At 43.8% G+C, this 70754-nt stretch overlaps 5 protein-coding genes and 1 pseudogene across 8 annotated transcripts in view; 1 reads left to right on the top strand and 5 right to left on the bottom strand.

The window, feature by feature from the left end:
- Positions 1-2412: 2412 nt before the first annotated feature.
- LOC148047493 (uncharacterized) lies at positions 2413-40803 on the bottom strand. Of its 4 annotated transcripts, none has more exons than XM_087711563.1 (2): positions 40726-40803; positions 2413-4580 (listed from the first exon to the last, which is right to left on the bottom strand). In XM_087711563.1, exon 2 carries the CDS (start codon positions 4070-4072, stop codon positions 3119-3121), a length of 954 nt encoding a protein of 317 aa, XP_087567689.1. In that variant the 5' UTR covers positions 4073-4580; positions 40726-40803; the 3' UTR covers positions 2413-3118. The 4 variants fall into 4 exon arrangements, 3 of the variants coding, with proteins under 3 accessions (XP_087567689.1, XP_087567687.1, XP_087567688.1); XM_087711561.1 differs by lacking the exon at positions 40726-40803 and adding an exon at positions 27633-27710; XM_087711562.1 differs by lacking the exon at positions 40726-40803 and adding an exon at positions 9109-9181.
- LOC106546665 (uncharacterized) lies at positions 18489-23737 on the bottom strand (annotated as a pseudogene).
- On the bottom strand, positions 33640-37737 carry LOC148047494 (uncharacterized). Its single transcript, XM_087711528.1, has one exon. The coding sequence runs from the start codon at positions 37687-37689 to the stop codon at positions 36316-36318; it is 1374 nt and encodes a 457-aa protein (XP_087567654.1). The 5' UTR covers positions 37690-37737; the 3' UTR covers positions 33640-36315.
- An 11549-nt stretch (positions 40804-52352) lies between the features above and the next one.
- On the bottom strand, positions 52353-54088 carry LOC148047495 (uncharacterized). The gene is made up of 3 exons (XM_087711535.1): positions 53569-54088; positions 52663-53484; positions 52353-52494 (listed from the first exon to the last, which is right to left on the bottom strand). Exons 1-3 carry the CDS (start codon positions 53985-53987, stop codon positions 52368-52370), a joined length of 1368 nt encoding a protein of 455 aa, XP_087567661.1. The 5' UTR covers positions 53988-54088; the 3' UTR covers positions 52353-52367.
- An 11141-nt stretch (positions 54089-65229) lies between these two features.
- LOC148047496 (uncharacterized) lies at positions 65230-67314 on the bottom strand. Its single transcript, XM_087711506.1, has one exon. The coding sequence runs from the start codon at positions 67312-67314 to the stop codon at positions 65695-65697; it is 1620 nt and encodes a 539-aa protein (XP_087567632.1). The 3' UTR covers positions 65230-65694.
- A 1992-nt stretch (positions 67315-69306) lies between these two features.
- Positions 69307-70754, top strand: part of LOC148047497 (uncharacterized) — a 3275-nt gene continuing 1827 nt past the window's right edge. Inside the window, exon 1 of the mRNA XM_087708066.1 lies at positions 69307-70255. Within this exon, the coding sequence (XP_087564192.1) occupies positions 69307-70255 (949 nt within the window). The remainder of the gene's footprint in view (positions 70256-70754) is intronic.

A 70754-nucleotide genomic window follows, 5' to 3' on the forward strand; every position in this document is an offset into this window, starting at 1 on the left:
ACCCCAGGAGTGAGGGAAGAGGAGGTTTCGCAGGCAAAGCCAAGCCTTTCACTTGTTTCCGCTGTGGGAAGGAAGGCCATCGCGCTGTAAATTGCCGCATAAAATGGGCTCAGATCGCCCCACTCCCCCAGAGAGAGGGGAAAGCAGTGAAACCGCCAGGGAAGAGAAGGGAGGCTGCGTTCGCTGTTGAGAATGTTCCCCAGCACTTCCAGCCGGAGGAGGAGGGAGGCATGAGCCCCAGCTCATCTAACGAATCGGATGAGGAGGAATCTCATCGCTGGGTAAGTTCCAGAACGGGGCCCATGCTTATCCCAATTGAGATGAGAGTGCCATCTTCTGGCATAACTGAAAAACTTTTAGCTCTCCTTGATTTGGGATGTTCCCGCTGCATGATAAGTCCAGAAATGGTGGAGAAACTAGGCTTAAAATTAAGGACTTTGAAAACCCCTATTGTTTTTTTTACCAAATTGATGGTTCTATTGCGGGAGGCAACCCTGCTCATTTTTCTACTGAGCCCATGGAGATGAAAATGGGGACCCCTCGGGAGTTAATAACTTTTATTGTGGCACCTGGTATGGACCGGCCCTTTATTTTGGGACTCCCCTGGCTTCGTAAATGGAACCGTCGAATTAACTGGAGAAAGGGTTGGTTGCACATTGGCATAGACATACCCCATGAACAGGAGGTTGAGACTCCAGATTCTGCCGCTACTAGCCCCACATTGGCAGGCAGGGGGCAGGATAGAATCAAAGGGGAGGAAAGAATACCAAAAGAGTACTGGAATCTTAGAGGAGTTTTTAGTGAAAAATCTTCTGATAAACTACCCCCCACAGGCCCACTGATTGCACCATTGATATTTTACCTGGGGTGAAGCTTCCAAAGCCCCAAGTATATTCAATGTCCCCTAGGGAAATGGAGGAAATGAGAAACTTCATCGATAAGAATTTGGAGAGGGGGTTCATTGAACCGGCGAGACCCAAGGTAGCGGCTCCTGTACTATTCAGAGAGAAGAAAGATGGCGCCCTGAGATTGTGTGTGAATTTTAAAAACTTGAACGTGATATCATCTCAGAACCTCTACTCGTTGCCACTGATGAAGGACATGCTGGCCCAATTGGGGGACGCATTTTCACTAAGTTGGACTTAAGGGAAGCATATTAAGCTCTGCCCACCACCCCCAGACTAATGGAGCTTGTGAGAGGACTAATTCTGTACTAGAACAATATTTATGTTGTTTCATCAACTACCAGCAAGATGATTGGGTGGATTTGATGCCGCATACGGAGGTGGCTTACAATAATTCTGTGTATAGCAGCACTGGGTTCACCCCATTCCGGGTAGTATTTGGCCAGGATTTTGTACCCATAACTGAGGTTCCTCCTGAGCAGCCCCAAGTGTCGTCACTGTCGGAATGGAGTGACCGCCTTCGGCGCGTTTGGCCTTTAGCTCTCCAAACTCTGGATGCTGCGCACCGCACTCATAAGAAACAGGCTGATAAGAAATGGACTAAGCCATATGACTACAAAGTTGGTGATCAAGTTTATTTGTCAACCAAATTTCTTCAAACTCCACAGAAGTCGAAGAAATTGGGGCCTAAGTATGTTCACCTGTTTCCCATTGTCAAGGTCATTAACCCTGTTTCTGTCCGGCTGCAGCTGCAGCCCAAACACCTCAACCGGGTTTACCCTGTTTTTCATGTTAACCTCCTGAAACCTGTCTGCACTTCGTCGTTGCATCCACCTATCCCTCCTCCACCTGCTCCGCTTTTGATTGAGGGTGAGCAACACTTCGAAGGTCGAGAGATTTTGGACTCTCGTCAACGCCGGAACCGTATCCAGTACCTGGTGGCTTGGAAGCATTTTCCCCCTTCTCACACCGAATGGGTTGATGGGTCCCATGTTCGGGTGCCTCGTCTACTCCACAAGTTCTACTCTACTTATCCTGACAAGCCCTGATTTGACCATTCTCCTAAAAAAAAAAATTCTTCTCTCTTCTCTCTCTCTTCCTCTCCCCTTTTCTGTCTTGTTGCTTGTCTGTTTGTTTGTGTTTTTTTTTGTTTCTGCAGGTCTGACCACCCTTTTCTGGAGGAGGGTCGGATGTCAGCCTCTGCTTTGCTGCTCCTTCAGCTGCCATTTAAACGGGGAGGGGGGGCATGGTATTTGGGAGGGGAATCATTGATGTGCTGGAGGAAGTTGCTAGACACTGAACTGACCACCTTACTGCGCATGTGGAGGAAGGGAGTTTCCCCCCAAGGCCAACGGTCCAGTATTCCATCCTGGTGATGCCTTTCGAAGTTAGCTCACACCTGACATTTGCGGGCAATATGATTGGACTGTGCACAGGGATGCCAAAGGGAGGGGAATGCATTATATATTATATTATTAGCTTTCGCGCCTAATTAACCAGACTCAGCTTTGCTTCACAACTGTTTATTATTAATTAGTAAAAGTACACTTGATTTCAATTCAAATGGAGTTGAGTGGTTTCTTTCCTGATTGCTGAATGAAGTCATGCTGACAAAGGGTTTCGCTCCTGTCTGTCCTGTGGTGTACCACCAGGTGGGAATTCCGACTGAAACATTTCCCACAATCAGGATACTCAACGGATTTCTCTCCTGTGTGAGTACTCTGGTATTTCATTAGGCAGGAATTCTGACTGAAACCTTTCCCACAAATAGGACATTCAAAGTTCTTCTCTCCTGTGTGAGTCCTCTCTGTTTTGACCTTAAAAGTGGATAATAACATGTTCTCAAATCGTTTTGGTCACTCCCTGGTTTACCTGGGTGAAAAACTGATAAGTATGGGAGTAAATATAATGGTCCAGAAATTGATAGAGATATGTCCAAATAATTGGTACGACAACTATACTTCTATAACCAATTTTTTTTCTTGTGAACATTGCAGCATCACAGAATTTTGCCACGGCATACATGGTAGCCGGGTTTGTGTTCTGGGGAAGAAAGCCAATATAATTATTATATTGTCCTTTCAGCTGTTTAAGTAATGAGTGTGATCCTCAAAAGTGGCATTTTTACTTTTCCTGTACTCCATATTATATATCTTTTTTAGTTGCATGCAATCTTTATCAAACCATTTTTTCATTTTTTACACTGTAGACATTCATATGGTTTCTCCCCTGAGTGTGTGAGTCCTCTGGTGTTTCACCAAGCTGGAATTATGACTGAAACGTTTCCCACAATCAGGACATTCAAAGGGTTTCTCTCCTGTGTGAGTCCTCTGGTGGTCCACCAAGTTGGATTTATGACTGAAACTTTTCCCACAATCAAGACATTCAAAGGGTTTCTCTCCTGTGTGAGTCCTCTGGTGGTACACCAGGCTTGAATTATGACTGAAACTTTTCCCACAAATAGGACATTCAAAGGGTTTCTCTCCTGTGTGAGTCCTCAGGTGTTCCACCAGCCTAGAATTCCGAGTGAAACATTTCCCACAATCTGAACATTCAAAGGGTTTCTCTCCTGTGTGAGTCCTCTGGTGGTTCATCAGGTCATAATTCTGATTGAAACCTGTCCCACAATAGGTGCATTCAAAGTGTTTCTCCTCTGTATGAGTCCTCTGGTGTCTCAGAAGGCTGGAACTCAGACTAAAATATTTCCCACAATCAGGACATTCAAAGGGTTTTTCTCCTGTGTGAGTCCTCTGGTGTTCCACCAGCCTGTAATTGTAACTGAATCGTTTCCCACAATCAGGACATTCAAAGAGTTTCTCTCCTGTGTGAGTCCTCTGGTGTGCCACCAGCCTAGAATTCCGAGTGAAACATTTCCCACAATCTAAACATTCAAAGGGTTTCTCTCCTGTGTGAATAGTCTGATGATCCACCAAGCTGGAAGTATGATTGAACCCTATCCCACAAACAGGACATTCAAAGGGTTTCTCCCCTGTGTGAGTCCTCTGGTGTACCACCAGGTGGGAATTCCAACTGAAACATTTCCCACAATCAGGACATTCAAAGGGTTTCTCTCCTGTGTGAGTCCTCTGGTGTATCACCAACTGAGAATTTGTAATGAAACTTTTACCACAATCAGGACAGTGATATGATTTCTTTCCTGTGTGCATCTTCCAGTGTACCACTAGGTTGGAATTCTGACGGAAAGTTTTCAAACAATCAGCACATTCAATTGTTTTCCAGTGTGAATCCTCCGATGTATCATCAAGTTATCATGCTTGCAAAACAAGCATGCATTGGGAGTAGTTATAGGGCTTCTCTCCTGTGTGGGTCCTTCGATGAACCACAAGGCAGCTGATCTAACTAAATATTTTCCCACATTCAGGTAATTTGTATGGCTTTCCTCCAATGTGGATCCTCTTATGCATAATATGTGATTTGCTATGTACGCTTTTCCCACAACAGGCACATCTATGGAGCTTTTCCACCCTTGAGGTTCTCGAAGGGTTCAAAAATACGTGCGATCTTTTGTTGCATGGAGCTTTGATTCAAGCTACTGTTTTCTTCCTCACTGGGCAAGGCCTGCATTACTGTCTACTTTTCGGCTCAATTTGCTTTAATTTTCAAAGTTGCTGGTTATTCCTAGTTGTCCGGAGTGCTCATTAGTATTCTCTTCATCTGTAAGATTTAAATAAAAGTGTAAGTTTAAAATCATTATAAAATGGTTGCAGAAGGTGTGAAAAAAGTATACATTACAAGTAAAAAGCAAATGTACCAAAAGGCTGAAATAGCTTCTAATGTTAATTATGATTCATTTGACACATTGGAGATTACAGAAATATTATAACTGAAACTCAATTTAAACAATGGCTGATAGACATCTCTAGGTTTATATGGCAAGGGGGAAAACCCAAAATTAAACATAAATTATTGCAAGGTGATAAGGATAGTGGTTTGACTTGACCAGATTTGAAATTGTACTTTGATGCTTGTTGTTTTCTGGCAAAAAGAGTGAGGGACTCTCCAAAATAAGAGCTTCCTTGAGCTTGACAGGCATAAATAAAGCATTTGATGGCAAAGCTTTTTATGGTATGATAAGCTTAAAGCAACCAATGTTCCCTCTAATTTTTTTTCAGTGTGAGCGGAAAAGTACAGTGTTTGAGCGGTACATTTTCATGCCTGAGCACCTGAATTTTTTTAACAGATGTCACCTAAGACAACAACGAAATCAGTATTATTTGAAACTCAAAGTTATGTTTATTCAAGGTAGCCGCTTAATTAAAAGTGTTATATAATATCAGTATCACTTAACAACGGTCCTGTTTAGCAACCAAAATGTTGGCTCAGAAAGTCTGGCTTTTGAAGCACGCAAATCTTAAAGCTGTTGTTACAACACCCTCGTACCCCTAACTCTTTAGAAAAAAAACCTCTGGGGTCTTCAAACCTGACAGCTTTAAGACTTGTGGACTTCAACTCCCAGAATTCCTCCTCCAGTCATGTTGGCTCAGAAACTCTGGCAGTGAAGCATGCAAGTCTTAAAGCTGTCAAGTTACAAGATCCTTGCACCCATAACCCTTTAGGGAAAAAAAACCACAGGGATCTTCAAACCTGACAGCTTAAGACTGTGGACTTCAACTCCCAGAATTCCTCCTCCAGTCATGTTGCGGTGACATCATCTGAGTGGATCTGCTCCATCTTCGGGTTTTTTCACAGGGGGCAGGGCTGCCGCTGAAGATGCCGACGAGCCCCCCCCCCCACCAGAATAACTCCTAAACATCTCAAGAACTTCGCAGCCATCTCCATACCTATCAGCAGAGGGGACTCTAAAGGTCTTATTTTCCCAGGGACATAAATCAAGGATGAAGAAACCACTCCCCATACCTTCTAGCTCTCCCTCCTTGTACATTTTTTGTTCATTTAGTCCATGTGACCCACTCCTCATTTTGATGAGTGAAATTAAAGTGTTACCCACTTTGGTTCTTTTTGACATTCAGAGTCATTTTCCCTGGCTGGGAAGTCGTTTAAACCCCGTTTATCAGCATTCTCTACCCCAGCCCTGCCACCTCCCCCTCCTCCTCCAAGAGGACCACCACATTTGCTGCCCAGCACTGCAGCCGAGGTGAAGCCGCCAAAGCTCCCGCAGGCGCCCCCGCCCATGGCAGCGGCGGCGGTGCCTCCCCCTCTGCTCGGAACACCTCACCTAAGCAGGGGTGCTGGCGGGAGCTTTGGCGGCTTCACCTCAGCCGCAGCATTGGGCAGCAAATCCGGCAGTGCTGTTGGGGGAGGAGGAGGCAGCAACAGATATTCCGTTCGAGCAGAAAGCAGGGCAAGGGATGGGAGGAAAGAAAAGAGCCTGAAACGCCCAAAGCGATGGGCTTCCGGAAAGCGGAAAGCGGAGGGGGGGGGAGATACCGGCAGGTCAGATGTCCAGGAGAGCCATCTCGGTGCCGCCGAGGCAGGGGGGGGGAACGCCAGGTGCTGGGCTGCCTCTGACTCGCCCTCTCCATGGCTCCCCAGCGCTGCAGCAAACCAAGCAACAAAGCAAGCTAGAAGGACCGCCGTTTTTTTTAAATATCTCTCCCAGTCTGGGGAAGTCCTTTGCGGGCGGCCAGTTCTAGCCGCCTGCAAAGGACTTCCCCACGTTTGCTTTGATAGAAATCTCTGCGCGGCAGTTAGAAACCTCTGCGCGGGGGTTTCTTGCCACGTGCGTGGCCGCGCAGCCACGCACCTTAGAGGGAACAGTGAAAGCAACTATTGATTGTAGTCATCATTCTTTACTCTTTGGTGTCTCCCCAGGAACTTTTTTAAGAAAAGAAAGGGTGGCAAAACCAGACTGGTTGACTTATGATTAAATAATATTGTTCAATTATTGTGCCCCTATCCGCAAATCTACAAGTTGGATCAGAAGGATGTTTGCCATTGATTTCTATATTTACAATTGAAAGAAAGATGGAATTTTGTAAAAAATGAAATGGAAGTGAATGGTTGAACATATTATTACTAAGATTTATAAACTGCTATTGAAATTGAATGTCAGCCCTGGGGCCCTTCTTTTCTTTTGGATCTTTAGGACTGCCACATTTAGTGCCTGGACAATCGAGAGGGGGATTGTGAGATGGTTGAGAATTATAGCCATAACAGCATCTTTTCTCTGGGAGTCAAGGACGTTCAGCGTGCACATGGCTAGGCGTGACGGGGGGATGTCTCCACTTGGGTAGGTGGAGTGATTGGATCGTGTGATGGACATGTGGGTGCAGGGGGGTGGAACTCTGACTTTTTTTGAATGTGGAAAACCAGAAGCTTACAAATTCGGGTTTTCCCAGATGTGCCAATATGACATCTTCAATAGATTGGAACTTTGTGGAATTGCCTGCATTGGAGTCTTCATTGGTTGAAGGTTTTACTAGGAACCCTGACATTAAACTTGCAGAATAAGTAAGTAAAGCATTGTACAATTCAGTGGGCAAAGAACTTTGGATGTAATATAATACTTGAACACTGGAAGGATATAACAGAATTACAAATGGAAGGGACTTTGGAGATCTTCTAGTCCAACCCCCTGCTCAAGCACCAAGCTCTATACCAAATATAGAGCTGTGGAAAATCCATCTGTTTTTTACCTGAAAGCTGCCCAAATCCCAAAATGGTTACAGTCAATGGTTTGCCACAGAAGTCCTCAGTTCCATGACTCCATTTGGGAAAGGCATCTCTGTCACTAAGCAGCCAGATCAGGAAGCATGATATCATAGGACAGTGCCAACTTACATCTGTTCCTCTGCAGTTGTTAAGGGAATCTCTATGTGTTATTAAAGACAATTTCACCTGACTGTGACTGGCAACATCCTGCTGGTATCACTACTGATTTTGCTTGACAAGAACCTAGCTGAGAATGTCACAAATGGGGATGCTGAAACCATCATAAATGTGCATCGGTTGACAGAACCCAAATTGTTCTTGCACCTTCATAACCACAGGAACTGCTGACTGACCAATAGGCAAATGCCACCCTTGTTGGCTAGGCATGGAAACAAAAACAAAAAAGGAAAAATCCCCAGTGATTTTTGGGGATTTCCAATATTACTGCCAAAAAACCAGCAGGTCCATATCAGAACAATAGAGTTGGAAGGGATCTTGGAGATCTTCTAGATTTAGACACTAGACCAGTGATGGCTAACATTTTTCCCATCATGTGACAAAACTCAGGGGAGTTCAAGGGGGTCGTGAGTGGCCATGGCCACACCCATAATTCTATGAGCACAACCCCCGATCTCCCTCTTGCTTTTGCCATGTGATGCACCCATTTTCTCCCCCCCCCCCGGGCTCCAGAGGCTTTCTATGAACCTGGGGAGGGCGAAAATGGCCTCCACTCCTCCCTGAGGCTTTATTTTCGGTGTTTTTTTGCCCTCAGGAGATTTCACTATCCCCCACCAGGCTGAAGTAAGCTGACAGGACAACGCCTCATGTGCCCTAACAAATGGCTCCGCATGCAACCTGTGACACGCGTGGCATAAGTTCACTATCATGGCCCTAGACTAATTCACTGCTAGGTCAGGAAAGCCCATACCATTCTGGATAAATGGCTGTGCAGTTGCTTCTTAGAGGTTTGTGAGGAACCTGACAACTCTGTCATGCAAAAGATAATTAGAGGCTCAGCTATACTGGATTTAATACTTATGAACAGGAAGGTTCCTTTGAAGAGAAGACACGAAAGAGCAACAAACATGACCCAGGGCTTGATGTGAAAACACATGAAGAACAGTTGTAGGAATTGGGTAGGTCCAGTCTGGTGAAAAGAAGGATTAGAGGTGACATGTTCCAATACTTGAAGCGCAGCCACAAGGAAGAGAAAATGAACTTCTTTTGCAAAGCCCCAGAAGGAAAGACAAGAAGCAATGGATGGAAACCAAGGAAGGAGAGAAGCATCCTAGAAATAGGAAGAAATCTCCTGACAGCGACCAGTGGAACGGCTTCCCTTCCCAAGTTGTGAGTGCTCCTTCCTGGAGGCTTGGAAGGAGATACGGGAGAGCCATTTGTCTGAAATGATCTCAGTTCTCATGCTTCAGCAGGGGGTTGGACTGCGTGATCGCTAAGGTCACATCCAACTGCGTTTGTCTTTCTTCCAGTTGCTTCTCTGCTTCTACGCTGCGGAGAAAATCAAGCAGCCTTTCTTGCTCCCAGCCTCTCCCGCAAACTGTCCTCAACTCACCCACCAGCTGCTGCTGCTTCGACTCTTTCAGGAGCCCAGAAACCACTCGGCTTCTCTTCCTCCCCTCAGCGATCCTGTAGATCCTGCACTTCTCTCCCCTTCCTTTCTAGCAATGCTGCACTTGATGGTTTTAACTCCTTAAAGCTCAACCCCAGATTCCTCCACGGCTTTCTAGGCGCCAATGCTGCCCATTTGACTGCCATCTCCCGATGGGAGGGGGTAAAACAGGCTCGTCCCGTCTCTGCCTATGAAGGCGTTTGCACTGATTACATGCCATCAAGTCATTTTCCACTCCTACCAACCGACCTTTGCAACCGATGCAAGTGAAATAGTGAAAGGTGACACTTGTAAAGATTATCTACAGGCTGAGCCCTAAACCTTCATGAAGTTCTTACAGCATAAGAGTCGGAAGCCATCAATTCTCCAAGCAGGGATCCCTGTGCTACTCCGCACAAAAGGCTCTCCAGTCTCCTCTTAAAAAGCTCCTCGGATGGAGCAGCCGAGACTTCTGGAGACAAAGCATTTCAACTGATCAATTGTTCTCACTGAAAGGAAGTTTCTCCTTAATTCCAGGTTGGATCCCTTTCTGATGTGTCTCCCTCTGTTCCTTCTTGTCCTGCTCTCAGGAGCTTTCAAGAATAGGCGTCCTCCCCCCTTTCCTTTCTGTTTGGGGTTGTGCAATGTAGTGAGCTCTGTCTCTTTTGCTATTCTAATGCTGGTGGGTTAATCCTATTATGTCCTAAAAGGTCATGTCCTGTTCTTAGATGTGCCAAAGGTGCTTTTTCAGGAGGCAAGTAGACTTTCTTCTTTGTTTTCTTTTGAAGATGTCTCCCTTCTCATCCAAGAAGCTTCTTCAGCTCTGACAGGATAGTGGGGAATATAATCCTGTCAGAGCTGAAGCAGCTTCCTGGATGAGAAAGGAAACATTTTCAAAAGAAAAAGATAAACAAGAAAGCCCAATTCCCTCCCGTAAAAGCACCTTTGGGACAACCATGGTCTGGATGACTGAGAATCTGTAGACTCCTGTTCTTGGGTGGTGGAGTATGTAAATTTTAATCCCATTGCTGGAGATGAAGGTCTTTTACTTGTGAATAGCCTCACCCAGTCTTTCTTAATGAGGTGCCGAATGCCAAAGAGACCGATTACAGGTAGACTAACAATTATGGGGTATTAGAAACCCACTGTATGTGTGGAGACCTCGCCACTGAAGAATTGAGAAAAGGGTTTTGTGTTACAATTTTTTAAAGTTTATTATTAAACTTGTTCACTGCACATCTGGCAGTTAGAGGCCATTCTGAATGCCTTGCTTTGCCCCAACAATCGTAGCAGCACTGAAGCTACCCAATTTTGGGGGATACAATAGATATGTCAGCATGCTGCTATCACCCAGAAGCCATCAAAGGGAAAAAGCAGGCACTTCCAAGAAAACGAGATCACAGCAGGAGTTGCTAATAAACGTGGAGATAAACGTGGAGATCCTGTCATCAAAGCTGAGATCCTATCATCAAAGCTGCTTCGTACTGAGCGAATGAGGGAAACAGAGATGTTTGAACCGTTAACGCATTTATTGACAACCACAATAAAAGCTTAGAACAATTCTCTTTCCATCTGACAGCTATTTGTAGCATAGCGGTCAGATGGTTAAGCATTCTGATGGCTGCAATTCTCCCGCCAGACAGCACTCTTGTCGGAACCAATAAAAACTATTTTTTTCTTTGATTGACGCCCCGTGGTCATAACCACAAGGACTTAACAAAAGCCACAATCCCTTTTCTATTCAAATCAATATTCCTACAGTTCTTCTCCATCAGGTTCACCTGTAAGGCAGAATAGCCTTTTCATTTGAAACTTTACATTGCTTTTTTAAATTGGGCCTTAGGCCTATTCCCTACACACCCCTCACCCATCAAACACTTACCTTTTGGAGACCTCCGGGAGGCAGCCATCATTTTCAGTGCATCCAATATCCCTTAATGTAGTTTGCACAGTATAAAATTAGCGAAACAGAGTAGTTTCTCTCTTAAGTCTTTGGGGGCGTGACCGCACAGCCATAAAAGAGCCGGGAGAAATCCTATTGGCTCTGATGCACCGGCAGGCTGCTGGTAGAATCGCAGGCTTCCGATTGGCTATCTGTCGGACAGCTGGAGGTATAAATAGCTGTCAGACAGAGGAAGCCCCGTTCATGCTGTCAATTTAATTGTTAATGTTTAAATAAATAGTTATTGCGAATGAGCCTCCTGTTGTTCCTCAGTAGCTTGAGATAAAGTATTCTCCCTCTCCTGTGTGAAAATGACACAGAAGCAACTGCCATTTTGGTCCAGAGGCAGGTGTGACAAAATGGCAGTTGCTTACAAAAGCCCATCACATGGCTCAGGGTTAAATCCCAGGCACACTGAAAAAATGGCTGCTTCCAGGTCATAGCCATGTGGCCCTGGGATGCGTGTCCTGGCCTTCTTCACCAACTTGAGTTTCGGGGACCTTGGAAGAGGAGGCTGTGAGGCTTGGTGGGGTGGAAGTCAGACCTAAGGTCTGCGGGGATGCTGCGGGAGGGGGAAGCCTTTGGGGAACCTGTGGGTGGGGAAAAGGCCTCTGGGGAACCTGTGAGGGAGGAGAAGGCCTGTGGGGACCTTGTGGGGAGGGAAAGGCCGGTGGGACTTTGTGGAGGAAAGAAATGCCTATATGGACCCTATGGGAGAGGTCAAAGGTCGGAGGGATCCTGTGGAGAGAAAAAGACTTGAGAACCAAAAAAAAAAAAAAAAACCACACACACACAAACACAGTACATCTTTATCAAATTTATATTTTCCATTTTCTTTGTCCAATCACACCTGTATAAGTATAAATCTTTATTATGGTCAAAGACCAGCAATACGCATTACTTTTTACAATATGTTAAAAACTACTGACATTAAAATATAATTAAAAAGTATTGATGTTAAAAGTGGACAATAACATACATGTTCTCAAATCGTTCGGGTCGCTCCCTGGTTTACCTGGGTGAAAAGCCGATAAGTATGGGAGTAAAAACAATGGTCCAGAAATTGTTAGAGATATGTCCAAATTATTGGTACAAGATGACAACTCTAAGTCTACCTGCCCTGGAGAAGTGCTCAAGGAAGAATGTTAAATCTGGCTCTGAAGAAAGCTATTCTTTGTTTTGGAAAGATCAGGTCATTTAGATATCTTGCAAATTGCCTCACACCCTGTTTGATTCTGTCCCTACTGTGGAAAGACAGCCTATTTAGTTCTTCTTGGAACTCCATGTCCTTTATTCTATTGATTATTACTACTTGCTTTGCTTGATCAAAGTCTAGAGAGAGCCCATAAGAGCCCCAGCTTGTGATCAATTGCCTGTTTCCAGGGGGAGGGGAGGATGTCAGTCAATACTAGTGAGGGACAGTCCCTCTGGAAAGAAATGCATTTTAAGCCAATGAATGATCATCATCTTCCATGCTCTTACCTGAATTTGAGGCATGCCTTTCTCAATTCTTAACTAGGCATTTGGAGTTCCTTTGGGTGCAGCTAAGATGGCTCCCAGGAATTTGGTTTGTATGGTTTCTAGCAAGTCTTTCTCTGCAAGGATTCCTGTTTGTGCCCCATACAGAATTTGTGCCAATGTTTTGGTCTCAAAACGTTTTAAGGCAGCAGGTATTAAATGACCTCTTCTAGCAAGACTTCTCATGCGGCTTCTCTATTGTTATATTTCCCTCCCGTTGCCTTGTCTGGGAAGGAAATGTTGTTCTGAATGGACTGCCACTTTTTATGTGACTCTTTAACTGTTTTTTTCTGGCTCTTTGCTCTTTTCCTCTTCCTTATTCTGCATTTGGGAGTTAACCAAGTCTTCTGTAAGAACTTTAGTGGGGGTGCCTGGGGCCCGATATTGTACTTGAAGAAAACAGCTACTGTATTTTTCGGAGTATAAGACGCATCTTTTTTTCCTCAAAAAAGAGGCTGAAAATGTGGGTGCGCCTTATGCATTGAATACAGCATTTTTTGCCTTCCTGAAGCCCTGCCCCTTCGAAACAGAGTAGTTTCTCTCTTAAGTCTTTGGGGGCGTGACTGCACAGCTATAAAAGAGCCGGGAGAAATCCTATTGGCTCTGATGCACCGGCAGGCTGCTGGTAGAATCGCAGGCTTCCGATTGGCTATCTGTCGGACAGCTGGAGGTATAAATAGCTGTCAGACAGAGGAAGCCCCATTCATGCTGTCAATTTAATTGTTAATGTTTAAATAAATAGTTATTGCGAATGAGCCTCCTGTTGTTCCTCAGTAGCTTGAGATAAAGTATTCTCCCTCTCCTGTGTGAAAATGACACAGAAGCAACTGCCATTTTGGTCCAGAGGCAGGTGTGACAAAATAGCAGTTGCTTACAAAAGCCCATCACATGGCCCAGGGTTAAATCCCAGGCACACTGAAAAAATGGCTGCTTCCAGGACATAGCCATGTGGCCCTGGGATGCGTGTCCTGGCCTTCTTCACCAACTTGAGTTTCGGAGACCTTGGAAGAGGAGGCTGTGAGGCTTGGTGGGGTGGAAGTCAGACCTAAGGTCTGTGGGGATGCTGCGGGAGGGGGAAGCCTTTGGGGAACCTGTGGGTGGGGAAAAGGCCTCTGGGGAACCTGTGAGGGAGGAGAAGATCTGTGGGGACCTTGTGGGGAGGGAAAGGCCGGTGGGACTTTGTGGAGGAAAGAAATGCCTATATGGACCCTATGGGAGAGGTCAAAGGTTGGAGGGATCCTGTGGAGAGAAAAAGACTTGAGAACCAAAAAAAAAACAAAAACCACACACACACACAAACACAGTACATCTTTATCAAATTTATATTTTCCATTTTCTTTGTCCAATCACACCTGTATAAGTATAAATCTTTATTATGGTCAAAGACCAGCAATACGCATTGCTTTTTACAATATGTTAAAAACTACTGACATTAAAATATAATTAAAAAGTATTGACGTTAAAAGTGGACAATAACATACATGTTCTCAAATCGTTCGGGTCGCTCCCTGGTTTACCTGGGTGAAAAGCCGATAAGTATGGGAGTAAAAACAATGGTCCAGAAATTTTTAGAGATATGTCCAAATAATTGGTACAAGATGACAACTCAAATTCTTGTGGACATTTCAGCATCACAGAATTTTGCCACGGCATACGTGGTAGCCGGGTTTGTGTCCTGGAGAAGAAAGCCTACATAAAAATTGTCCGCCCTCCCTGGCAATCTCTCTAATAAGGGGAGAACATATGCAGACCTACAAACTCAGAATAGCTCACAGTGTAACAGAAAATATGAGATATCTTCAACTTCTTTACCACATATACAAAGCTGTTCTGCTATTGGTGTTCTCTTATACCTGCCCTGGAGAAGTGCTGAAGGAACAATGTTAAATCTGGCTCTGAAGAAAGCTATTCTTTGTTTTGGGTAGATCAGGTCATTTAGATATCTTGCAAATTCCCTCACACCCTGTTTGATTCTGTCCCTACTGTGGAAAGACAGCCTATTTAGTTCTTCTTGGAATTCCATGTCCTTCATTCTATTGATTACTACTTGCTTTGTTTGATCAAAGCCTAGAGACATTAAGAATACTAGTGACAGCCCATAAGAGCCCAGCTTGTGATCAATTGCCTATTTCCAGGGGGAGGGGAGGATGTCAGTCAACACTAGGTGCTACTTGTCACCCATAAAGACCTTCATGGTAGTGGATCTGGGTACTTGAGAGACCGCCTACTGCCAATCACCTCCACTCGACCTATTAGATCCCATAGATTAGGCCTCCTCCGAGTTCCATCAGCCATTCAATGTCGACTGGCAACCATTTGGAGGAGAGCCTTCTCGGTGGCAGCTCTGACCCTATGGAACAATCTCCCCGTGGAGATTTGCACCCTCACCACCCTCCAGACCTTCCGCACAGCCCTCAAAAACTGGCTAGCCCGTCAGGCCTGGGGCTAAAGACTGTAACCCACCCGAATGATATGAATGTTGTGTTTTTTTTTAATGACGTACTGTCCTACGTGTTAAATGTTTGTTTTCCCCCCCTTTTTTCGAGTTGTAAGCCGCCCTGAGTCCCCCCAGGGAAAAGGGCGGCATATAAATAAACTTCTCAAATCTCAAACTAGTGGGGGACAGTCCCTCTGGAAAGAAATGCATTTTAAGCCAATGAATGATCATCATCTTCCACGCTCTTACCTGAATTTGAGGCATGCCTGGCTCAATTCTTAACTGGGCATTTGGAGTTCCTTTGGGTGCAGCTAAGATGGCTCCCAGGAATTTGGTTTGTATGGTTTCTAGCAAGTCTTTCTCTGCAAGGATTCCTGTTTGTGCCCCATACAGAATTTGTGCCAATGTTTTGGTCTCAAAGGTTTTAAGGCAGCAGGTACTAAATGACCTCCGCCTGTGTAAAAAATGTGTTTAATTGCGTTTGAGGACCTATTGGTTGCTTGCAATGTATGATCCAGGTGTGCCTTCCATGCCCTTTGCGAGTGGAAAACCACCCCAAGGTATCTAAATGTTCTAACCTGTTCCAAATGATGTCCTTATATTTTCCAGGGGTATTGGCTAGGCCTTTTAGCAAAAACTAATTTTTTTGATTTATCAAAGTTAAGGACCAGCTTGTTTTGCCTGCAATAGCCGAGTGTGAGAGAAGTGAGAGGCTCAATTATTGGGGGGACAAGATCTATAAGCGGCTCTGCTGTGTCTACTGTGACCAATAAAAATTTCTTTAAATTTTCTAACTTGAATAATATATTGTCTTGTTCTTTCCTTGGGAGAGCACCAAAAGCATTAATGAGACCAGTTTCTGTGCTGTTAAGAATCTCTTCACCGGACAAGGCTGGTTGAGTCCCACTGTCTTTCTCTCCCTTTCCCAAGGTTGAAAATGAGGAGGAGACAGCCACCTTGGGAGCTCTCATGTTAACAATTAACGGAGTAACCCTTTCCTCACCGAATATTCTGATGGGAAAGATTTGAAAGGAGGCTAAATGTGCCTTCATCTTGAATAGCATCTGTGGTATGGTGGGTTGTTTGAAAAACAGGAGAATCCGCTTCCAATTTGGGGCCTCAGGGAGCCACTCGACAGAATGGAGATCAATCAGACCCCTGTGACAGTGAAGAAGCTGCCTTAGGGAATTTAGTATTGCACTTCTGGTATTCCAACATCCGTAATTAAGTCTGTTCATATGAATTCTAAAAACAATCCATTGGGTTTGTAGTGAGCGATATGATTGTTGTAATTGGGGGGGGAGGGGGGAATGCCTTCCTGACTTTTCATGCGGCTTCTCTATTGTTACATTTCCCTCTCGTTGCCTTGTCTGGGAAGGAAATGTTGTTCTGAATGGACTGCCACTTTTTATGTGACTTTAACTGGGTTTTTTTTGGCTCTTTGCTCCTTTCCTCTTCCTTATTCTGCATTTGGGAGTTAACCAAGTCTTCTGTAAGAACTTTAGTGCGGGTGCCTGGGGCCCGATATTGTACTTGAAGAAAACAGCTACCGTATTTTTCGGAGTATAAGACACATCTTTTTTTCCTCAAAAAAGAGGCTGAAAATGTGGCTGTGCCTTATGCACTGAATACAGCATTTTTTGCCTTCACCAAAATGGCTGTGAATACCCTTATGGATGCTTTCTGGGGCCTCCTGGGGGCTGGGGAGGGCAGAAATGAGCAAAAAATGGGCCGTTTTTGCCCCCCCCCAGCCTCCAGCATCACTCTATAAGCCTCCAGAAGGCTATGCATGCTATTTCTTTTTACAAAAAAAACAGTCACATTTTTTGTGAAAAATGGGACTTTTTGCTAGTTTCCCCCCCGCCAGCCCCCTAGGAGCACTCTGCAAGCCCCCCCTAGGCTATTTATGCCTTTTATTTTTAAAAAAAGCGGGCTCGTTTTTGCCAAAAATGGGCCGTTTTGGGAGGTTTCCAAAGTGCAAAACCCTTTTTCCCCCTTTTGGAAAACTCTTTTAACTGATTGATTAGAATTATGTGGATCAAATGATTTGCCAGCAGGAACAAAGTTAGGTGCTGCAGATTGTCAGCACATGGATAAGGACACCTGGAAACATATACTTACCTACCTATTCTCTCTCTCTCTCTCTCTCCCTACATACTGTATTTCTCTATCCCTCTCTACCCCTATATCTACCTACTTACCTAACTACTCTCTCTCTCTCCCTATCTACTGTATTTCTCTCTCTCTATCCCTCTACCTACCTACCTACCTACCTACCTTACTATATTTCTCCCTCCCTCTCTCTCTATTCCTCTATCTACCTACCTACCTACTCTCTCTCCCTATCTACTGTATCTCTCCATTTCTCTCTAGCCCTCTAGATACCTACCTACCAACCTACCTACCTACTGTCTCTCTCTCTCTCTCTCTTTCTCTCTCTATCCCTTTATCTACCTACCTACTTTTTTTTAATTTGCCTCTTCAAAACCTTTGAGTGCTTATACTCTGGTGCGTCGTATACTCTGAAAAAGTCTTTTTTTAATGTCTCAAAATTGTGTTGGATGGCAATTAGTTGTTCAAATATTGAAACCACCGTTTGCGCTGAGAGAAGGCATTGCTTTGTCATAAACTCTGTTGAATTTTCCCAAAGTAAACTCTCCATACTCTGAATTATCTGGTTGTTCTTTGCCTTTTTAGCCTTTAACTCAAACTCCATACAGGATGTAATTGGATTAGTTGTTTGGGAGAAGAGCTGCCTTTCAGTTTGTTCCCCCCTCCCGAAGGTCGGGAAAGTCTAGTAACTGCTGTTTTGCCAAGTCTTTTTGCAGATCCCGTTCTAATATCTCCAGATTGTTGGGATTACTTTTACTTACAGATTTCTTGCCAACAAAGTGCTCCTCAATTCCTGGTTGTTTTGCTGTTTTCACTGGAAGGAGAGATCTCGGCTGATGCAATGGTGCTTCTTTCTTCTTCCCATGCCTTTTTAATCCACAGCAGCAACAAAAACTTTTGTCTGTGCTATGGTCTACGCTGTTATCTCCACCAAAAAATGTTAATTAAATAAAAAAGGATCCAATGGGAGTACTGAAAATTGATAAAATAAAATAAAACCGGGAGGCGCTACTGCAAACACGCTCCGGCTGCACTAGTTGTAGCTCCGCCCCCTCCCAGCTGTATCTCTGAGATATTTTTCAATAAAATGAATAAGGACAGAACTTAATAGTCATTTTTTCACCTTCACTTCCAATGACAGATCAGAAATGAAATTTAAGCTTTCTCTAAACTCATCAATTCTTGCCTAATGTGGATTTCCTTGAATCTCTCTCCTGTGTGTAAGTGAAACTATTTCCACAATCTGGACACTCGTATGGTGTCACTCCTGTATCAGTCCTCTGGTGTATCAGTAGATCAGAATTTTGACTGAAATGTTTTCTACAATCTGAATATTCATATCGTTCCTCTTGTGTGAGCCCACTGGTGTTTCACCAATTTGGAATTCTCACTGAAATGTTTGCCACACTGTAGACATTCAAATGTTTTCTCCCCTGAGTGTGTCCTCTGATGTTTCACCAAGCTGGAATTATGACTGAAAATTTTCCCACAAACAGGACATTCCAAAGGTTTCTCTCCCGTGTGAGTCCTCTGGTGGTTCACTAAGCTGGAATTATGACTGAAACATTTTCCCACAAACAGGACATTCAAAGGGTTTCTCTCCTGTGTGAGTCCTCTGATGAATCACCAGGACTGAATTCTGACTGAAACATTTTCTGCAATCAGGACATTCAAACAGTTTTTCTCCTGTGTGAGTCCTCTGGTGGTTCACCAAGCTGGAATTATGACTGAACACTATCCCACAATCAGGACATTCAAATGGTTTCTCTCCTGTGCGCATCCTCTGATGGTACATCAGGTCATTATTCCAACTGAAACCCTACCCACAAATAGGACATTTAAAGGGTTTCTCTCCTGTGTGAGTCATCTGGTGTACCACCAGGTGGGAATTCCGACTGAAACATTTCCCACAATCAGGACACTCAACGGGTTTCTCTCCTGTGTGAGTCCTCTGGTGTTTCATTAGGCAGGAATTCTGACTGAAACCTTTCCCACAAATAGGACATTCAAAGGTTTTCTCTCCTGTGTGAGTCCTCTGGTGTTTCACTAGGCAGGAATTCTCACTGAAACCTTTCCCACAAATAGGACATTCAAAGGGTTTCTCTCCTGTGTGAGTCCTCTGGTGGTTCACCAGCCGATAATTCTGACTGAAACATTTCCCACAATCAGGACATTCAAAGGGTTTCTCTCCTGTGTGAGTCCTCTGGTGGTTCATTAGCTCATAATTCTGACTGAAACTTTTCTCACAATCAGGACATTCATAGGGTTTCTCTCCTGTGTGAGTCCTCTGGTGTTCCACCAGCCTGGAATTCTGATTGAATCATTTCCCACTATTAGGACATTCAAAGGGTGTCAGCCTCTGCTTTGCTGCTACTTCGGCTGCCATTGAAACGGGGAGGGGGGGCATGGTATTTGGGAGGGGAATCATTGATGTGCTGGAGGAAGTTGCTAGACGCTGAACTGACCACCTTACTGCCCATGTGGAGGAAGGGAGTTTCCCGCCAAGGCCAACGGTCCAGCATTCCATCCTGGTGATGCCTTTCGAAGTTATCTCACACCTGGCATTTGTGGGCAATATTATTGGACTGTGCACAGGGATGCCATGGGGAGGGGAATGCATTATACATTATATTATTAGCTTTCGCGCCTAATTAACCAGACTCAGCTTTGCTTCGCAACTGTTCATTATTAATTAGTAAAAGTACACTTGATTTCAATTCAAATGAAGTCGAGTGGTTTTTTTCCTGATTACTGAATGAAGTCATGCTGACAAAGGGTTTCTCTCCTGTGTGAGTCCTCTGGTGTACCACCAGGTGGGAATTCCGACTGAAACATTTCCCACAATCAGGACACTTAACTGATTTCTCTCCTGTGTGAGTCCTCTGGTATTTCATTAGGCAGGAATTCTGACTGAAACCTTTCCCAAAAATAGGACATTCAAAGGTTTTCTCTCCTGCGTGAGTCCTCTCTGTTTTAACCTTAAAAGTGGATAATAACATACTAAGGGGAGGAAAGAATACCAAGAGTACTGGGATCTTAGAGGAGTTTTTAGTGAAAAATCTTCTGATAAACTACCCCCCCACAGGCCCACTGATTGCACCATTGAAATTTTACCTGGGGTGAAGCTTCCAAAGCCCCAAGTATATTCAAGGTCCCCTAGGGAAATGGAGGAAATGAGAAACTTCATCAATAAGAATTTGGAGAGGGGGTTCATTGAACCGGCGAGACCCAAGGTAGCGGCTCCTGTACTGTTCAGAGAGAAGAAAGATGGCGCCCTGAGATTGTGTGTGAATTTTAAAAACTTGAACGCGATATCATCTCAGAACCTCTACCCGTTGCCACTGATGAAGGACATGCTAGCCCAATTGGGAAAGGGACGCATCTTCACTAAGTTGGACTTAAGGGAAGCATATTAAGCTCCGTCCACCACCCTCAGACTAATGGGGCTTGTGAGAGGACTAATTCTGTACTAGAAAAATATTTACGTTGTTTCATCAACTACCAGCAAGATGATTGGGTGGATTTGTTGCCGCATGCGGAGGTGGCTTACAATAATTCTGTGTATAGCAGCACTGGGTTCACCCCATTCCGGGTAGTATTTGGCCAGGATTTTGTACCCATTCCTGAGGTTCCTCCTGAGCAGCCCCAAGTGTCATCACTGTCGGAGTGGAGTGACCGCCTTCGGCGCTTTTGGCCTTTAGCTCTCCAAACTCTGGATGCTGCGCACCGCACTCATAAGAAACAGGCTGGTAAGAAACGGACTAAGCCGTATGACTACAAAGTTGGTGATCAAGTTTATTTGTCCACCAAATTTCTTCAAACTCCACAGAAGTCGAAGAAATTGGGGCCTAAGTATGTTTGCCTGTTTCCCATTGTCAAGGTCATTAACCCTGTTTCTGTTCGGCTGCAGCTGCCCAAACACCTTGCAGTTAGACTTGCAGTTAGACTTATATACCGCTTCATAGGGCTTTCAGCCCTCTCTAAGCGGTTTACAGAGTCAGCATATTGCCCCCAACAATCCGGGTCCTCATTTTACCCACCTCGGAAGGATGGAAGGCTGAGTCAACCTTGAGCCGGTGAGATTTGAACAGCCGAACTGCAGAACTGCAGTAAGCTGAAGTAGCCTGCAGTGCTGCATTTAACCACTGCGCCACCTCGGCTCCTCAACCGGGTTTACCCTGTTTTTCATGTTAACCTCCTGAAACCTGTCTGCACTTCGTCATTGCATCCACCTATCCCTCCTCCACCCGCTCCACTTTTGATTGAGGGTGAGCAACACTTCGAACTTCGCGAGATTTTGGACTCTCGTCAACGCCGGAACCGTATCCAGTACCTGGTGGCTTGGAAGCATTTTCCTCCTTCTCACACCGAATGGGTTGACGGGTCCCATGTTCGGGCACCTCGTCTACTCCACAAGTTCTACTCTACTTATCCTGATAAGCCCTGATTTGACCATTATCCTAAAAAAAACACCTTTCTTCTCTCTTCTCTCTCTCTTCCTCTCCCCCTTTCCCCTTTTGTCTCATGTTGCTCATCTGTTTGTTTGTGTTTTTTTTGTTTCTGCAGGTCTGACCACCCTTTTCTGGAGGAGGGTCGGATGTCAGCCTCTGCTTTGCTGCTGCTTCGGCTGCCGTTGAAACGGGGAGTGGGGCATGGTATTTGGGAGGGGAATCATTGATGTGCTGGAGAAAGTTGCTAGACGCTGAACTGACCACCTTACTGCGCATGTGGAGGAAGGGAGTTTTCCCGCCAAGGCCAACGGTCCAGTATTCCATCCTGATGATGCCTTTCGAAGTTATCTCACACCTGACATTTGCGGGCAATATGATTGGACTGTGCACAGGGATGCCAAGGGGAGGGGAATGCATTATACATTATATTATTAGCTTTCGCGCCTAATTAACCAGACTCAGCTTTGCTTCGCAACTGTTCATTATTAATTAGTAAAAGTACACTTGATTTCAATTCAAATGAAGTCGAGTGGTTTTTTTCCTGATTACTGAATGAAGTCATGCTGACAAAGGGTTTCTCTCCTGTGTGAGTCCTCTGGTGTACCACCAGGTGGGAATTCCGACTGAAACATTTCCCACAATCAGGACACTTAACTGATTTCTCTCCTGTGTGAGTCCTCTGGTATTTCATTAGGCAGGAATTCTGACTGAAACCTTTCCCAAAAATAGGACATTCAAAGGTTTTCTCTCCTGCGTGAGTCCTCTCTGTTTTAACCTTAAAAGTGGATAATAACATACATGTTCTCAAATTGTTTCGGTCACGCCCTGGTTTACCTGGGTGAAAAGCTGATAAGTATGGGAGTAAATATAATGGTCCAGAAATTGATAGAGATATGTCCAAATAATTGGTACGACAACTATACTTCGATAACCAATTTTTTTTCTTGTGAACATTGCAGCATCACAGAATTTTGCCACTGGATACATGGTAGCCGGGTTTGTGGCCTGGGGGAGAAAGCCAACATAAAAATTCTTATATTGTGCTTTCAGCTGCTTTAAGTAGTGAGTGTGATCCTCAAAAGGGGCATTTTTACTTTTCCTGTACTCCATATTATATATCCTTTTTAATTGTATGCAATCTTTATCAAACCATTTTTTCATTTTTTACACTGTAGACATTCATATGGTTTCTCCCCTGAGTGTGTGAGTCCTCTGGTGTTTCACCAAGCTGGAATTATGACTGAAACGTTTCCCACAATCAGGACATTCAAAGGGTTTTTCTCCTGTGTGAGTCCTCTGGTGTTCCACCAGCTTGTAATTGTAACTGAATCGTTTCCCACAATCAGGACATTCAAAGGGTTTTTCTCCTGTGTGAGTCCTCTGGTGTTCCACCAGCCTGTAATTGTAACTGAATCGTTTCCCACAATCAGGACATTCAAAGAGTTTCTCTCCTGTGTGAGTCCTCTTGTGTGCCACCAGCCTAGAATTCCGAGTGAAAAATTTCCCACAATCTGAACATTCAAAGGGTTTCTCTCCTGTGTGAATAGTTTGATGATCCACCAAGCTGGAATTATGACTGAAACGTTTCCCACAATCAGGACATTCAAAGGGTTTTTCTCCTGTGTGAGTCCTCTGGTGTTCCACCAGCCTGTAATTGTAACTGAAACGTTTCCCACAATCAGGACATTCAAAGGGTTTTTCTCCTGTGTGAGTCCTCTGGTGTTCCACCAGCCTGTAATTGTAACTGAATCGTTTCCCACAATCAGGACATTCAAAGAGTTTCTCTCCTGTGTGAGTCCTCTGGTGTTCCACCAGCCTGTAATTGTAACTGAATCGTTTCCCACAATCAGGACATTCAAAGGGTTTCTCTCCTGTGTGAATAGTTTGATGATCCACCAAGGTGGAAGTATGATTGAACCCTATCCCACAAACAGGACATTCAAAGGGTTTCTCCCCTGTGTGAGTCCTCTGGTGTATCACCAGGTGGGAATTCCAAGTGAAACATTTCCCACAATCAGGACATTCAAAGGGTTTCTCTCCTGTGTGAGTCCTCTGGTGTATCACCAGCTGAGAATTTGTAATGAAACTTTTACCACAATCAGGACAGTGATATGATTTCTTTCCTGTGTGCATCCTCCAGTGTACCACTAGGTTGGAATTCTGACGGAAAGTTTTCAAACAATCAGCACATTCAATTGTTTCCCGTGTGAATCCTCCGATGTATCATCAAGTTGTCATGCTTGCAAAAGCGTTTACTGCATTGGGAGTAGTTATAGGGCTTCTCTCCTGTGTGGGTCCTTCGATGAACCACAAGGCAGCTGATCTAACTAAATATTTTCCCACATTCAGTTAATTTGTATGGCTTTCCTCCAGTGTGGATCCTCTTATGCGTAATATGTGATTTGCTATGTACGCTTTTCCCACAACAGGCACATCTATGGAGCTTTTCCACCCTTGAGGTTCTCAAAGGGTTCAAAAATATGTGTGATCTTTTGTTGCATGGAGCTTTTATTCAAGCTACTGTTTTCTTCCTCACTGGGCATGGCCTGCATTACTATCTACTTTTTGGCTCAATTTGCTCTAATTTTCAAAGTTGCTGGTTATTCCTAGTTGTCCGGAGTGCTCTTATTAGTATCCTCTTCATCTGTAAGATTTAAATAAAAGTGTAAGTTTAAAATCATTATAAAATGGTTGCAGAAGATGTGAAAAAAGTATACATAAAATACACTTTAAATATTATAACTGAAACTCAATTTAAACAATGGCTGATAGACATCTCTAGGTTTATATGGCAAGGGGGAAAACCCAAAATTAAACATAAATTATTGCAAGGTGATAAGGATAGTGGTTTGACTTGACCAGATTTGAAATTGTACTGTGATGCTTGTTGTTTTGTGGCAAAAAGAGTGAGGGACTCTCCAAAATAAAAGCTTCCTTGAGCTTGACAGGCATGAATAAAGCATTTGATGGCAAAGCTTTTTATGGTATGATAAGCTTAAAGCAACTATTGATTGTAGTCATCATTCTTTACTCTTTGGTGTCTCCCCAGGAACTTTTTTAAGAAAAGAAAGGGTGGCAAAACCAGACTGGTTGACTTATGATTAAATAATATTGTTCAATTATCGTGCCCCTATCCGCAAATCTACAAGTTGGATCAGAAGGATGTTTGCCATTGATTTCTATATTTACAATTGAAAGAAAGATGGAATTTTGTGAAAAAATGAAATGGAAGTGAATGGTTGAACATATTATTACTAAGATTTATAAACTGCTATTGAAATTGAATGTCAGCCCTGGGGCCCTTCTTTTCTTTTGGATCTTTAGGGCTGCCACATTTAGTGCCTGGACAATCGAGAGGGAGATTGTGAGATGGTTAAGAATTATAGCCATAACAGCATCTTTTCTCTGGGGGTCAAGGATGTTCAGCTTGCACATGGATATGCGTGACGGGGGGATGTCTCCACTTGGGTAGGTGGAGTGATTAGATCATGTGATGGACACTAAGCAGCCAGATCAGGAAGCATGATATCATAGGACAGTGCCAACTTACATCTGTTCCTCTGCAGTTGTTAAGTGAATCACTATGGGTTATTAAAGACAATTTCACCTGACTGTGACTGGCAACTTCCTGCTGGCATCACTAGTGATTTTGCTTAACAAGGGCCTAGCTGAGACGGTCACAAATGGGGATCCCAAGTGTGGGATGCTGAAACCATCATAAATGTGCATCAGTTGACAGAACCCAAATTGTTCTTGCACCTTCATAACCACAGGAACTGCTGACTTGTTGAGGTCACTGAACAAGCGCTACAATCAGCACTAATTTGTGGAGCAGATGTATATGTGCCATTGTAACAGTGCCATTGAAGGCTCAGGGAACAAGTAGTAAGGACTACCTATACAGGTGAACATCTCAAAGGTTCTGAAAACCATTTTTTTTTTAAAAAAATGCTGTTTTAAACACAGTTAATCCAGTTTTATACATTGATGAGGCACCAATAGGCAAATGCCACCCTTGTTGGCTAGACATGGAAACAAAAACAAAAAAGCAAAAATTCCCAGTGATTTCTGGGGATTTCCAATATTACTGCCAAAAAACCAGCGGGTCCATATCAGAACAACAGAGTTGCAAGGGATCTTGGAGATTTTCTAGATCTAGACACTAGACCAGTGATGGCTAACATTTTTCCCATCATGTGACAAAACTCAGGGGAGTTCAAAGGGGTCGTGAGGGGCCATGGCCACACACATAATTCTATGAGCACGACCCCCGACCTTCCTCTTGCTTTTGCCATGTGATGCACCCATTTTTTGCCCCCCCCCCAGGCTCCCGAGGCTTTCTCGGAACCTGAGGATGGCAAAAATGCCCTCCACTCCTCTCTGAGGCTTTATTTTCAGTGTTTGTTTGCCCTCAGGAGATTTCACTATCCCCCACCAGGCTGAAGTAAGCTGACAGGACAACGCCTCATGTGCCCTAACAAACGGCTCTGCATGCAACCTGTGACACGTGTGCCATAGGTTCACCATCACGGGCCTAGGCTAATTCACTGCTAGGCCAGGAGAGCCCATACCATTCTGGATAAATGGCTGTGCAGTTGCTTCTTAGAGTTTTCTGAGGAACCTGACAACTCTGTCATGCAAGAGATAATTAGAGGCTCAGCTATACTGGATTTAATACTTATGAACAGGAAGGTACGTTTGAAGAGACGACACGAAAGAGCAACATGACCCAGGGCTTGATGTGAAAACACATGAAGAACAGTTGTAGGAATTGGGTAGGTCCAGTCTGGTGAAAAGAAGGATTAGAGGTGACATGTTCCAATACTTGAAGTGCAGCCACAAGGAAGAGAAGATGAACTTCTTTTGCAAAGCCCCAGAAGGCAAAAGAAGAAGCAATGGATGGAAACCAAGGAAGGAGAGAAGCATCCTAGAAATAGGAGGAAATCTCCTGACAGCGACCAATGGAACGGCTTCCCTTCCCAAGTTGTGGTGCTCCTCCCTGGAGGCCTGGAAGGAGATACTGGAGAGCCATTTGCTGAAATGGTCTACGTTCTCATGCTTGAGCAGTGGGTTGGACTGCATGATCGCCAAGGTCACATCCAACTGCGTTTGTCTTCATTCCAGTTGCTTCTCTGCTTCTACGCTGCGGAGGAAATCAACCATCTCTCAGGCTGGGGGGTCAAATTATACGCCCCTCAGATAGGGTCCGCAACTTGGGAGTCCTCCTGGATCCACAGCTGACCTTTGAGCATCACTTGTCGGCTGTGACCAGGGGGGCATTTGCCCAGATTCGTCTGGTGCTCCAGTTGCGCCCCTACCTGAACCGGGAGGCCCTCACAACAGTCACTCGTGCCCTTGTGACCTCTAGGCTGGAGTACTGCAATGTGCTCTACATGGGGCTGCCCTTGAAGAGCTGGTCCAGAATGTGGCTACGTGAGTGATCGTGGGTGCACTTCGCTTCACCCACGTAACACCTATCCTCCGCGAGCTGCACTGGCTGCCTGTTGTTCTCCGGGTGCACTTCAAGGTGCTACTTGTCACCTACAAAGCCCTTCATGGTATTTGGTCTGGGTACTTGAGAGACCGCCTACTGCCAATTACCTCCACTAGACCGATCAGATCGCATAGATTAGGCCTCCTCCAAATTCCATCAACGAGCCAATGTCATCTGGCAACTACCCGGAGGAGAGCCTTCTCGGTGGCTGCTCTGACCCTCTGGAATGAACTCCCCGTGGAGATTCGTACCCTCACCACCCTCCAGACCTTCCGCACTGCCCTTAAAATCTGGCTGTCCCAGCAGGCCTGGGGCTAAAGACCCTAACCCCACCCAAATGGTATGATTGTTGTTCTTTTTTAACAATGTATTGTTTATGTTTATGTTATAACTTGGTTTGTCCTCCCCTTCCCCTAACTTGTGAGCTGCCCTGAGTCCCCTCAGGGAAAAGGGCAGCATACAAATAAATAAACTATAAACTATAAACCACCCTTTCTTGCTCCCAGCCTCTCCCGCAACCTGCCCTCAATTCACCCACCAGCTGCTGCTGCTTCGACTCTTGCAGGAGCCCAGAAACCATTCGGCTTTTCTTCCTTCCGCCACCGATCCCGTAGATTCTGCACTTCCCTCCCTTCCGATCTAGCAATGCAGCACTTGATCGTTTTAACCCCTTAAAGCTCAACTCCAATTTTGCCCATTTGACTGCCATCTCCCGATGGGAGGGGGTAAAACAGGTTCGTCCCGTCTCTGCCTATGAAGGCGTTTGCACTGATTACATGCCATGAAGTCATTTTCCACTCCTACCAACCGACCTTTGCAACCGATGCAAGTGAAATAGTGAAAGGTGACACTTGTGAAGATTATCTACAGGCTGAGCCCTAAACCTTCATGAAGTTCTTACAGCATAAGAGTCGGAAGCCATCAATTCTCCAAGCAGGGATCCCTGTGCTACTCCGCACAAAAGGCTCTCCAGTCTCCTCTTAAAAAACTGCTCCAATGGAGCAGCCGACACTTCTGGAGACAAATCATTTCAACTGATCAATTGTTCTCACTGAAAGGAAGTTTCTCCTTAATTCCAGGTTGGATCCCTTTCTGATGTGTCTCTCTCTGTTCCTTCTTGTCCTGCTCTCAGACGGCTATTCTCTTTCAAGAATAGCCGTCCTCCCCTCTTTCCTTTCTGTTTGGGGTTGTGCAATGTAGTGAGCTCTGTCTCTTTTGCTATTCTAATGGTGGTGGGTTAATCCTATTATGTCCTAAAAGTTCATGTCCTGTTCTTAGATGTGCCAAAGGTGTTTTTTCAGAAGGCAGGTGGACTTTTGCTTTGTTTTTTCTTTTGAAGATGTTTCCCTTCTCATCCAAGAAGCTTCTTCAGCTCTGACAGGATAGTGGGGAATATAATCCTGTCAGAGCTGAAGCAGCTTCCTGGATGAGAAAGGAAACATTTTCAAAAGAAAAAGATAAACAAGAAAGCCCAATTCCCTCCCGAAAAAGCACCTTTGGGACAACCATGGTCTGGATGACTGAGAATCTGTAAAGACTCCTGTTCTTGGGTGGTGGAGAATGTAAATTTTAATCCCATTGCTGGAGATGAAGGTCTTTTATTTGTGAATAGCCTCACCCAGTCTTTCTTAATGAGGTGCCAAATGCCAAAGAGACAGATTACAGGTAGACTAACAATAATGGGGTATTAGAAACCCACTGTATGTGTGGAGACCTCGCCACTGAAGAATTGAGAAAAGGGTTTTGTGTTACAATTTTTTAAAGTTTATTATTAAACTTGTTCACTGCACATCTGGCAATTAGAAGCCATTCTGAGTGCCTTGCTTTGCCCCAACAATCGTAGCAGCACTGAAGCTACCCAATTTTGGGGGATACAATAGATATGTCAGCATGCTGCTATCACCGAGCAGCCATCAAAGGGAAAAAGCAGGCACAACATGATTGTTGTGTTTTTAACTCTGTATGGTTTTATGTTTTTGTAACTTGTTTGTTTTTCCCCTCCCTTTGAGTTGTGAGCCGCCCTGAGTCCCTTCAGGGAAAAGGGCGGCATACAAATAAATTAAAAATGAAAAAAAAAAATGAAATGACTTCCAAGAAAACCAGATCACAGCTGGAGTTGCTAATAAATGTGGAGATCCTGTCAGCTGCTTCGTACTGAGCGAATCAGGGAAACAGCGACGTTTGAATCATTAACGTGTTTATTGACAACCACAATAAAAGCTTAGAACAATTCTCTTTCCATCTGACAGCTATTTGTAGCATAGCTGTCAGATGGTTAAGCAATCTGATGGCTGCAATTCTCCTTGGAAGAGGAGGCTGTGAGGCTTGGTGGGGTGGAAGTCAGACCTAAGGTCTGCGGGGATGCTGCGGGAGGGGGAAGCCTTTGGGGAACTTGTGGGTGGGGAAAAGGCCTCTGGGGAACCTGTGAGGGAGGAGAAGGCCTGTGGGGACCTTGTGGGGAGGGAAAGGCCGGTGGGACTTTGTGGAGGAAAGAAATGCCTATATGGACCCTATGGGAGAGTCAAAGGTCGGAGGGATCCTGTGGAGAGAAAAAGACTTGAGAACCAAAAAAAAAAAACACACACACACACACACACACAGAGTACATCTTTATCAAATTTATGTTTTCCATTTTCTCTGTCCAATCACACCTGTGTAAGTATAAATCTTTATTATGGTCAAAGACCAGCAATACACATTACTTTTTACAATATGTTAAAAACTACTGACATTAAAATATAAATAAAAAGTATTGATGTTAAAGGTGGACAATAACATACATGTTCTCAAATCGTTCGGGTCACTCCCAGGTTTACCTGGGTGAAAAGCCGATAAGTATGGGAGTAAAAACAATGGTCCAGAAATTGTTAGAGATATGTCCAAATAATTGGTACAAGATGACAACTGTAATTCTTGTGGACATTGCAGCATCACAGAATTTTGCCACAGTATACTTGGTAGCCGGGTTTGTGTCCTGGAGGTGAAAGCCTACATAAAAATTGTCTGCCCTCCCTGGCAATCTCTCTAATAAGGGGAGAACATGTGCAGACCTACAAACTCTGAATAGCTCACAGTGTAATAGAAAATATGAGATATCTTCAACTTCTTTACCACATATACAAAGCTGTTCTGCTATTGGTGTTCTCTCATACCTGCCCTGGAGGAGTGCTGAAGGAAGAATGTTAAATCTGGCTCTGAAGAAAGCTATTCAGTACACAGAACACAGTACACGATACACAGTTGTATCTGTCCGCCCCGTGCCAACTCAGTGAAGCAGTTGATGTGATGTGCCAGTGCCTCAAGGCTGTTAGGGTCTGGATGGGGGTTAACAAGCTTGTACTCAATCCGGATAAGACTGAGTGGCTGGTGTGTTTCCCTCCTACTAATTGGCCAAGTTTTCCATCTCTCAGGCTGGGGGGTCAAACAGTACGCCCCTCAGACAGGGTTCGCAATTTGGGAGTCCTCCTGGACCCACAGCTGACTCTCGAACACCATCTGTCGGCTGTGACCAGGGGGGCATTTGCCCAGGTTCTCCTGGTGTGCCAGTTGCGTCCCTACCTGAACCGGGAGGCCCTCACAACAGTCACTCGTGCCCTTGTGACCTCTAGACTGGACTACTGCAATGTGCTCTACATGGGGCAGCCCTTGAAGAGCATTCGGAGACTTCAGCTTGTCCAGAATGCAGCCACGCGAGTGATCGTGGGTGCACCTTGGTTCACCCACGTAACACCTATCCTCCGCGAGCTGCACTGGCTGCCTATTGGTCTTCGGATACGCTTCAAGGCGCTAGTCATCACTTATAAAGCCCTTCATGGTATTGGACCTGGGTACTTGAGAGACCGCCCGCTGCCAATCACCTCCAATAGACCGATCAGATCCCACATATTAGGCCTCCTCCAAATTCTATCTGCCGGCAAATGCCAACTGGCGACTACCCGGAGGAGAGCCTTCTCTGTGGCTGCTCTGACCCTCTGGAACGAACTCCCCATGGAAATTCGAACCCTCACCACCCTCCAGGCCTTCCGCAAAGCCCTTAAAACCTGGCTATTCTGGCAGGCCTGGGGCTAAAGAGCTTCTGCCCCCCCTTCTCGAATGGTATGGTTGTTGTTTTAAATTATGTATTGTTTGTTTGTCTTTTTTATCCCCTGTTTGTACCTCCTTTCCCTTGACTGAGTTGTGAGCCGCCCTGAGTCCCCTTCGGGGAAAAGGGCGGCATATAAATGAAATAAATCCTAATCCTAATCCTATTCTTTGTTTTGGGAAGATCAGGTCATTTAGATATCTTGCAGATTCCCAAACACTCTGTTTGATTCTGTCCCTGCTGTGGAGAGGCAACCTATTTAGTTCTTCTTGGAATTCCATGTCCTTCATTCTATTGATTACTACTTTGATCGATGATCTCTGGAGAGCCAGGGATGGAGGTTATGCCTCCGTCCTAGTGCTCCTTGACCTCTCAGTGGCTTTCGATACCATCGACCATGGTATCCTTCTGCGACGACTGCGGGAGGTGGGGATGGGAGGCACTGTCCTACGGTGGTTCTCCTCTTACCTCTCGGACAGGTCGCAGTCGGTGTTGGTCGGAGGGCAGAGATCAACCCCTAGGCCCCTGACTTATGGGGTATCGCAGGGTTTGGTCCTGTCCCCTCTCCTGTTTAATATCTACCTGAAACCATGAGATCATTCGACGGCACGGGATAAAATACCACCAGTATGCGGATGATACGCAGAACCTTCTCTGTGGCTGCTCCGACCCACTGGAACAAACTCCCCGTGGAGAGTCGCACCCTCACCACCTCCAGGCCTTCCGCAAAGCCCTTAAAACTTGGCTTTTCCGACAGGCCTGGGGCTAAAGAACCATTGCCCCCATTTTGAATGGTATGATTGTTGCGTGTTTTTAAATCATGTATTGTTTTTGTGTTGTTCTTAATTTGTCTGTATCCCCCCCTTCCCTGGTTTGAGTTGTGAGCCGCCCTGAGTCCCCCTTCGGGGGAAAAGAGCAGCATATAAATAAAATAAACATTCAAACATTCAACATACTTGCTTTGCTTGATCAAAGCCTAGAGACATTAAGAATACTAGTGACAGCCCATAAGAGCCCTGCTTGTGATCAATTGCCTGTTTCCAGGGGGAGGGGAGGATGTCAGTCAACACTAGTGGGGGACAGTCCCTCTGGAAAGAAATGCATTTTAAGCCAATGAACGATCATCATCTTCCACACTCTTACCTGAATTTGAGGCATGCCTGGCTCAATTCTTAACTGGGCATTTGGAGTTCCTTTGGGTGCAGCTAAGATGGCTCCCAGGAATTTGGTTTGCATGGTTTCTAGCAAGTCTTTCTCTGCAAGGATTCCTGTTTGTGCCCCATACAGAATTTGTGCCAATGTTTTGGTCTCAAAAGTTTTAAGGCAGCAGGTACTAAATGACCTCCGCCTGTGTAAAAAATGTGTTTAATTGCGTTTGAGGACCTATTGGTTGCTTGCAATGTATGATCCAGGTGTGAATTCCATGTCCTTTGCGAGTGGAAAACCACCCCAAGGTATCTAAACGTTCTAACCTGTTCCAAACGATGTCCTTATATTTTCCAGGGGTATTGGCTAGGCCTTTTAGCAAAAACTAAATTTTTTGAATTATCAAAGTTAAGGACCAGCTTGTTTTGCCTGCAATAGCCGAGTGTGAGAGAAGTGAGAGGCTCAATTATTGGGGGGACAAGATCTATAAGCGGCTCTGCTGTGTCTATTGTGACCAATAAAGATTTCTTTAAATTTTCTAAGTTGAATAATATATTGTCTTGTTCTTTCCTTGGGAGAGCACCAAAAGCATTAATGAGACCAGTTTCTGTGCTGTTAAGAATCTCTTCACCGGACAAGGCTGGTTGAGTCCCACTGTCTTTCTCTCCCTTTCCCAAGGTTGAAAATGAGGAGGAGACAGCCACCTTGGGAGCTCTCATGTTAACAATTAACGGAGTAACCCTTTCCTCACCGAATATTCTGATGGGAAAGATTTGAAAGGAGGCTAAATGTGCCTTCATCTTGAATAGCATCTGTGGTATGGTGGGCTGTTTGAAAGACAGGAGAATCCGCTTCCAATTTGGGGCCTCAGGGAGCCACTCGACAGCATGGAGATCAATCAGACCCCTGTGACAGTGAAGAAGCTGCCTTAGGGAATTTAGTATTGCACTTCTGGTATTCTAACATCCGTAATTAAGTCCGTTGGGTTTGTAGTGAGCGATGTGATTTTTGTAATTTGGGGGGGAGGGGGGAATGCCTTCCTGACTTCTCATGCGGCTTCTCTATTGTTACATTTCCCTCTCGTTGCCTTGTCTGGGAAGGAAATGTTGTTCTGAATGGACTGCCACTTTTTATGTGACACTAACTGTTTTTTCTGGCTCTTTGCTCTTTTCCTCTTCCTTATTCTGCATTTGGGAGTTAACCAAGTCTTCTGTAAGAACTTTAGTGCGGGTGCCTGGGGCCCGATATTGTACTTGAAGAAAACAGCTACCGTATTTTTCGGAGTATAAGACGCATCTTTTTTTCCTCAAATGTGGGTGCGCCTTATGCATTGAATACAGCATTTTTTGCCTTCCTGGAGCCCTGCCCCTTCACCAAAATGGCTGTGTATATCCTTATGAATGCTTTCAGAGACCTCCTGGGAGCTGGGGAGGGCAGAAATGAGCCAAAAATGGTCCATTACTCCCCCCCTCCAGCAGCACTCTTTAAGCCTCCATAAGACTATGCATGCAATTACTTTTACAAAATATGGGCCCATTTTTGTGAAAAATGGGACATTTTTTTGCTAGTCCCCCCCACCCAGCACTCTGCAAGCCCACCTAGGCTATTTATGCCTTTTATTTGAAAAAAAACAGGCCCATTTTTGCGAAAAATGGGCCGTTTTGGGGAGGTTTCCAAAGTGCAAAAACTCCCCCCCCCCTCCCGGTTTGGAAAGCTCTTTAACTGATTGATGAGAATTATGTGGATCAAATGCTGTGCCAGCAGGAACAAAGTTAGGTGCTGCAGATTGTCAGCACATGGATAAGTATACCTGGAAACATCTACCTACCTACCTATCTCTCTCCCTCCCTCCCTCCCTATTGTATTTCTCTCTCTTCCTCCCTCTACCTACCTACCTACCTACTATTTTCTCCCTCCCTCTCTCTCTATCCCTCTATCTACCTACCTACCTACTCTCTCTCTCTCCCTACCTATCTACTATATCTCTTTCTATTTCTCTCTATCCCTCTACCTACATACCTACCAACCTACCTACCTACACTCTCTTTCCCTACTTCCCTACTGTATCTCTCTCTCTCTCTCTCTCTCTCTCTCTCTCTCTCTATCTATCTATCTATCTATCTATCTATCTATCTATCATATATCTATCTATCTATATCCCTTTATCTACCTACCTACTTTTTTTTTATTTGCCTCTTCGAAACCTTGGTGCGCTTATACTCCGGTGCGTCTTATACTCCAAAAAAGTCTTTTTTTAATGTCTCAAAATCGTGTTGGATGGCAATTAGTTGTTCGAATATTGAAAAAACCACCATTTGTGCTGAGAGAAGGCATTGCTTTGCCATAAACTCCGTTGAATTTTCCCAAAGTAAACTCTCCATACTCTGAATTATTTGGTTGTTCTTTGCCTTTTTAGCCTTTAACCTATTGTATTTCTCTCTCTTCCTCCCTCTACCTACCTACCTACCTCTCTCTCTCCATCTATCTATCTATCTATCTATCTATCTATCTATCTATCTATCTATCTATCTATCTATCTATCTATCTATCTATCTATCATCTATATCCCTTTATCTACCTACCTACTTTTTTTTTTATTTGCCTCTTCGAAATCTTGGTACACTTATACTCCGGTGCATCTTATACTCCAAAAAAGTCTATTTCTCAAAATCGTGTTGGATGGCAATTAGTTGTTCGAATATTGAAACCACCGTTTGCGCTGAGAGAAGGCATTGCTTTGCCATAAACTCCGGTGAATTTTCCCAAAGTAAACTCTCCATACTCTGAATTATCTGGTTGTTCTTTGCCTTTTTAGCCTTTAACTCAAACTCCATACATCCTGTATGGACGATGTAATTGGATTAGTTGTTTGTGAGAAGAGCTGCCTTTCAGTTTGTTCCCACCTCCCGAAGGTCGGGAAAGTCTAGTCTTTTTGCAGGTCCCATTCTAATCTCTCCAGATTGTTGGGAAGGGGGGGGAGGTTAGTTTTACTTTCAGATCTCTTGCCAACAAAGTGCTCCTCAATTCCTTGTTGTTTTTAATCCATGGCAGCAACAAAAACTTTTTTCTGTTTTATGGTCTACGCTGTTTATCTCCATCAAAAAATGTTAATTAAATAAAAAAGGATCCAATGGGAGTACTAAAAATTGATAAAATAAAACTGGGAGGCGCTACTGTAACATGCTCCGGCTGCACTAGTTGTAGCTCCGCCCCCTCCAAGCTGTACCTCTGAGATATTTTTCAAAAAAATGAATAAGGACAGAACTTAAATAGTAATTTTTTCACCTTCACTTCCAATGGCAGATCAGAAATGAAATTTAAGTCTTCTCTAAATTCATCAATTCTTGCCTAATGTGGATTTCCTTGACTTTCTCTCCTGTGTGTAAACCTACATTAAAGATAGGTCATTTGTATGGTTTCCCTCCTGTATGTATCGTATGGTGTCTTACCAGGTTAAAACGGTGACTTTTTGCACAATTCAGACATCCAAAGGGTTTCTCTCCTGTTTGAGTTCTCTAGTATATCACCAGGTTGGACAGCCGACTGATACTTTTCTCACAATCTGGACACTGATATGGCTTTTCTCCTGTATGAGTCATCTGATGTACCACCAAGTGTGAATTCTGACTAAAACTGTTCCCACAATCAGGACATTCAAAGGATGTATCTCCTGTGTGTGTCCTTTGGTGATTCACCAGGTTGAAATTAGGACTGAAACTTTTCACACACTGTGGACATTCATAAAATTTCTCTCCTGTGTGACCTCTCTGATGTTTCACTAGGTCAGAACAGTAAGTGAAACTATTTCCACAATCTGGACAACTCATATGGCTTCACTCCTGTATCAGTCCTCTGGTGTTATCAGTAGATCAGAATTCCGACTGAAATGTTTTCTACAATCTGAATATTCACATCGTTTCTCTCATGTGAGCCCACTGATGTTTCACCAATTTGGAATTCTCACTGAAATGTTTCCCACACTGTAGACATTCATATGGTTTCTCCCGTGACTGTGTGAGTCCTCTGGTGTTTCCCCAAGCTGGAATTATGACTGAAACGTTTCCCACAATCAGGACATTCAAAGGGTTTCTCTCCTGTGTGAGTCCTCTGGTGGTCCACCAGGCTTGAATTTAGACTGAAACTTTTCCCACAATCAGGACATTCAAAGGGTTTCTCCCCTGTGTGAGTCCTCTGGTGTTCAACCAAAGCGGAATTCCAACTGAATTGTTTGCCACAATCAGGACATTCAAAGTGTTTCTCTCCTTTGTGGGTCCTTTGGTGTTTCAGCAAGCTGGAATTCTGACTGAAACGCTTTCCACAATCAGGACATTCAAAGGGTTTCTCTCCTGTGTGAGTCCTCTGGTGGTTCACCAAGCTGGAATTATGACTGAAACATTTCCCACAATCAGGACATTCAAAGGGTTTTTCTCCTGTGTGAGTCCTCTGGTGTTCCAACAGGTAGGAATTCTGAATGAAACTTTCCCCACAAACAGGACATTCAAAGGGTTTCTCTCCTGTATGAGCCCTCTGGTGGTTCACCAGCTGATAATTCCGACTGAAACGTTTCCCACAATCAGGACATTGATAGGGTTTCTCTCCTGTGTGAGTCCTCAGATGAATCACCAGGTTTGAATTATGACTGAAACATTTCCCACAAAGAGGACATTCAAAGGATTTCTCCTCTGAGTGTGTCCTCTGGTGGTTCACCAAGCTGGAATTCTGACAGAAACGTTTCCCACAATCAGGACATTCAAAGGGTTTCTCTCCTGTGTGAGTCCTCTGGTGGTTCACCAGCCGATAATTCTGACTGAAACATTTCCCACAATCAGGACATTCGAAGGGTTTCTCTCCTGTGTGAGTCCTCTGGTGGTTCATTAGCTCATAATTCTGACTGAAACGTTTCTCACAATCAGGACATTCATAGGGTTTCTCTCCTGTGTGAGTCCTCTGGTGTTCCACCAACCTGGAATTCTGATTGAATCGTTTCCCACAATCAGGACATTCAAAAGGTTTCTCTCCTGTGTGAGTCATTTTGTGTGTTGCCAGGCTTGAATTCCGACTGAAACATTTCCCACAATCAGAACATTCAAAGGGTTTCTCTCCTGTGTGAATGCTCTGATGATTCACCAGGCTTGAATTTTGACTGAAACCTATCCCACAATCAGGACATTCAAATGGTTTTTCTCCTGTGTGAGTCCTCTGGTGTTCAACCAAAGCGGAATTCCAACTGAAACGTTTGCCACAATCAGGACATTCAAAGGGTTTCTCTCCTGTGTGAGTCCTCTGGTGTATCACCAGCTGGGAATTTGTAATGAAACCTTTATCACAATCACGAGAGTTATCTGATTTCTTTGCAGTGTGCATCCTCCAGTGTACCACCAAGTTGGAATTCTGACGCAAAGTTTTGAAACAATCAGCACATTCAATTGTTTTCCCGTGTGAATCCTCCAATGTATCATCAAGTTGTCCTGCTTGCAAAAGCGTTTATTGGGAGTAGTTATAGGGCTTCTCTCCTGTGTGGGTCCTTTGGTGAACCAGAAGCCAGCTGATCTAACTAAATATTTTCCCACATTCAGGTAATTTGTATGGCTTTCCTCCAGAGTGGATCCTGGTATGCATAATATGTGATTTGCTATGTATGCTTTTCCCACAACAGGCACATTCATGGAGCTTTTCCACCTCTGAGGTTCTTGAAGGGCTCAAAAATATGTGTGATCTTTTGTTGCATGGAGCTTTTATTCAAGCTACTGTTTTCTCCCTCACTGGGCAAGGCCTGCATTACTGTCTACTTTTTGGCTCAATTTGCTTTCATTTTCAAAGTTGCTGGTTATTCTTAGTTGTCCGGAGTGCTCTTATTAGTATCCTCTTCATCTGTAAGATTTAAATAAACGTGTAAGTTTAAAATCATTATAAAATAGTTGCAGAAGATGTGAACAAAGTATACATTACAAGTAAAAACAAAATAGGCCAAAAAGCTGAAATAGCTTCTAATGTTAATTATGATTCATTTGACACATTGGAGATTACTGAAATCCAAGTTCAAATATACATTGAATCATAAAATATACTTGTTGATTTGAGTCTATCACAAATTCTTCATACTGCAATTATTGGATAGCATTTCTGTAATTCAAATAAATGTTTTACTAAATATGCTATTTATCTTTAACACTTTAGTGGACATCTCTAGGTTTATATGGCAAGGGAAAAAACCAAAAATTAAACATAAATTATGGCAAGGTGATAAGGATAGAAGTTTGAATTGACAAGATTTGAAATTGTACTTTGATGCTTGTTGTTTTTTGGCAAAAAGAGTGAGTGACTCTCCAAAATAAAAGCTTCCTTGAGATTGACAGGCATGAATAAAGCATTTGATGGCAAAACTTTTTGTGGTATGATAAGGTTAAAGCAACTGTTGATTGTAGTCATCATTCTTTCCTCTTTGGTGTCTCCCCAGGAACTTTTTTAAGAAAAGAAAGGCTGGCAAAACCAGACTGGTTGACTTATGGTTAAATAATATTGTTCAATTATCGTGCCCCTATCCACAAATCTACAAGTTGGAATCAGAAGGATGTTTGCCATTGATTTCTATATTTACAATTGAAAGAAAGATTTGAACTAGAGAAAAAGAGCAATGGTTGGAATTTCGTGAAAAATGAAATGGAAATGAATGGTTGAACATATTATTACTAAGATTTATAAACTGCTATTGAAATTGAATGTCAGCCCTGGGGCCCTTCTTTTCTTTTGGATCTTTAGGGCTGCCACATTTAGTGCCTGGACAATCGAGAGGGGGATTGTGAGATGGTTGAGAATTATAGCCATAACAGCATCTTTTCTCTGGGAGTCAAGGATGTTCAGCCTGCACATGGATAGGCATGACTTGGGGATGTCTCCACTTGGGTAGGTGGAGTGATTGGATCGTGTGATGGACATGTGGGTGCAGGGCAAGGAACTCTGACTTTTTTTGAATGTGGAAAACCAGAAGCTTACAGATTTGGGTTTTCCCAGATGAGCCAATATGACATCTTCAATAGATTGGAACTTTGAGGAATTACCTACCTTGGAGTCTTCATTGGTTGAAGATTTTACTGGGAACCCTGACATTGAGCTTGCAGAATGAGTAAGTAAAGCATTGTACAATTCAGTGGGCAAAGAACTTTGGATGTAATATAATACTTGAACAATGGAAGGATATAGCAGAATTACAGATGGAAGGGACCTTGGAGGTCTTCTAGTCCAAACCCCTGCTCAAGCACGAAGCTCTATACCAAATATAAAGCTGTGGAAAATCCATCTGCTACCCAAATCCCATAATGGTTTCAGTCAAACCGTCTGTGCTAATTTTAGAGATGTGGGGGCTTTAATTGATAAAATGATGCCTAAAGATTCTGCTTGATTTGAAGCACCAGTTTTGCCATGGAAATCCTCAGTTCCAAGAAAGGGCAGAAAATACTGTCCACAACCACTCTGGTGACATTCCTATTGAAGCAGTCCTCACTTACTGACTGCATTTGGGAAAGGCATCTCTGTCACTAAGCAGCCTGATCAGGAAGATGATATCATAGGACCGTTCCAACTTACATCTGTTCCTCTGCAGTTGTTAAGCAAATCACTGTGGGCTTTTAAAGGCAAGTTCACCTTATAGCTTGCAACTTTCTGCTGGCATCCGCACTGATTTTGCTTAACAAGGGTCTAGCTGGGAAGGTGAGGACTACTTATACAGCTGAACATCCCAAAGGTTCTGAAACCATTTTTTAAAGTGCTGGTTTAAACACAGTTGATCCAGATTAATACATGAATGAGGCACCAATAGGCAAATGCCACCCTTATTGGCTAGGCATGGAAACAAAAAAGCAAAAATCCCCAGTGATTTCTGGGGATTTCCAATATTATTGCAAAACACCAGGAGGTGCATAACAGAACAACAGAGTTGGAGGGGATCTTGGAGATCTTCTAGATCTAGACTCTAGACCACTGATGGCTAACATTTTTTCCATCATCTGCCAAAACTCAGGGGAGTTCAAGCGGGTCGTGAGTGACCATGGCCACACCCATAATTCTATGAGCACGACCCCTGCCCTCCCTCTTACTTTTGCCGTGTGATGCACCCATTTTTCGCCCTCAAGAATAAATCTCGTGACAGCGACCAATGGAACGGCTTCCATCCCCAAGTTGTGGATGCTCCTCCCTGGAGGCTTAGAAGGAGATACTGGAGAGCCATTTGTCTGAAATTGTCTCAGTTCTCATGTTTGAGCAGCGGGTCGGACTGCATGATCGCCAAGGTCACATCCAACTGCCTTTGTCTTTCTTCCAGTTGCTTCTCTGCTTCGACGCTGCGGAGGAAATCAAGCAGCCTTTCTTGCTCCCAGCCTCTCCCGCAACCTGCCCTCAACTCACCCACCAGCTGCTGCTGCTTCGACTCTTGCAGGAGCCCAGAAACCATTCGGCTTCTCTTCCTCCCGCCACGGATCCTCTAGCTCCTGTACGTTTCTCCCTTCCTTTCTAGCAATGCAGCACTTGATGGTTTTAACTCCTTAAAGCTCAACCCCAACGTTGCCCATCTGACTGCCATCTCCCGATAGGAGGAGGTAAAACAGGCTCGTCCCGTCTCTGCCTATGAAGGCGTTTGCAAGAGGTTTGCACTGATTACATGCCATCAAGTCATTTTCCACTCCTACCAACCGACCTTTGCAACCGATGCAAGTGAAATATTGAAAGGTGACACTTGTGAAGATTATCTACAGGCTGAGCCCTAAACCTTCATGAAGTTCTTACAGCATAAGAGTCGGAAGGGGCTCAATTCTCCAAGCAGGAATCCCTGTGCTACTCCGCACAAAAGGCTCTCCAGTCTCCTCTTAAAAAACTCCTCGGATGGAGCAGCCGAGACTTCTGGAGACAAAGCATTTCCACTGATCAATCGTTCTCACTGACAGGAAGTTTCTCCTTAATTCCAGGTTGGATCCCTTTCTGATGTGTCTCCCTCTGTTCCTTCTTGTCCTGCTCTCAGGGGCTTTCAAGAATAGGCGTCCTCCCCCCTTTCTTTTCTGTTTGAGCCCAGCTCAAATATGGTTGCATGGCAAGGATTAACTGTGGAATTTAGGACTGAGGTAAATAGCAATGCAACAAATTAAGAGGGAGAAGCCTAATTACATCTCACATCACAGGCAGAGAGTGGCTAGATGAAGGTACCATTGAACCTGAAAATTTAAATTTATAATGAGGGAAATGAAGCTGAAGGAGACAGATTGGTTATAGAGGGGCAAAATGCCAAAGAGACCGATTACTGGTAGATTAACAATTGTGGAGTATTAGAAACCCACTGTATGTGTGGACACCTCGCCACTAAAGAATTGAGAAATGGGTTTTGTGTTATAATTTTTTAAAGTTTATTATTAAACTTGTTCACTACACATCTGGCAGTTAGAGCCCATTCGTAGTGCCTTGTTTTGTCCTCCAACCTGTCCTCAACTCACCCACCGGTTGCTGCTGCTTCGACAGAAGTTGCCCCGCTTTTATTCCTCCCGTCACCGATCCTGTAGATCCTGCACTTCTCTCCCCTCCTTTCTAGCAATGCAGCTCGATGGTTTTAACTCCTTAAAGCTCAACCCCAGATGCCTCCACGGCTTTACAGGCGCCAATGTTGCCCATCTGACCGCCATCTCCCGATAGGAGGAGGTAAAACAGGCTCGTCCCGTCTCTGCCTATTAAGGTGTTTGCAAGAGGTTTGCACGGATTACATGCCATCAAGTCATTTTCCACTCCTACCAACCGACCTTTGCAACCGATGCAAGTGAAATAGTGAAAGGTGACACTTGTGAAGATTAGCTACAGGCTGAGCCCTAAACATTCATGTAGTTCTTATGGTGGTTGTATGTCAAGGATTACCTTTTGTATCTTTTTATCTTCATTCTTGCAGAGCTTAAATAATTGCTCTGAGCAACCTTCCCAATTTCCAGAGGAGGTAGATTTTCCCCTTGATTATTCCAAGGCAGACACCCTGAGCCTTGGAGGGCACTACTTTGTAAAAAGCTGATCTAGAGATTCCTGATCTTTTTTAGTGAATCTCAGTCCAGATTTTTTTTAAAAAAAAAAACACTTCTCTACCTCCTGTTAGAAGGAAAATCCATGCCTAGTTCCAAGCCGGGAATAAAATGGAGGCTGTTTAAGAAAGGGGGTCCATTTATTGATGAGCAGAACCAGCCTGTGGTTCCAGGGCAACTGACCGACTGGTTGAATGGGCGGATGGATCTTTATAGGTTTCTGTGATGCTGCTGGGGTTGTGCAATGTAGTGAGCTCTGTGTCTTTTGCTATTCTAATGGTGGTTGGTTAATCCTATTATGTCCTGTCCTTAGATGTGTCAAAGGCGCTTTTTCAGAAGGCAATTCGACTTTCTTATTTGTTTTTTCTTTTGAAGATGTTTCCCTTCTCCAAGAAGCCTCTTCAGTTCTGAAAGGATAGTAGGGAATAGAATCCTGGTCACAGAGAGAGACCAATATGCAGCAGGGCCTTCAAAATAGGGTCTAAAAAAGAGGGCTAATGGCAGAAGATATTTTTTAAAAGAAATATTTGTAAAAAGAACCAATAGAATATTCCGCCAAAGCACCAGGCGGATTGGACACCATGTTAATGTTTTTTGAACAGTATCCTGCACTGCCATTTTAATGCAGATTTAATAACGTAAGATTTTTAATAGTTGCCATTTCATCTATTGGCTCTGTCTCCATCCACGTGGACTTCGACTTTCATAATGTTTGTTGAATCCGGTTCAGAACTGGGAGAATCATTAGGGAAGTCGGACAGATCCTCTGTAATATTATGTGTTTCAAAAGCTACAAACAAACTGGCACATCCAATGGCTGCTTTAGGGGTTGTAAAGTTACAAGGGAAACCTATCCTAGTTGTCCTGTTTGAAACCTCCTAATGTTGATCTCCCAGACTGGCAATGGTGGAGAAGACCATCCCTGAATATAGCAGTAGAATCTGAGAAGAATGCCAATCAAAACAGATCCAGTTTAGACATTCTAATTTTTTAACTCTGCATAAAGAAATGCCATTCTTTCATAGAGTTTAGGACTGAGGTAAATAGCAATGCAACAAATTAAGAGGGAGAAGCCTAATTACATCACACATCAGAGGCACAGAGTGGCAGGATGGAGGTACCATTGAAACTGAAAATTTAAATTTATTATGAGGGAAATGAAGACAGATTGGTTATGGATGTGCAGAATGCCAAAGAGACAGATTACAGGTAGATTAACAATTGTAGAGTATTAGAAATCCACTGTATGTGTGGAGACCTCACCACTGAAGAATAATTGAGAAAAGTGTTTTGTGTTACAATTTTTTAAAGTTTATTATTAAACTTCACTGCACATCTGGCAGTTAGAGGCCATTCTGAGTGCCTGGCTTTGCCCTAACAATCATAGCAGCACTGAAGCTACCCAATTTTTTCCTTGCCAAAAGCTATTGATTGTTCTTACATTACACAAACAATTATTAAAATTAAAAGATTTTCTTCCGTTCAATTTTTTTCTCACATCGCCACCACCAAGGGGATACAATAGATATGTCAGGATGCTGCTATCACCCAGCAGCCATCAAAGGGAAAAAGCAGGCACCTCCAAGAAAACCAGATCACAGCAGGAGTTGCTAATAAATGTGGAGATCCTGTCATCAAAGTTGTTTCGTACTGAGCTTTGAAAGCGTTTATTGACAACCACAATAAAAGCTTAGAACAATTCTCTTTCCATCTGACAGCTATTTATAGCATAGCTGTCAGATGGTTAAGCAATCTGATGGCTGCAATTCTCCCACCGACTGGCATGCGTGTCGGAACCAATAGGAATGGTTCCTTCTTTGATTGACACCCCATGACGGTCATAACCATGAGGACTTAACACTCCTTCCCCCAGATTGCACAGGAGTAGTCCCGTAAGTAGGCGGGCCGACAGCGCCTCTGCCCAGAGCGTCTCAGTTCCTGGGCGGGTGCCGGAAAAGCATATCCTGGCTCTCCTTCTACTACTATGAGCCAAGGTGGCGCAGTGGTTAAATGCAGCACTGCAGGCTACTGCTAGATCAGCAGTTCAGTGGTTCAAATCTCACCGGCTCAGGGTTGACTCAGCCTTCCATCCTTCCGAGGTGGGTAAAATGAGGACCCAGATTGTTGGGGGCAATATGCTGACTCTCTGTAAACCGCTTAGAGAGGGCTGAAAGCCCTATGAAGCGGTATATAAGTCTACTGCTATTGCTACAGGGACCTGCACGTTAACCATGGCTGGAGATTCTTCCCTCGTAGGCCTTCCGGAATTAGCAGGTGAGTTTTCTGACGAGAACACATTGCGCGATGGCATTGTAGCCTCACTTGGAGAAATGCAGTCGGGCCGATAGGCGGCTTCTGGCATCTGGTGGAGTTGTGTCTGTGGGGGCAGTGGCCCTGCGTCTGTGCTTGTTGGCTGGTCATGGCGCTGCATCTGATCTATGTGTCGCCATCGTATTCGACCTTCTTTTAACCGGAGCTATTAAGAACAGAGTCTAATTACCTGTGTAATTTGCCCAGGTATCCATTTGGGTTCCCTGTGCAGTTTTTCGCATATACCCAGTCCCCAGGTTGAAACTGCTGGGCATTCCCTGGCAACCCCTGTGAACAGTCTGCTGCATATGTTGGATGTAGTCTGTCTAGAATGGTTCTCAGTCACCAGCCCATCAGCAACTGCTGGACTTTTGCTGGACACTAGGCAGGGAGTTATGTGTTGTGTGAATAAATAAAGTGTAATTTTCCCCGCCACGTTTCTGGGACTTATCTGTCCCAAGACTTCCTTGGCCAAGCGAACTGCTCGCTTGGCCCATCCATTACTGGCTGGGTGGTAGGGTGGTACTAGTGCATGCCTAATTTCCAATCCTGCTAGGAATGATTGAAACAAAGCCAAGGTCAGCTGTGGACCATTGTTGGACACTCTAGTGTCCAGCAGACCATGGGTAGTGAACAAGCACTGCACGGCTCAAACTGTAGCATCCGAAGTAGTGGAGTGATCACTCAGGCTGATCCTGGCTGCCAGTAATGGCATAACAGTCCTCTTGGGGTCTGTGGGGGGTCATCCATCAAGTTGTCTGTAGAGGAAGCAAGTCCCTGGCTGGTCTGCTTATTTTTTTACTTATTTTTTTTTTATAAAATATTTTATTCAATTTTCACATTCCATTTGCAATCATTTATATACAGGGTATTTACTATAAGAAAAGAAAAAAAAAAGAAAAAAGGGAATAAAACGAACAAGTAAAAAGGAAACACAACTCATCATTCACAACCCCACCTAACCCTTGCATCCTCCATACACCCCATCTACCCCCTCCAACTTTCCTTTCTCCCTCTAACACTCCCCTCCTACTTCCCTTTCCCCTCAAACCTTCCTTCTCCCCTTACTCCCCAGACACCCTCCTTACATTCCCCTTACTCCTTACATTCCCCTTACTCCTTCCTTACTCCTCCCTCTTCCTTCCCTCTACCTCCCTCCTTGGTGTATGCCTTTATTCGAGTGTTGTTTGATCTGATAAAAGTAAAATGAACCAAGGAAAATAATAATAATAATAATAATAATAAAAAAAGAACCACCGTATATAAATACATTCTTGTTCTTATTAAGACTATGTTAACACCCCCCCACCCCACCCCCCACAATCCCCATCCCTAATCCTCCCGACTTCCCAGGGCCCACACCTGGCACTACCTTCTATCTAAAATATCTTGTATACATATGGATTAAAAAAATAAAAGTAATATATCAAAAAAAAAAGAAAAGCAGAGAAAGAAAAAAAAAGGAAAAAAAGAAAAAAGAAAAGAGAAAAAAGAAAAAAAGAAACCACTCTTTGTGTTGATCTCAGCCCCCCATCTTTATTTATGCTTAAATAGTATAAATCATTCTATCTATATTTTATTCTCATCTCTTACTTCTTTGCTATTTACCCCGACCTTCTGTAGGCTCTCCCGTTCCCTTCCTAAACCTCATGATCCCTTCCAATAAGATTTAAGCAGCGTGGTTCATGCCATATATTCAAATATAACTTTACAGACAAGTAATCAAACTTTCCCTTCTAGTAAAATTTAAACAGCGTAAATGATCTTTCTTTACCCCTTTTTCAAACAGTAATTCAAAATAATCTAACCAGATTTCCCCTTCTTAGTAAAGTTAAGCAGCGTAGATCAGATATTACTTTACACAGGAATCAATTTCTATCTTAAGATAATTCCAACCGACTTCCCCTTCTAATAGGATTTAAATAACTTAGTTCATTCCACATGTATTTTACCCTCATCCCCCACTTGTCTGATATTTACCACTATCAAATTTATACTACCATTTGTTTAAAATATAACTCAGAGCGATTTGTAGCATGAATCATTCCACATATTCCAATAATACTTTCAGCAAGAGTCAGTTAACCTTCTATTTTAAGGTAGTCGCTTCTAACAAAGTTTAAACAACATAAATCATTCCGCATTCTTTTTACAGTTATCTTAAAATAATCCCAAGCGGCTTCCTGTTCTAATAAGCTTTAAACAACGTAAATTTTGCCCTCTTCCCTTGCTTGTCTGATATTTACCACAAATAACGTAGTTCATTCCACATGCATTTTACCCTCATCTCTTGCTTGTCTAATATTTACCACTATCAAATTTATACTAACGTTTATTTGAAAAGTAACTCAGAACTATTACAACCAACTTTCCCTTCAAATAAAAGTTAAATAGCATGGATCATATTCAAATAATACTTTCAGCAAGAGTCAGTTAACCTTCTATTTTAAAATAGTCCCATCTAACAAAGTTTAAACAACATAGATCATTCCGCATTCTTTTAACCACTATCAAATTTATGCTAATGTTACTTTAGAATCTAGCTCAAAGTAGTTTCACCCAGCTTTCCCTTCTGATAAAAATTAGTCCACTTTTTCTACCGGAGAGAGGTCTCAAACCCCCATTCAGTCCTCAACTTTAGGAAGTCTTTTGAAGTATCTAAATTCTCGATCTGCGTTCTTCTGCTTCTCCGAGGGAGGAGGGGCTACCCCCTCCATCTTGCAGCCGCATGGCCAGCCGTTTGCTTTCTCCTTCCGCTTGTCTCTCCTCTCTTCCAAGCGCGTCAGGAAGTCCCGCCTTCAGAATCCTAGAATAGAAATCTTGAGCCTCCAAAACAGAGTTAAGACGAAATCTTTGATTCTCAAATGTAACCGTGATGCCGGCAGGGGCCTCCCATCTGTATCGAATCTGTTGACTCCTAAGCTCTTTAGTTAAAAAAGTGTAGTCCCTTCTTGCTTTCAACATCTGGAAAGGTATATCTTTGAAGACAATCACGTCTTGGTTATCAACTCGGAGACTGTTATTATGAAACTTTTGCACAATCGCGTTTCTAGATTCTTTTGTAGAGAAATGTATAATTATGTCCCTCGGGAGCTGTCGCTGTTCCGCTATCAATGAGTTCTGGCGATAGATTTTCCGAATCTGCCAATCAAAGTTAAGTCCCGGGCTTCCCAGCGCATGGCTGAAGGCTTCAGCAAAGGTCTGTTTCAAATTCTCTTGCTCCTTTTCACGGAATCCTCTGACTCTTATTGAAAATGCCTTCCTATCAAAATTTAGCATCATAAGCTGTTCTTCGTTATTTCTAATTTTTTCTTGTAAAATTTGAATATTGGTAGTCAAGTTAAAATTAGCCTTCTCCAGACTTTCCAATTTGTTCTCTATTTCAGCAGAGTAATCTGACAGGGCAGACACGGCTGCAAACGTATTCGCCTTCATTTGATTAACTTTAGATTTTAGATCATCATAAAGTTGCAATACAAATTCCTTAACTTCTTGCTTAAAGGCATTAAAGATTTTAAAGAGATATTCCTGTGTTAAAACTTCTCCAGTAGAGGGCGTAGGAGACAAAGGCTGTGTTTCCAAAAAAGATTCTTTAAATTCTTTAGACACATTTGTAGCAAGACGCTTCTTTGATCTGGGTGCCATAATAAATAAACAAGTAAGCAGCGCTTCACTCCCCTCTATTTCCAAAGAAAAAGAGTTTATTTTGTTAAGGAGCGGTCTGCAGGAAGATAAACCCGGCTAAGTACATCCAGTAATCATCCACGGAGAGAAATCGCCATTTTGAAGTCTATTTAAACAAAGAAGTCTTTAAGACGAATGGTGCTGGTATTTAAGATAGTAATAAAAGCATAAATCTCACAGGGGTGGTACCCTCCCGTATCAAATCTAGCTTGAAAAAACTTTGTTTTGTCCTGGGGGGGGCTAGCCTGTCTGGGGCTGCCAAAAAAAAAAAAGGCAGCTGAGAAGAACTGGCCGGAGATAAAAGCTCCGCTTCGGCTGGATCTAATCTCTTCCACAGCCAAAAAAAGAAAAAGGCTGTGGCTTACGAATAGACCCTAGTCTACAGAGCTATCCTCCCTGCCCCTTTCTTAGCCAAAAAGGGGTGCTATCTATGATCTTATTTAGATATACAGACCAGATCTCTGAGGAGCTCGGTGGAGCCCTCCTCGGCAACAGGCCACGCCCCCAGGAAGCCCCCTGGCTGGTCTGCTGAGGGGAGGTTGGCCTTGCAGATGTAAGCTAGGTGGCCGCCTTGAACTTGCAGGTAGACCTCAGGTGTTTCCCGCCACACCTCAAGCAGCCAGTCTGCAGAGATCTTAAGGTGATAGCCCCTCACTTTTTCATCCTCCCCCGACTTGTCATCCTCGGTCTCTTGCTGGTGAACCAAGGCTGAAATTGAGGCTTGGCTGTGAGCTGTGTAGTATCTTTGGATTTCAGCCATGGACCGGTCTGACAGCTCCGTCGCGCGAGTCTCATCCATGGCAACCTACAGCGTGAACTCAGAGTGGGCTAGTGGGCTAGCAGGCAGCGTTGAAGGTGCAGATCCCTTACCCCGCAAACCAACTGTTATAGCAGTGCCTCATCCAGATCCTGGAACTCTCATTGTATAGCGGCATTTCACAGAGATGCGGTATATTGGCTGACGGTTTTGCCCTCACGCTGTGTGCACTGGTGGAATGCATGCAACCTTGCTATGCACAACAGTGCAGGTGCGTAGTGTCCCTTCAATTTCCTCAGCAAGACATCCCACAATATAGTGTGCATTGGAGCAGGAACTGACAGCTCGGGCTGTTGAGAACATCTCTGGCCCACAGGAGCTTAAAAAATAGCCCCATTTTCTGTCATCCGATTGCCTGCAAAGTCATTCGCCTGCAGGAAGCATTCAAACCTCTCAATGAAAGACATCCTAGGATTCCTGTCCTGGTACTAATGCAGGGAAATGGTTAATAGCCGCCATAGCAACGGGCCTGAGGTGATTATCTTCCTGATCTAATTCAACTTGTGTTGAATGAGTGGGAGGTGTGCAGTTCTAGGGAGATCACACCCTCGTCACCAGTGCTCAGTACTGAGCAACTGAGGGAAACAGAGACATTTGAACCATTAACATGTTTATTGACAACCACAATAACAGCTTAGAACAACTCTCCTTCCATCTGACAGCTATTTATACCATAGCTGCCAGATGGTTAAGCAATCTGATGGCTGCAATTCTCCCGCCGGCTGGCACAGGTGTCGGAACCAATAGGACTTAACAAAAGCCACAATCTCTTTTCTATTCAACTCAATATTCTTACAGTTCTTCTCCATCAGGTTCACCTGCAAGGCAGAATAGCCTTTTCATTTGAAAATTTACATTGCTTTTTTCATTGGGCCTTGGGCCTATTCCCTACACACCCCTCACCCATCAAACGCTTACCTTTTAGAGACCTCCTGGAGGCAGCTATCATATTCAGTGCACCCACAATCCCTTAATGTAGTTTGCACACTGTAAAGTTAGCGAAACAGAGTAGTTTCTCCCTTTCCTGTGTGAAAATGAGACAGAAGCAATCGCCATTTTGGCCCAGAGGCAGGTGTGTTGCTTACAAAAGCCCATCACATGGCCCAGGGTTAAATCCCAGGCACACTGAAAAAATGGCTGCTTCCAGGACATAGCCATGTGGCCCTGGGATGCGTGTTCTGGCCTTATTCACCAACTTGAGGTTCAGAGACCCTCAAAGAGTATGGAGGAGGAGGCTGTGAGGCCTGGTGGGGTGTGGGTCATGCCTAAAGACTGAGGGGATGCAGCAGGAGAGGAAAAAAAGCCTTTGGGGACCCTATGGGTGGGGAAAAGGCCTGTGGCGAGCAGGTCTGTGAGGACTGAGTAAGAGGAGAAGGCCTGTGGGGATTCTATGGGGCAAGAAAGACCTGTGGGGACTCTGTGGAGGAAAGAAATGCCTATATGGACTCTGTGGGAGTGGGCAAAGCTTGGAGGGATCCTGTTGAGAGGAAAACGCTTGATAACCCCCCTAAAAAAACCTTCACACAATACATCTTTATCATATTTATATTTTCCATTTTCTCTCTCCAACCAAAGGTCTACTTCTGAGATATCCTTCAGTAAAATGAATCAGGGAAGAACTTAAACAGTCAATTTCTACACTTCCAATGAGAGATCAAAAGTGAAATTTAAGCCTTCTCTAAACTTATCAACTTTTGCCTAATGTCTATTTCCTTAACTTTCTCTCTTGTATTTAAACCTACATTACTTATAGGTCATTTGTATGGTTTCTGTCTTGTATGTTATGTATCCTCTGGTGTCTCACAAGGTTAAAACAGTGACTTTTCACACAACCCAGACATTCAAAGGCTTCCTCTCCTGTGTTAGTTCTGTAGTGTATAACCAGGTTGGAAATCCGACTGCCACTTTTCCCACAATCTGGACACTGGTATGGCTTTTCTCCTGTATGAGTCATCTGGTGTATCAACAACTGTGAACTATGACTAAACCTCTTCCCACAATCCGAACATTCAAAGAGTTTCTCTCCTGTGTGGGTTCTTTCATGGTTCACCAGGTTGAAATTCTGACTGAAACTTTTTATATATATATATATATATATATTTATATTTTATTTAGCATTTATAGGCCGCCCTTTTCCCTGAGGGGACTCAGGGCGGCTTACAATAGTAAGGGAAGGGGAGTGAAAGACAAAATACAGAAAAAAAATGTGAAATAACTAAAAAGTACTAAAACACAACATTCATTCAGCATTCGGGAGGGGCAGAAGAGTTTATCCCCAGGCCTGACGGGCTAGCCTGATCTTGAGGGCTGTACGGAAGGCCTGGACTGTGGTCAGGGTACGAATCTCCACGGGGAGATTGTTCCATAGCGTCGGAGCAGCAACTGAGAAGGCTCTCCTCCGGGTGGTCGCCAGTCGGCACTGACTGGCGGATGGAATACGGAGGAGGCCCGCTCTATGCGATCTGATGGGACGCAGGGAGATTATTGGCAGGAGGCGGTCTCTCAGATAGTCAGATCCACTACCATGGAGCGCTTTATGGGTGGTAAGTAAGACCTTGAATTGCACCCGGAGATCTACAGGTAGCCAGCGCAGCTCGCGGAGGATAGGTGTTATGTGGGCGAACCGAGGTGCGCCCACAATCACTCGCGCGGCCGCGTTCTGTACTAGCTGAAGTCTCCGGGTGCTCTTCAAGGGCAGCCCCATGTAGAGCACATTGCAGTATTCCAGCTTAGAGATCACAAGGGCTCGAGTGACTGTCGTGAGAGCCTCCCGATTCAGGTAGGGCCGCAACTGGCCCACCAGGCGAACCTGGGCAAATGCCCCCCTGGTCACAGCCGATAGATGGTGATCAAAACTCAGCTGTGGATCCAGGAGGACTCCTAAGTTGCGGACCCTATCTGAGGGGTATAAGTTTTGTCCCCCCAGCCTGATTGATGGTACGGTGGTCAAATTATTGGGAGGAAAACACAACAGCCACTCGGTCTTGTCTGGGTTGAGCACCAGTTTGTTTGCTCTCATCCAGTCTTTAACAGCTTCCAGACCCTTTTCCCACACTGTGGACATTCAAAGGGTTTCTTCCTTGCATGAGTCCTCTGGTGATTCATCAGTATGGCTTCACTCCTGTATAAGTCCTCTGGTGTATAAGTACATCAGAATTCCAACTGAAAGTTTTCAACAATCTTGACATTCATATTGTTTCTCTCATGTGAGTCCTCTGGTGTTTCACCAGTTTGGCCTTCTCACAGAATTTTTCCCCACAAACAGGACATTCAAATGGTTTCTCACCTGTGTGAGTCCTCTGGTGGTTTACCAGGCTGCAGAACCAATTGAAACATTTACAACAATCAGGACATTCAAAGGGTTTCTTTCCTGTGAGTGTCCTCTGGTGGTTCACAAGATCATAATTCTGTCTGAAATGTTTCCCACAATCAGCACATTCAAAGGGTTTCTCCCCTATGTGAGTCATCTGGTGTTTCACCAGCTGATAATTCTGACTGAAACGTTTCCCACAATCAGGACATTGATAGGGTTTCTCTCCTGTGTGAGTCCTCTGATGAATCACCAGGTTTGAATTATGACTGAAACTTTTCCCACAAACAGGACATTCAAAGGGTTTCTCTCCTGTGTGAGTCCTCTGGTGGTTCACCAAGCTGTAATTATGACTGAAACATTTCCCACAATCAGGACATTCAAAGGGTTTCTCTCCTGTGTGAGTCCTCTGGTGTTCCAACAGGTAGGAATTCTGAATAAAACTTTCCCCACAAACAGGACATTCAAAGGGTCTCTCTCCTGTATGAGTCCTCTCGTGGTTCACCAGCTGATAATTCCGACTGAAACATTTCCCACAATCAGGACATTTATAAGGTTTCTCTCCTGTGTGAGTCCTCTGATGAATCACGAGATTTGAATTATGACTGAAACTTTTCCAACAAACAGGACATTCAAAGGGTTTCTCCCCAGAGTGTGTCCTCTGGTGGTTCACCATGCTGGAATTCTGACTGAAATGTTTCCCACAATCAGGACATTCAAAGGGTTTCTCTCCTGTGTGAATCCTCTGGTGATTTACCAGCCGATAATTCTGACTGAAACGTTTCCCACAATCAGGACATTCAAAGGGTTTCTCTCTTGTGTGAGTCCTCTGGTGGTTCATCAGCTCATAGTTCTGACTGAAACGTTTCCCACAATCAGGACATTCATAGGGTTTCTCTCCTGTGTGAGTCCTCTGGTGTTCCACCAGCCTAGAATTCTGACTGAAACATTTCCCACAATCAGGACATTCAAAGGGTTTCTCTCCTGTGTGAGTTGTTTTGTGTGTTGCCAGGCTTGAATTCCGAGTGAAACATTTCCCACAATCAGAACATTCAAAGGGTTTCTCTCCTGTGTGAATGCTCTGATGATTCACCAAGCTGGAATTATGACTGAAACCTATCCCACAATCAGGACATTCAAATGGTTTCTCTCCTGTGTGAGTCCTCTGGTGGTTCATCAGCTCATAATTCTGACTGAAATGTTTCCCACAATCAGCGCATTCAAAGTGTTTCTCCTCTGTGTGAGTCCTCTGGTGTCTCACAAGGCTGGAACTCAGACTAAAATCTTTCCCACAATCAGGACATTTGAAGGGTTTTGCTCCTGTGTGAGTCCTCTGGTGTTCCACCAGGTTGGAATTCTGACCAAAACCTTTCCCACAATCAGAGCATTCAAAGAGTTTCTCTCCTGTGTGAGTCCTCTGGTGTATCACCAGCTGGGAATTTGTAATGAAACTTTTACCACAATCAGGACAGTGATATGATTTCTTTCCTGTGTGCATTCTGTAATATACCACCAGGTTGGAATTCTGAGTGAATGTTTTCAAGCAATCAGCACATTCAATTGTTTTCCCTTCGTGTGAATCCTTTGAGGTATCATCAAGTTGCCATGCTTGCAAAAGTGTTTACTGCATTGGGAGTAGTTATAGGGCTTCTCTCCTGTGTGGGTCCTTTCATGAACCACAAGGCAGCTGATCTAACTAAATCTTTTCTCACATACGAATAATTTGTATGGCTTTCCTCCAGAGTGGATCCTCTTATGTATAATATGTGATTTGCTATGTATGCTTTTCCCACAACAGGCACATCTATGGAGCTTTTCCACACATGAGGTTCTTGACGGGTTCAAAAATACGTGTGATCTTTTGTTGCATGGAGCTTTGATTCAAGCTACTGTTTTCTCCCTCATCGGGCAAGGCCTGCATTACTGTCTACCTTTTGTGGCTATCCAATTGTCTTTTTCCTCCTCAGTCACGTCTAGATATTTCCTTCTTGTTCTAAATGGAAATAATAATCTCTTTTGATCTTTTCATGTAATCTGTTGTTGAGTTCTGCATACTCTACTTTTTCCACTTCGAAATCTCTTCTGGATTTTCTCCCCATTTTCTCTCACCAGCTGGGGAGAGAGAAGAATTGTGTGCTTTTCTAAAGGCTCAATTTACTTTCATTTTCAAAGTTGTTGGTTATTCCTAGTTGTCCAGAGTGCTCTTATTGGTATCCTCTTCACCTGTAAGATTTAAATAAAAGTATAAGTTTACAATCATTATAAAATGGTTGCAGAAGACTTGAAAAAGTATACATTACAAATAAAAAGCAAACAGGCCACAATGCTGAAATATCTTCTAATGTTAATTATCATTCAGTGACACATGGAAGATTACTGAAATCCAAGTTCAAATATACATTGAATCATAAAATACCCTTGTTGTTTTGGGTCCGTCACAAATTCTTCATACTGCAATTATTGGATAGCATCTCTGTAATTCAGATAAATGTTTTATCAAATATGCTATTTCTCTTTAACACTTTAAATATTATAACTGAAATTCAATTTAAACAATGGCAGATGGACATCTCTAGGTTTATATGGCGAGGGAAAAAACCAAAAATTAAACATAAATTATTGCAAGGTGATAAGGATAGAGGTTTGAGTTGATCAGATTTGAAATTGTACTTTGATGCTTGTTGTGTTTTGTGGCAAAAAGATTGAGTGACTCTCCAAAATAAGAGCTTCCTTGAGTTTGACAGGCATGAATAAAGCATTTGATGGCAAAGCTCTTTATGGTATGATAAGGTTAAAGCTACTGTTGATTTTAATCATCATTCCTTCCTCTTTGGGTGTCTCTCCAGGAACCTTTTTAAGAAAAGAAAGGGTGGGGAGGCCAGTCTGATGGAATTATGGTCAAATAATATTATTCAATTATCGTGACCCTATCCACAAATCTACAAGTTGGAATCAGAAGGATGTTTGCCATTGATTTCTATATTTACAATTGAAAGAAAGATTTGAACTAGACAAAAAGAGCAATGGATGGAATTTCATGAAAAATGAAATGGAAGTGAATGGTTGAACATATTATTACTAAGATTTATAAACTGCTATTGAAATTGAATGTCAGCCCTGGGGCCCTTCTTTTCTTTTGGATCTTCAGGGCTGCCACATTTAGTGCCTGGACAATCGAGAGGGGGATTGTGAGATGGTCGAGAATTATAGCCATAACAGCATCTTTTCTCTGGGAGTCAAGGACGTTCAGCCTGCACATGGATAGGCGTGACTGGGGGATGTCTCAACTTGGGTAGGTGGAGTGATTGGATTGTGTGATGGACATGTGGGTGCAGGGGATGGAACTCTGACTTTTTTTGAATGTGGAAAACCAGAAGCTTAGTTGCTGCTTGGTTGAAGGTTTTACTTGGAACCCTGACATTGAACTTGCAGAATGAGTAAGTAAAGCATTGTACAATTCAGTGGGCAAAGAACTTTGGATGTAATATAATGCTTGAACAATGGAAAGATATAGCAGAATTACAGATGGAAGGGACCTTGGAGGTCTTCTAGTCCAACCCCCTGCTCAAGCACAAAGCTCTATACCAAATATAAAGCTGTGGAAAATCCATTTGCTACCCAAATCCCAAAATGGTTTCAGTCAAACCGTCTGTGTAATTTTAGAGATGTGGGGGCTTTAATTGATAAAATGATGCCTAAAGATTCTGCATGATTTGAAGCACCAGTTTTGCCACGGAAGTCCTCAGTTCCAAGTAAGGGCAGAAAATACTGTCCACAACCACTCTGGTGACATTCCTATTGAAGCAGTCCTCACTTTCTGACTGCATTTGGGAAAGGCATCTCTGTCACTAAGCAGCCAGATCAGGAAGCATTATATCACATGACAGTGGCAACTTACATCTGTTCCTCTGCAGTTGTTAAACGAATCACTGTGGGTTATTAAAGACAATTTCACCTGACTGTGACTGGCAACTTCCTCCTGGCATCACTACGGATTTTGCTTAACAAGGGCCTAGCTGGGAAGGTGAGGACTACTTATACAGCTGAACATCCCAAAGTTTCTGAAACCATTTTTTAAAAAAGTGCTGGTTTAAACACAGTTGATCCAGATTTATACATGGATGAGGCACCAACCTGTCCTCAACTCACCCACCAGCTGCTGCTGCTTCGACTCTTGCAGGAGCCCAGAAGCCACTCTGCTTCTCTTCCTCCCGTCACCGATCCTGTAGATCCTGCACTTCTCTCCCTTCCTATCTAGCAATGCAGCACTTGATGGTTTTAACTCCTTAAACCTCAATCACAGATTCCTCCACATATTTCTAGGCGCCAATGTTGCCCATTTGACCGCCATCTCCCGATAGGAGGAGGTAAAACAGGCTCGTCCCGTCTCTGCCTATGAAGGCGTTTGCAAGAGGTTTGCACTGATTACATGCCATCAAGTCATTTTCCACTCCTACCAACCGACCTTTGCAACCGATGCAAGTGAAATATTGAAAGGTGACACTTGTGAAGATTATCTACAGGCTGAGCCCTAAACCTTCATGAAGTTCTTACAGCATAAGAGTCGGAAGGGATCAATTCTCCAAGCAGGGATCCCTGTGCTATTCCGCACAAATGGCTCTCCAGTCTCCTCTTCAAAAGCTCCTCGGATGGAGCAGCCGCAATTTCTGGAGACAAAGCATTTCCATTGATCAATTGTTCTCACTGACAGGAAGTTTCTCCTTAATTCCAGGTTGGATCCCTTTCTGATGTGTCTCCCTCTGTTCCTTCTTGTCCTGCTCTCAGGAGCTTTCAAGAATAGGCTGCCCCCCTTTCTTTTCTGTGTCAGCCCAGCTTAATTATGGTTATATGTCAAGGATTACCTGTCTTTTTATCTTCATTCTTGCAGAGCCTAAAAAATTGCTCTGAGCAACCTTCCCAATTTCCAGAGGAGGTAGATTTTCCCTTTGATTATTCCGAGGCAGATACCTTGGGCAAAACCCTTGGAGGCGCTACTTTGTAAAAAGCTGGTCTAGAGATTCCTGATCTTTTTTAGCCTGAATCTCGTTGGAGATTTTTTTAAAAAAAATCTGCTCTACATCCTGTTAGAAGAAAAATCCAGGCCTAGTTCCAAGCCGGGAATAAAATGAAGGCTGCTTAAGAAAGGGGGGTCCGTTTATTGATGAGCAGAACCAGCCTGTGGTTCCAGGGCAGCTGACCGACTGGTTGAATGGGTGGCTGGAGCTTTATAGGTTTCTGTGATGTGTCTTTTGCTATTCTAATGGTGGTGGGTTAATCCTATTATGTCCTGTTCTTAGATGTGCCAAAGTTTTTTTTTTCAGAAGGCAAGTGGACTTTTTTATTTGTTTTCTTTTGAAGATGTTTCGCTTCTCATCGAAGAAGCTTCTTCAGCTGTGAGAGGATCGTGGGGAATAGAATCCTGTCAGAGGTGAGGAAGCTTCCTGGATGAGAAGGGAAACATCTTCAAAAGAAAAGATAAACAAGAAAGCCCAGTTCCCTTCCGGAAAAAGAACCTTTGGGACAACCATGGTCTGGATGACTGAGAATCTGTAAAGACTCCTGTTTTTAGAATTTGGGTGGTGGAGAATGTAAATTTTAATCCCATTGCTGGAGATGAAGGTCTTTTACTTGTGAATAGCCTCACCCAGTCTTTCTTAATGAGGTGCTGAATGCCAAAGAGACAGATTACAGGTAGATAAACAATTGTGGAGTATTAGAAACCCACGGTATGTGTGGAGACCTCACCAGTGAAGAATAATTGAGAAAAGGGTTTTGTGTTATAATTTTTTCAAATTTATTATTAAACTTGTTCACTGCACATCCGGCAGTTAGAGGCCATTCTGAGTGCCTTGCTTTGCCCCAACAATCGTAGCAGCACTGAAGCTACCCATTTTTGGGGGATACAATAGATATGTCAGCATGCTGCTATCACCCAGAAGCCATCAAAGGGAAAAAGCAGGCACTTCCAAGAAAACGAGATAATAAACGTGGAGATCCTGTCATCAAAGCTGCTTCGTACTGAGCAGTTTAAAATTCACAAAACATATGCATTCGTTCTGATCGGGGCTGGACCTCAACAATGAGGTCAACAGCCCCAGGCCTGCCGGAACAGCCAGGTTTTAACAGCTTTCCTGAAGGGCATGAGAGTGGGTAAGGTCCGGATCTCTGGGGGTAGCTGATTCCAAAGGGTCGGAACTGATTCCAAAGGGTCGGAGCTGATTCCAAAGGGTCGGGACTTTGTGGAGGAAAGAAATGCCTATATGGACACTATGGGAGAGGTCAAAGGTCGGAGGGATCCTGTGGAGAGGAAAAGGCTTGAGAACAACAAAAAAAAAACATCGCACAGTACATCGTTATCAAATTTATATTTTCCATTTTTTTTCTCCAATCATAGCTGTACTTCTGTATAAATATAAATCTTTATTATCTTTATTATGGTCCAAGACCAGCAATACGCATTACTTTTTACAATATGTTAAAGAGTACTGACATTAAAATATAATTAAAAACTATTGATGTTAAAAATGGTTAATAACATACATGTTCTCAAATTGTTTGGGTCACTCCCTGGTTTACCTGGGTGAAAAGCCGATAAGTACGGGAGTAAAAACAATGGTCCAGAAATTGTTAGAGATATGTCCAAATAATTGGTACAAGATGACAACTATACGTCTATAACCATTTTTTTTTCTTGTGGACATTGCAGCATCACAGAATTTTGCCACTGCATACGTGGTAGCCAGTTTTGTGTCTTGGAGGAGAAAGCCTACATAAAAATTATCTGCCCTCCGTGGCAATCTCTTTAATAAGGGGAGAACATGTGCAGACCTACAAACTCTGTATAGCTCACAGTGTAATCGAACATATGAGATATCTTCAACTTCTTTACCACATATACAAAGCTGTTCTGCTATTGGTGTTCTCTTATACCTGCCCCAGAGGAGTGCTGAAGGAAGAATGTTAAATCCGGCTCTGAAGAAAGCTATTCTTTGTTTTGGAAAGATCAGATCATTTAGATATCTTGCCAATTCCCACACACCCTGTTTGATTCTGTCCCTACTGTGGAAAGGCAGCCTATTTAGTTCTTCTTGGAACTCCATGTCCTTTACTGTATTGATTATTACTACATGCTTTGCTTGATCAAAGCCTAGAGACATTAAGAATACTAGTGACAACCCATAAGAGCCCAACTTGTGATCAATTGCCTGTTTCCAGGGGGAGGGGAGGATGTCAGTCAACACTAGTGGGGGACAGTCCCTCTGGAAAGAAATGCATTTTAAGCCAATGAATGATCATCATCTTCCACACTCTTACCTGAATTTGAGGCATGCCTGGCTCAATTCTTAACTGGGCATTTGGAGTTCCTTTGGTGCAGCTAAGATGGCTCCGGGGAATTTGGTTTGTATGGTTTCTAGCAAGTCTTTCTCTGCAAGGATTCCTGTTTGTGCCCCATACAGAATTTGTGCCAATGTTTTGGCCTCAAAAAGTTTTAAGGCAGCAGGTATCAACTGACCTGTGTAAAAGCAGTGTTTAATTGCGTTTGAGGACCTATTGGTTGCTTGCAATGTATGATCCAGGTGTGCCTTCCATGTCCTATGCGAGTGGAAAACCACATCCATATGTTCTAACCTGTTCCAAACTACGTCCTTCTATTTTCCAGCGGTATTGGCTAGGTCTTTTAGCAAAAACTAAATTTTTTGATTTATCAAAGTTAGGGACCAGCTTGTTTAGCCTGCAATAGCCGAGTGTTGCCCTAATTGCTCTCTTCAGTCCTATAGGAGTTTGTGAAATAATAGCAGCAGCAGCATATAAGAGAATTGGAATTTTGCATTGTGCTAGGTTAGGAGGGTAGAAATCAGGGTTCTGTAAGAGGTCACAGGGGATTAATATCAAACTTAAAGAAAGAAGGGGACAGGATGTAATCCTGCTGTACCCCTTTGTACCCTTGCTGAAAGGCCTGCTTAAAATCAAGTAAGGCCACAAAAAGAGGGGATATATATGTACTAAATGATGGAATACCAAGATATGATCCACTGTAGATCTTCCTTCTCTAAAACCGGCTTATTCGTCTTTGATTATCCTCCCTGAAATTAGCCTATCCTGAAATTTATAGTTTAGGTATTTGGCATACAGTTTACTAATAACGCTCAGAAGACTAATGGGTCTATAATTGCCTGGGTCATTTCTATTACCTTTTGTATAAATTGGTATGATAATTGCTACTCCCCAATCTCTTGGCATATGGCCTGTTTTATCTATAAATGTAAAAAGAGATGCTAAAAGTGGAGCCCACCAACTAGCGTTCTTTTTAATTATTTCTGGCAGGACAATATCAGCACCAGGTGCCTTATTAGCCTTTAGGGCTCCACTCAACTGGGATATCTCTTCTGGTGTAACAAGGGACCAATAAGGAGTTTGGTCCAAACTATTTTGGCTCTCCTTGGTTACATAGTCAGGGTTTGTATATAGCTCCCTAAAATATTCTTCCCAGGCATGAATCGGACTTTGATTAGTTGGTGGTAGGGGAGGTTTCCCCAATCCTCTGGTGATGTACCAAAAAAGGGATGTATTTTTTGTCCTGATTGGCGCAATTAGTCTATGCCAAGACTCCTTCAGAGCTGCACTTTTCTTTCCTTTTAGAAGGTTCTTATATTGTGCTTTCAGCTGCTTTAAGTAGTGAGTGTGATCCTCAAAAGGGGCATTTTTACTTTTCCTGTACTCCATATTATATATCCTTTTTAGTTGCATGCAATCTCTATCAAACCATTTGTTTAATTCTTTGAAACCGGCCTTTTGGAGCGAGTTCTGTTAAAGAGAACCTAATTCATATTTAAAATTAAAGTTTCAAACCCCTCTACGTAAGATCTTCCACACTTATTCCTTAGTAGAGATATACGTAGCTCTATGGTTTCTGGGACTAATATCCATTTGGTAACTTCCTTAGCATTTTTCTCATTCAATTTACTGTATTTATTTATTTATTAGATTTATATACCACTTCATAGGGCTTTCAGCTCTAAGCGGTTTACAATTTTTTTTAGCAAATTGAGTCAGCAACTTGCCCCCACAGTCCGGGTCCTCATTTCACCCACCTCGGAAGGATGGAAGGCTGAGTCGACCTTGAGCCTGGTGAGATTTGAACCACTGAGCTGCAGATCACAGTCAGCTAAACTGGCCTGCAGTACTGCACCCTAACCACTGCGCCACCTCGGCTCTACTGCCACCTCGGTATTTTTCAGAGTATAAGACGCCCTGGAATATAAGACGCACCAAGGTTTTGAAGAGGCATTTTTTTTAAAGTACGTAGGTAGATAGAGGGATAGATAGGGAGAGAAAGAAACGCAGTAGTTAGGTAGGGAGAGAGATTTGAGATTTGTTTTATTTATATGCCGCCCTATTCCGGGAGGGACTCAGGGCGGCGAACAACTCAAGGGGAGAAAGGGAACACAAAGTACAATACAAGTAGTTAAAATAGCCAAGAGTCACACAGCCACACAGGTCGAGAGGGGAAGGGAACTCATCAACCCCAGGCCTGCTGGCACAGCCAGGTTTTGACGGCTTTTCGGAAGGCCTGGAGAGAGGTGAGGGTCCGAATCTCTGCGGGGAGTTCGTTCCAAAGGGCCGGAGCTGCCACAGAGAAGGCCCTCCCCCGGGTGGTAACCAGACGGCATTGGCTGGTAGACGGAACCCGGAGGAGGTCGACCCTGTGTGATCTAATGGGTCTTTGGGAGGTAATTGGCAGCAGGCGGTCTCTCAAGTACCCAGGTCCAATACCATGAAGGGCTTTATAAGTTACGACTAGCACTTCGAAGCATCAAAAAAATTGCATGCATATGGTAATTTTTACCTGGGCATTTTGACTCTCTAACTTGAGTAGGTAGGCTGTGCCTGCCCTTGGAGATTTCTGGTGTAATGTGAGAGTAAGGAATATTGCATCATGATCGCTTTCTAGTCGCGAGTCTACCTCCATCTTCTGTAAGAACTTCAGGAGATAATATGATATTATCCAGTAATGAACTGTGGATTTTCTTCCTGCTCTCCGATTATATTCTGCTGGATAGTCGACCCATGTGGACCCATTAAGGATACAAAGATCCAAACATGCAGTCATCTGTCTTACACACAAGCCTGCCCAATTTGCTTTAGGGTCTTTAAGTTGTCTGGAATGCAGGGGTTCTCGTATTATATTCTCATCATAGTGGATCTTAAATTGATTAAATAATGCTCGATCATATGGTCCCATTCTAGCGTTTAAGTCCGTCCCCCTTCCCCCCCGCTAGAATTATTGCTGCTTTGGGGTATTTGAGCAAATAAGTAAATGAAATGCCAGCATGTGGTTAGGGATTGAATTTTTGGTATAGTTAAGGATGAAGGATGTTTAAATAATTGTAGTCAACTAAAAGTGGAGGTATGATGATGTTAATATAGTAAATATTTGTGTTAAGACATTTGAATTAATATGAATTAATGGAAGAGATGCACAAAAACTTTTTGTAACCAGCTGATATACTTTTTTATAACATATGCATGTTGTGTTTTTGTTCGTGTTTTTTTTTAATCCAATATATAAGTATATACATAATAGAGAGATTCAAAGTGTGTCTGTGGGGGGAAATATAGTTAGGATAGATTAAATAATAAACGTATAAGAATGATAAATGCTAAAATACTTGTAACCAAACGACATGCTATATGTGATGATGGCTTTTTTTCTGTTTTGTTTTTTGTTTTTGTTTTTGTCTCTTTTTTTCTTTTCATTGTTGTGGATATGTGTTGTCCATGTAACAAAAAATAATAAAAAAAAATTATAAAAAAAAAAAAGAAAATGAGGACGAGACAACCACCTTGGGAGCTCTCATGTTAACAATTAACGGAGTAACCCTTTCCTCATCGAATACTCTGATGGGAAAGACTTGAAAGGAGGCTAAATGTGCCTTCATCTTGAATAGCATCTGTGGTATGGTGGGCTGTTTGAAAGACAGGAAAATCCGCTTCCAATTTGGGGCCTCAGGGAGCCACTTCATGGAGATCAGTGACAGTGAAGAAGCTGGCTTAGGGAATTTAGTATTGCACTTCTGGTATTCCAACATCCATAATTAAGTCCGTTCATATGAATTCTAAAAGCAATCCATTGGGTTGTAGTGAGCGATGTGATTGTTGTAATGGGGTGGTGGTGGTGGTGAGGAAATGCTTTCCTGACTTCTTGTGCAGCTTCTCTATTTCCCTTTTGTTGCCTTGTCTGGGGAGGGACTGTTTTTCTGAGTGGACTGCCACTTTTTATCTGATTCTTTAACTGTTTTTCTGGTTCTTTGCTCCTTTCCTCTTCCTTATCCTGCGTATGGGAGTTAATCAAGTCTTCTGTAAGAACTTTAGTGGGGGTGCCTGGGGCCCGATATTGTACTTGAAGAAAAACAGCTACGTCTTTTTTCAATGTCTTAAAATCATGTTGGATGGCAATTAGTTGTTTGAATATTGAAACCACCGTTTGCACTATGAGAAGGCATTGTTTTGCCATAAACTCTGTTGAATTTCCCAAGGTAAACTCTCCATACTCTGAAATATCTGGTTGTTCTTTGCCTTTTTAGCCTTTAACTCAGACTCCATATAGGATGTAATTGGACTAGTTGTTTGTGAGAAGAGCTGGCTTTCAGTTTGTCCCCCCCTCCCAAAGGTCGGGAAAGTTTAGTAACTGCTGTTTTGCCAATTCTTTTTGCAGGTCCCATTCTAATCTCTCCAGATTGTTGAGAATGGGGGGGGGGGAGTTAGTTTTAGTTACAGATCTCTTGCCAACAAAGTGCTCCTCAATTCTTGGTTGTTTTGCTGTTTTCACTGGAGGGAGAGATCCCGGGCTGGTGCCATGGCGTTTCTTTCTTTTTCCCATACCTTTTTAATCCTTGGCAGCAACAAAAGCTTTTGTCTGTGTTATGGTCTACGCTGTTATCTCCACCGAAAAATGTTAATTAAGTAAAAAAGGATCCAATGAGAGTACTAAAAATTGATAAAATAAAAGCAGGAGGCGCCACTGTAAACACGCTCCGGCTGCACTAGCTGCAGCTCCGCCCCCTCCCAGCTGTATCTCTGAGATATTTTTCAATAAAATGAATCATGACAGAGTGTTAGGTAAGTTTCCCGTTGGGAAAGCGAGTGCGTTCAGAGAAGCATTGTGAGAGTAGTGTTGGAGAACACACAAACCAGCATACAGAGACACACTGCAGTTTAAATAGGCTTTTACTTTTGTGGAAATAGAGGTATCATCAACGTCTTTCAGTTAAGGGATAATCCACAAAAAATAGTCCATAATCATACTAACAGTCCGGTACACAAAGTTTGCGAGCTGTTGCAAAACTTACAATAGCTCACGCTGATCACTATACGGCATTTCTAACAGACAGCTTCCAACACTCAGAGCAGATCAGCATCTAACAGTGATTTTGGCTCCATCTTATGGCCGATTGAGGAAACAGCAGCCAATCACATTTACAGCATGATTTGAAGAAACAGGTACAGCATTGTTACATGATTTATATATTGCCAACCCAACCGTTAGATTATATTCCTAACACAGAACTTAGTCAATTTTTCACCTTCACTTCCAATGACAGATAAGAAATGAAATTTAAGCCTTCTCTAAACTCATCAATTCTTGCCTAACGTGGATCTCCTTGACTTTCTCTCCTGTGTGTAAACCTACAATACTGATAAGTCATTTGTACGGTTACTCTCCTCTATGCATTCTCTGGTATCTCATCAGGTTAAAATGGTGACTTTTTCCACAATCCAGACATCCAAAGGGTTTCTCTCCTGTATGAGTTCTCTAGTATATTACCAGGTTGAACAACCGACTGATACTTTTCCCACAATCTGGACACTCATATGGCTTTTCTCCTGTATGAGTCATCTGGTGTTCCACAAAGTGTGAATTCTGACTAAAACTGTTCCCACAATCAGGACGTTCAAAGGGTTTCTCTCCTGTGTGGGTCCTTTGGTGGTTCACCAGGTTGAAATTAGGACTGAAACTTTTCGCACACTGTGGTCATTCATACGATTTCTCTCCTGTGTGACTTCTCTGGTGTTTCACTAGGTCAGAACAGTAAGTGAAACTATTTCCAGAATCTGGACACTTGTATGGCTTCACTCCTGTATCAGTCCTCTGGTGTATCAGTAGATCAGAATTCCAACTGAAATGTTTTCTACAATCTGAATACTCATATTGTTTCTCTCATGTGAGCCCACTGGTGTTTCACCAATTTGGAATTTTCACTGAAATGTTTCCCACACTGTAGACATTCATATGGTTTCTCCCCTGAGTGTGTCCTCTGATGTTTCACCAAGCTGGAATTATGACTGAAACGTTTCCCACAATCAGGACATTCAAAGGGTTTCTCTCCTGTGTGAGTCCTCTGATGAATCACCAGGACTGAATTATGACTGAAACTTTTCCCACAAACAGGACATTCAAAGGGTTTCTCTCCTGTGTGAATCCTGTGGTGTTTCACCAAGCTGGAATTCTGACTGAAATGTTTCCCACAATCAGGACATTCAAAGGGTTTCTCTCCTGTGTGAGTCCTCTGGTGGTTCACCAAGTTTGAATTATGGCTGAAACTTTTCCCACAAACAGGACATTCAAAGGGTTTCTCTCCTGTGTGAGTCCTCTGGTGTTTCACCAAGCTGGAATTCTGATTGAAATGTTTCCCACAATCAGGACATTCAAAGGGTTTTTCTCCTGTGTGAGTCCTCTGGTGCTTCATCAGCCGATAATTCTGGCTGAAACGTTTCCCACAATCAGGACATTCAAAGGGTTTCTCTCCTGTGTGAGTCCTCTGGTGTTCCAACAGGTAGGAATACTGAATGAAACTTTCTCCACAAACAGGACATTCAAAGGGTTTCTCTCCTGTATGAATCCTCTGATGGTTCACTAGCTGATAATTCCGGCTGAAACGTTTTCCACAATCAGGACATTGATAGGGTTTCTCTCCTGTGTGAGTCCTCTGATGAATCACCAGCCTTGAATTATGACTGAAAATTTTCCCACAATCAGGACATTCAAATGGTTTCTCTCCTGTGTGAGTCCTCTGGTGTTCCAACAGGTAGGAATTCTGAATGAAAGTTTCCCCACAAACAGGACATTCAAAGGGTTTCTCTCCTGTGTGAATCCTCTGGTGGTTTACCAGCTGATAATTCTGACTGAAACATTTCCCACAATCAGGACATTCAAAGGGTTTCTCTCCTGTGTGAGTCCTCTGGTGGTTCACCAGCCGATAATTCTGACTGAAACATTTTCCACAATCAGGACATTCAAAGGGTTTCTCTCCTGTGTGAGTCCTCTGGTGGTTCATCAGCTCATAATTCTGACTGAAACGTTTCCCACAATCAGGACATTCATAGGGTTTCTCTCCTGTGTGAGTCCTCTGGTGTTCCACCAGCCTGGAATTCTGACTGAAACGTTTCCCACAATCAGAACATTCAAAGGGTTTCTCTCCTGTGTGAGTCCTTTTGTGCATCGCCAGGCTTGAATTACGACTGAAACGTTTCCCACAATCAGAACATTCAAAGGGTTTCTCTCCTGTATGAATGCTCTGATGATTCAACAGGCTTGAATTTTGACTGAAACCTATCCCACAGTGAGGACATTCAAACGGTTTTTCTCCTGTGTGAGTCCTCTGGTGTTGAACCAAAGCGAAATTTCGACTGAAAAGTTTGCCACAATCAGAACATTCAAAGGGTTTCTCCCCTGTGTGAGTCCTCTGATGATTCACCAGCTCAGAATTTGTAATGAAACGTTTCCTACAATCAGGACAGTTATATGATTTCTTTCCTGTGGGCATCCTCCAGTGTACTACGAGGTTGGAATTCTGAGTGAAAGTTTTCCAACAATCAGAACATTTAAAGAGTTTTCCCCTCGTGTGAATCCTCGATGAATCAAGTTGCCATGCTTGCAAAAGCGTTTACTGAATTGGGAACAGTTATAGGGCTTCTCTCCTGCCTGGGTCCTTTCATGAACCACAAGGGAGCTAATCTTACTAAATATTTTCCCACATACGGATAATTTGTATGGTTTCATCCAGAGTTGATCCTCTTATGCATAATATGTGATTTACTATGTGTGTTTTTCCCACAACAGGCACATGTATGGAGTGTTTCCACCCTTGAGGTTCTTGAAGAGGTCAAAAATATTTGTGATCTTTTGTTGCATGGAGCTTTGATTCAAGCTACTGTTTTCCTCCTCACAGGGCAAGGCCTGCATTACTGTCTACCTTTTGTGGCTATCCAATTGTCTTTTTCCTCCTCACTGACTCCTGGATATTTCCTTCTTTTTCTGAATGGAAAAAATAAATCTCCTTTGGCCTTTTCATGTAATCTGTTGTTGAGTTCTGCATGCTCTACTTTTTCCAGTTTGAAATTTGTTCTGGATTTTCTCCCCTTTGTCTCTCACCAGCTGGGGAAAGAGAAGAATTGTGTGCTTTCCTGAAAGCTCAATTTGCTTTCATTTTCAAAGATGCTGGTTATTCCTAGTTGTCCAGAGTACTCTTGTTGGTATCCTCTTCATCTGTAAGATTAAAATAAAAGTGTAAGTTTAAAATTATTATAAAATGGTTGCAGAAGATGTGAAAAAAGTATACATTACAAGTAAAAAGCCAATGTACCAAAAGGCTGAAATAGCTTCTAATGTTAATTATGATTCATTTGACACATTGGAGATTACAGAGATACAAGTTCAAATATACATTGAATCATAAAATACACTTTAAATATTATAACTGAAACTCAATTTAAACAATGGCTGATGGACATCTCTAGGTTTATATGGCAAGGGGAAAAACACAAAATTAAACATAAATTATTGCAAGGTGATAAGGATAGTGGTTTGACTTGACCAGATTTGAAATTGTACTTTGATGCTTGTTGTATTGTGGCAAAAAGAGTGAGTGAGTCTACAAAATAAGAGCTTCCTTGAGCTTGACAGGCATGAATAAAGCATTTGATGGTAAAGCTCCTTATGGTATAATAAGGTTAAAGCAAATGTTGATTTTAATCATCATTCCTTCCTCTTTTGGTGTCTCTCCAGAACCTTTTTAAGAAAAGAAAGGGTGGCGAGGCCAGACTGATGGAATTATGGTCAAAAAATATTATTCAATTATTGTGATCCTATCCACAAATCTACAAGTTGGAATCAGAAGGATGTTTGCCATTGATTTCTATATTTACAATTGAAAGAAAAGTTTGAACTAGACAAAAAGAGCAATGGATGGAATTTCATGAAAAATGAAATGGAAGTGAATGGTTGAACATATTATTACTAAGGTTTAAAAACTGCAATTGTTGAGATATATAGCTGTTGAATACTAGCGCGGGAAATACAAGCGCGGGAATAAAGGACTCCTTCTGATTGGTTCCCGGGCGGAGCCGGTTCAATCCTCGCCCTGATTGGTCGAGCTACTCGACGCCCCATTGGCTCCTCGTTCAAACCCGGAGGTATAAATGTTTGGCGCGAACCACGCCACGTTGAATTGTAGTCACTCTGTTCTCAATAAAGGTTGCTGTTTGCATACCCGTTTGTCGCGTCCTTTCCCTTCGCTCCAAGATGCAAAACTGGCGATGAAGGTGGGATCCCGATTCCCGCGACCACGGAGAAGAACAAGCCAGCTGCCACCGCGTCTGAACCAGCACGAACGCTATCCTCAGGCTGAGAACTCCGGCAGCGAACGCAAAATTTTCTCCGCCCTCTTCCTCCCCCTCTCTGGCCCCACACCACGATGGCATCAGCGCTTCCTCCTTTCGCGCCATTCGGATCCGCCGGAGAATCATGGGACGGCTTCATGGAGCGCTTCGAGTGTTACTTAATCGCATCGAAGAACCAGGCACAGACCGACGAGGAGAAATGCAGCTTCTTCTTGTCCTGCTGTGAGCCTTCCATGTTCGCCTCTGCGAGAGCCCTGGCCGCCCCGAGGCCAGCCTACAAACTTGGGTGGGACGAGCTGATGTCCAGGCTGAGGAACCACTACGCTCCCTCACCCTCTCTGATCGCACGCCGCTTCACCTTCCGCCGCCGAGTGCAGAAGCCCAACGAATCCATCAGCCAGTTTCTAGAGGTTTTGCGCACAGTGGCCGCCCAGTGCGATTTTGCAGACCTGGAGGAGAACCTCGTGGAGCAGTTTGTATGCGGGGTCCGCGACGTGCATTTGCGCAGCCGCATGCTCCGGAACCACAAAATCACCTTGGTGCAAGCCGTGGAGACCGCGCGAGCAGCGGAGCTCTCCGAACAATCCACGGCCGACATCGAACGCCTCCAGCTGAAAACCCCCGCGCAAACCGCCGCGGGGCCTTCCACCCAGACGAACCTCGTCGACGACCTCTCTCCTGCTGAAGACGAGGAGGAGGAAACCGTCGGACAAATGAGGACGCAGCCGAAGCGGAGGCCACACCAGCAACCACCGACGCCCGCTCAGCCAGTCTCAAACGCACCTTGCCGCGGATGCGGCGGCCGCCACAGCCGCGCATCCTGCCCGTTCCGTTCCGCCGTCTGCCGCCGCTGCCGAGGAGAAGGACACCTCGCCAGGGTCTGCCGGGCTCTCGTGCCAGCCCCATCGTTCATGCAGCCCAGCGACCAGCGCCAGGCACCGCAACGCCGCCAACAGCCACGTCCTGCGAGGCGAGCTGAGGACTGCCACTCAACCTACCAGCCCTCCAGCGCCGACTGCGTGGTCTACCAGGCTTCCCACGTTCCCGCCGGCGATCGCAAAATCAGCACCGCCGTCCGACTCGAAGGTCAGCCTTGTCGAATGGAGGTGGACTCCGGGTCTTCCCGTTCTCTCCTATCTTGGGCCCTGTTTTCCCGCCTTTGTCCCGGGGTTCCCCAGAGCCATTTGCGCCCCGTCGGGGTCTCCCTCCTAGACTACCAGGGAAATGGGATTCCCACGGCAGGAATATTCCACATCCAGGTGGAATACGGAGACTTTAAGGGGAAACTCCCAGTTCTAATCGTCAGGAACGATCTGCCCGCTCTCCTCGGGTTGGATTGGTTTCCCGCTTTGGGCCTCACCATAGAGGGGGTGCACAGGGTAGTCCCCCTCACCGTAGATAGCGTTCTAGATGAGTTCGCAGATGTGTTCGATGGGAAACTGGGCTGTTATAAGGGCACCCCCATTTCCCTCTGCCTCGATCCCCAGGTCGCTCCCATTAGGCTGAAGGCACGCAGGGTCCCCTTCGCATTGAGAGCAAAGGTAGACGCTGAACTTGATAAGCTTATAGAGCAGGGGGTAATCGA

This window comes from Thamnophis sirtalis, unplaced genomic scaffold, assembly GCF_051295495.1.
Source record: "Thamnophis sirtalis isolate CommonGarterSnake01/CBP01778 unplaced genomic scaffold, rThaSir2_p1.2 scaffold_3, whole genome shotgun sequence".
In the NCBI taxonomy this organism is placed as follows: Eukaryota; Metazoa; Chordata; class Lepidosauria; order Squamata; family Natricidae; genus Thamnophis; species Thamnophis sirtalis.

Bases quoted from the DNA above. Each gene is read 5' to 3' on its own strand.
- LOC148047494 (XM_087711528.1), bottom strand. From the start codon at position 37,689: ATGCACACTGCAAAGAAATCAGATAACTCTCGTGATTGTGATAAAGGT.
- LOC148047495 (XM_087711535.1), bottom strand. From the start codon at position 53,987: ATGCACACAGGAAAGAAATCATATCACTGTCCTGATTGTGGTAAAAGT. The intron at 53,485-53,568 runs CATTCACACAGG...AACACACAAAAC, and splicing joins AGCTTGGTGAATCATCAGAG to AACTCACACAGGAGAGAAAC. The intron at 52,495-52,662 runs GCTGGTGAAACA...TTGGTTCTGCAG, and splicing joins CGTTTCAGTCAGAATTATCA to CCTGGTAAACCACCAGAGGA.
- LOC148047493 (XM_087711563.1), bottom strand. From the start codon at position 4,072: ATGCACACAGGAAAGAAATCATATCACTGTCCTGATTGTGGTAAAAGT.
- LOC148047496 (XM_087711506.1), bottom strand. From the start codon at position 67,314: ATGCCCACAGGAAAGAAATCATATAACTGTCCTGATTGTAGGAAACGT.